Raw genomic sequence first — 71,901 nt, 5'->3', positions numbered from 1 at the left:
GCTTCCTGATAAAGCAGTTATGTGGGTGAGGGTCCTTTGGAAATGGGGGGTTTCCTGATGTGGTCCTATAATGCACAGTAGTTGAATTATTTGTTTGGGAAACTTGTGTGTCTGCTGCTGATTCATTTCAGAGTCTCATTTTGGTTTGTAGATTCTTGAGTTTCACCTTACTTATTGAAAGGAATCTAGCTTGTTCATCCATATTTTTGTATCTGTATGCCAATATTTTCCTAGTCATTAGTAAAAGGATGTAAAAACAAAGTTCAGGGTTAGTATGCATGCTTGCCATGCTGGAGGCCAAGGTTTAATGCCTCCAGCATACTGGGAGAAACCCTTGAGCACTAATCTGGGAGTATCCCTAAGAAAATGAAAAACCAAAACACGTGCAGAATGGTTGGAACATAGAAAGCCGGTAACAAAGTCTTGGTGAATTGAATCTTTGCTGCTCTCACTCCCGTCTTTCACTCCTCAGAGACCAGTGGCCTCTCTGTGGTTCTGCTAAGAAGTCCAGCGGGACTGAACTTTGTTGGATAATTTTATGCTTTTCATGCCAGTTCTGAACTACTCATACCCTATTTTGAGTCACTTACAAGATTATTTTTTTTTTCAAATAGTTCTCCAAGATTAGAGTTTTGATCATGAAGGCAAGACAAATTTTGGAATAGTTTGTACAATTTGATGCTAATTCCCCCTCCCCCCATGTTATTTTAATTATCTGGCCTATGTGTTCATTGTTATTTGCTGGCTTTTGGAATTCACATTTTGCACTCTTTGTTCTGTCTTGATATATAATTAGAGTTCTGTTGGAGAACGTGTGTTTATTTCCTTCTATTTTCCTTGAATCTGTCTCAGCTTTTTTGTACAGGACATTTCCCCAGTACCTTACTGCCTTCATTCCCTTCTCCATCTGTTCAGAATCCTGAGAGTTCTCGGCTTGATTCTAGTTTCGGAATCTGCTTTAAGTCTTTCTGTTCCTCCGAGTTTCTTATCCCTCTGAATTTTACCCCACCAAAAGTTTTTAGAATTATGTTCAGAAAAGGGCCTATGTGTTAATTGTTCTTTAACCCTTCCTTATGTATATTATCTACCTTCAGATTTATACTTTCTTGGACTCAAACATGTAAATCAGTGGGTTGAGAGGAATACAAGTTATTACGACTATATTCCTTTGATAGACAATGTTATCTATTTGGCAAAAGGTCCTGAATGTTCACTGAAAACTAATTTCAGAAATCTTTTTGACATAACTTTTTTAAAAAAATTTGCGCCATACCCATCTGTGTTCAGGGCCTATTCCTGGCTCTGTGCTCAGGGATCAGTCCTGGTGTGGGGCTCAGGGATCATGTGTGTGGTGTTGGGGATCGAACCCAGGTCATCCTCATACAAGGGAAGCACCCTGTTCACTGTAACATCACTCCAGCCCAACATAATGATTTTTTACATAAAAACAAGGACTGTTTATCGTGATTCATGTACACTGTTAGTTCTCAAAGGGAAATGTCAGTTTCATTATGAGAATTATTTTATCACAGGTATTCAGCAGTGTAAGTAATCCCTCTCTTACACACACACACACACACACACACACACACACAGATTCCTTTATAGTGTAAAGTCTGAAGGTTCTCAGCTGTGATTCATTCCTTCCTAGAAGCAATAAATGTGGTGTTCTAATTAATATGATTTAAAACATTGTCAACTAGTAAAAGGTAAGGTGATTCAAGACTGTCTCCGAGGCATCTCATTTCTTCATCTTATTTTTAATTCAATAAAATATGGGCCTTGCCCTCAAGAAGTTTATAATCTTTTGAATTGAAATATAAGAAGGGAAGTCTTTAGTAAAATGTTTCTTTTCTAAGGCAGATGGAAACAGATAAGGAGCAAGAAAGATAAATGACTTAAAGGAATTGACTTATCAGAACAGATGACGAGAACTGTATGTATCTGAGTTGCACATAGCTAAGTGCGTCTTGTAGCAGACTTGATAAATAGGCCATGTTTCCTCTTTTGTAAGGCTTTTGAGACTAGAGACGCTCCATTCAGCGAGATGATGTTTGTCAATACAGTATAGACTGCAACATTTTTTACAGCTCTTTGAAGCCAACGACAAATACCAGTTTCACTTGTAACAGACAGTACAAATACAATTAATCCCTGCTGACGCAATATCAGATATATGTGATTCCACACAATGGCCTTACCTGGGGGAAATTAGGCCAGCCTGGTAGTGCTCAGGGGCTACTCCTGCCTCTGTGCTCAGGGTTCACTCCTGGCAGTGCTCCAGGAGTATATCTGGTGTTGGGGGTTGCCACGAGCAAGGCAAACACTTTCACCCCGGTGCTATCTCTCCAGTTCATGCATTGTTTTAGAAGTAGTCATCAGAGTAACTTTGAGAACTGTGTGTTGTTTTGGGACAGAATCCATGAAGAAAATACTAAATACTGATTGTAAAGTCAGTTTTATATATGGTGTTTGCCTGAAGAGCCAGCTTCTATATTCTAGCTAATAAAGACACACCGTGTAGCCACATTACTATCACCTGCTAACGGAATGAGCACATCCACGATTTGGGTGTTGATCCATACATCTGCCTTCCTTACTGTTAAAAAGGATGGCTGGGGCCAGAAAACTGTCACAAGAGGCCCATAGCTAATCCTTCATGCGTGCTTAACACCAAGGAGTTCCTCTACCCTTGCAAATCAGAATGATGGTAAAGTTCACAGGACACTTCCTTTTGAGTTTGAAGATGACTCCAACCCCCCCCCCCCCCACATCAGCCTCCCATCCAAGAAGCTGCGTTTAAATAAACAAATTATAATGACACAGAAGGGGCATGCCCCGACCCTGGGCTAGTTTCTGTGGTGAGTGAGTCAGAAAAGCACAGAGAACTTTCGCAGAGAGAGAAATTGCTGGGGAGAGAGCCAAGCCAATTCACCTGGTGCTTTTCACTTTCCAGAAAGAAGGGTCTGCAGGCTGCTGTCCTGCTTTGTCTGGTTTTGACGTGAGGGAAAGAAAGAGAAGCAGCATCTGAACATGGTGGCTGCCTCTTGAAGGTCAGAAAAGCCCAGTGCTTTTACAGAGAAGTTGAGGCATCTTTCTAGCTGTCTCTTTCATTAGTCAACAAACCAAAGAAATGGGCTTCCATCCCCATGGCCTAGTCTGGGTCCATGTCTAGTAGTGGAATTCCATGTGCTCTCCGTGTCTCTTACATTCCCCTTCTAGCCCAACGCTGCAGTGATATGAGGGCATTTATTTATTTCAGCATAGGGCATTTGCCTTCCATGCGGCCAACCCGGGTTCGATTCCTCCATCCCTCTCGGAGAGGCCGGCAAGCTACCGAGAGTATCCCGCTGCACGGCAGAGCCTGACAAGCTACCCGTGCATATTGGATATGCTAAAAACAGTAACAACAAGTCTCACAATGGAGACGTTACTGGTGCCCGCTCGAGCAAATCGATGAACAAAGGGATGACAGTGCTACAGTGCTATAGTGAAGTTTGTGTATTGATTTATGTATTTATGCACAGATGCAATGCGTAACCAAAGCACCCCCAACTTATTTTTCATTGAGAGGCACCATCGACATAAGTAACATGTTACCAACAAGATTGCTGAGCGTGAATTTCTACGTGGACATGCATATGTGCAGTGACAGTTTTCCACATGTATGTGGTTTCTTCTGCTCTGAGTGTCCTTTAAAGGGACAGTTTCTACATATTTAAAAATGCGTACAATGAGAGACAAAAAAATAGAAAGTTATTCTGAATTATACATTTTCTGGGATGAAAAGCATTGATATGCCTACTTTTTGGAGTAAGTCGATTCTTAAAACTAACGTGTAGAAGAGTTGGACAAACTGAACGTGGATTTCAAGGTAAAGGTGAGGAGATTCTTCTTTCTTAGGCAATCTGCCATTCCACACCGATCAAGTGTGATTACCTCTGTGCTCTGGTATCTATCAATACGGATAATGATAATAGTGTGTGTGGGGCGGGGCCACATCATTTCTGGGAGCACTAAGTGTCAGCATTTCAAAGACTGGGAAAAAATCTATGAGTAAAATTGTTCTTAATATGTTATCATGGCCAAATGAAAGCTGTCCTGATTCCCCGTTCTCTCTCAGGGGAATTACACTGATCTCTCATTCTGTGTCAGGAGAAACTGTCATTTAAGGGCAATTTCTGTTCCCAGCCTGGCATATCTTTTGTTTATGTTATTTCTTTCTCCCATATGGGACTTGCTCTCAGCAGGCGAGTGTACAGTTTACCCAAGCATAAATGGCAGTACCAGTCACTTCTGGGCTGTGTGTGTGTGTGTGTGTGTGTGTGTGGTATTGCTGTGGAGCTGTGTCATATAGGATGGGGACTGAAGGGAATGGCCATTTCTTCCACTGTCTGAAGTGGAAGAGAGTTTTGGTCTTCATATTTTTGGAAAATTTTTTGAAATTTTTGAAAGTAGAAATTTTTGGAGTTTTCTGCTGAAAGCCTTTCATGCTTCTCACGATTTCCCGAACTCCAAAGGTTGGGGATCATCAAGAGATCCACCTCCCCCTCGACTCCCCACCCTCTCCAGATCCCTGTGGGTCGACCGGAGAATAGCTTAAAGTTTTCCTTAAAAAGATGTCTGAATTTCAGTCAGGGGTCTCCTCTGAGATGACCTGGGCCCCACCGAGACCCTGGGCCATGTCCCTGCCTTGCTGGAGTAGAGAATGGAGCTTGGCCTCATGGGTCAGCACCTGGGCAATTGACTCAGCTGGACTTTTGTACCTGAATTATCTCCTAAGGGAAATAGAAATTGGGAAGTGCTCAGAGTCAAGTTAGATAAGACTAAGTTTGGCTTTTGTTTAGAGTCTGTCTCTGGAAGCTGAGTGTCCAATCAGCATTAATTATGATTTTTTTATAATGAAGTCTCCTTCGCCTACCAGATCACCAGGTCATCCCATAATAGGTAACATACACAAAATTGAATACCTACCTGGATAACCCTTGGATGGTCCTCAACATAAATTTTGTTTGAATTGCTTGTCTGGAGGGCACCCCCAGTAGTGTTGGGGGGCCGTGCCTGACTCAGCTTGGTGCTCGGCAGCTGCCCTAGTGTTGCTCACGGAGCCAGATGATGCTGGGACTTGAACCCGAGGTTCCCACATGCGAAGCAAATGCTCTGACCCTTTCAGCATTCTTCTCAGCCTCCCAAAGTAAAACTTTGGTTCTTTTTTTTTTTTTTTTTTGCTTTTTGGGTTACACCTGGCAATGCACAGGGGTTACTCCTGGCTCATGCACTCAGGAATTACCCCTGGCGGTGCTCGGGGGACCATGTGGGATGCTGGGAATCGAACCCGGGTTGGCCGCGTGCAAGGCAGACACCCTACCCACTGTGCTATCGCTCCAGCCCCACCCAAAGTAAAACTTTGTAGAACTTTTTCTTTCAGTCTCCCTTTATGGAGATGGCAGTCTGCTCAGGTGCTGTTTGAAGTCTTATCAACGCTCTTCGGAGTGGGACCTCTTCACACAGGCCTGTTATGAACAGTGCGTTCCTGGGTGAATTCTTTATTCTGGCTTTGGATCACTTTCCCCCTCCACTCCAGATGCTCCAATGTATAGATAAATGAACATGGGGCTCTGGCGCCTGGTCTTAGTAAACTTAGTAAACTTAGTAGACACTTCATAGACGTTCGTGTCTTCACTGCAGGAGATGAAACTCCATCTGGAGTTTTCACTACGGAAGAAGACGGATGTTCAGGAGGAAGTGGTTTTTGTATAAGAGAGGCAAAGTTTTTGTTGGCTGTGCATATTTCCAGCAGGGGATCAGTGTGTGGGAGGGTGGTAGAAGGGAGAAATGCTCGAGAAGCATTAGGTGGAGTTGGCACTGGACTTGTGCATTGAAGGATGTATGGAATCTAGACACCTATGTGGAGCAACGGGGTTTCTCCGCTAAGTTCCGTTTGGTGAGAGAGACCAGAGAGCCTTTGGGCTATGGGGATATCTATTGGGCTGTCAGTTCCCCACGAGAACTGAGTGGGAAAGGCAGAGTGGAAAGTTCTTGAAGGAGATTTGTGGAAGACATTTGCGATATGTTTAGCATTTATTAATTATGTGGTCTTCCCGAATCCATCCAGGAAAGACAGAGTCGGCGTTTGTGAGGTGCGTGGAATAGGATACCAGGAGCAGTGGCCGTTAGTGGACAGTGGACTGGAGGAGCTGAGGGATGATGCAAACTAGGGAAGCCCAGGGCCAGAGCTGGTCTTCAGTGAGAATGTAGTGGGAGCAATAGGTGGAAAAGGAGAATTCAGTCAGACAATTATTAAGACTCAACAACTAAATGACAATGAAAGGACCCATGAATGCCCCAGGATCTCGCTTTCAAGGTAGCTGAGAGGATACGGCCACCATGACCTGGCCTTGGGACCGGGACACGGGGAGAAGGTTGGACAGGCACAGAGACTCCATCTAGAATTTATGGCACTTGAGATATTGGCTTGCATCCCTGTCACCAGGCAGGAGAGGGAGAGCTCTCAGGAAGTGCGGGTAAAGGACAACAAGTCTTCTGTTCTGTGACTTCTGTGGGTGGCACGTACAACGTCAGGGTGCTGAGGAAGAGGCAGCCTGCACTGCAGAGGAGACAACCTATGTTTCTCTAGCTCCAGACAATAATAAATGAGAAGTTGAAGCAGAGAAATTACAGAGGCGCAGGCATCTGGGTTTTTTCCCCCCAGATTTTGGCTGTTGGGAATATTGCTGCAACAAACTCAGAGTGTGGATAGCCTTTCTGCCTCGTGCTTTTGGACCGTTAGCTCGTATATCCCGGGAGCCGTGTTGCTGGGTTGTGTGGAAGCTCTGGTGACGAGATGGGTGTTGGAACGTCGGATGACTGAAATGCAGTCAGGAACAACTTTGTAACTCACAGTGATTCATTAGAATTTTTTTTTTTTAATGCAGATGCATTCTTCAGGGGTTCTAATGGACAAAAGGAAGTCTGATTCTTCGTGAACACGAGGGGTGTTCATTTTAGAGGAATACTCCTGCTTTAAATAGTGGGGAAGTTTATAATAAGTCAGGAGAAAGAAGAACATTTGAGATTAATACCAATACCCCGATAATAATGATAGTAATAGGTATTTTTGGGTTTTGGTCCACACCTGACTGTGCTCCTGGCTGACTTTCTCTTACTCCTGCCTCTACATTTTGGGATCACTCTTGGTGGTTGGTGGGGGTGCACAGGGTACTGAGGATTGAACCTGGGCTGGACACATGCAAAGCTTGTATCCTACCCACTGTGCTCTCTCTACAGCCCTACCTCAGTAATAATTTAAAGCGTTCTTTCAAATACCATCAGAAGCACTGGGGAGTGACTCCTTTTCAGTATGGATCCCTCACTCCCAGTTTCTAAAAACTGATGCGCACCAACGGTTTTAAACATTCTGACCATGAAGCCGTGCTCGTATTTGTCATAAAATTCTTTTATTGAATCTACTATGTAGCAACATATATATGTTGTATGCGTGTATGTATGTGTATGTCTGTGTGTATAATAGTCGACTCGCCATACAAAGGGAAATGGTATTGGGAGGCTCTGAAACCATTAATTATGGACTATTTAACTGTATTTTTTAAAGTGTGTTTTGTCATTTTTCACACCTTGGAGTCTTATCCTATTTGTCCCAACCCCTGACAGGGTCAGTGTCATTTTCTTTGAGCTCTGCTGTGGACACTTCACTTCTTCATCAACTTCTCAGTCAATGCCCTCTACACTCAGGACCAAACTAAGGTGACGGGAACTTGGCCCTGCCCTAGGAGCCTCCCGTTCTGGGGAGGCCACCCCACCCCCACCCCTTCAGGTCCTGCTGTCCCCATTTTCCCCAGAAGCTGAGGCATGGGCCGCTCCCTTCTGTTCTCATCTCCTGGTGAGGAGACTCCCTGCCCTGCCCCACATCCCCGTGGTGGCCCCGAAGGTGGCCTTCCTCAGTGCATCTGGCCCTGGGTCCCTGCTGAGTCCCCCAAGCAGAACCAGGCTGGACAGCAGGGCTTTGCAAACTGTAGCGACCGCCAGGGTTGTGTCTTTGGTGCTTCTCTGGCCTGTCATGGATTAGATTCAGTGGCCTTACAAGGCACAGTAAGATGGGATTCGGAAAGGTGAGGGAAAAGCACAGTGAGGCCACACAGAACCCAGGCCCTGCTTCTTCCCCGCCGGGCACCGCAGGCCTGGCAGGGCCCGGCCAAGGCTCTGGGCCATTTCTGTGGGTCCCTGGGAGATGCCTGTTCCTCTCCTCACAAACCAGCAACAACGAGGTGGGGAAGGGAATCCACTCAGCCCGGGGGAGCACATTCCCGGGTTGTCACTGCAGGAATCGATTCTGCCCCTCTCTGGTCCGAGTGGAGCTCAAGTGTGTAGTCCGGCTGTTGACGTTTTGCTGATGAAGCTCCTTCTTTCTGGCCTTGATGAGATGCAGCCTGGCTCTCACCAGCCACTCACTGTCCTGGTGTTTGGTTAATGCACGGGGTGGCCGGAGTCGGGAAGGCAAGCGAACAAGTCCCCAGCCGGCTGGTGGGGGTCTTCACCCCTTCCCACCCGCCCACAGGACTGTCCTCATGCCGGCCTGCAGCTCAGCTCACCCATGCCAGGATGCGCTTACCTTGGTCACCGCCCCCTATGGCCACCTGGGCTTCCCAGTAGGGTTCATCTGCCACCTTTGAAAATCTCACCCAGGCCAGAGAAATGGGTGTCTGTTCTTTGGCTGTTCCTCGATTTGACTACTTCTTATGTCAAGTAAATCACAGAAGTAGAACTTCTAAAAAATGCAGGCGTAAGGCAAAGAAGAGGGCAGTAGAAAGGGATCTGGACAGGGCTATGCGTCCACAGGAAGTAGTCCTTACAGAGTGTTAATGTCGGGGTGGGTGTTTGGCTCACATTCAACAGTGCTCAGGGCTTATGCCTGGCTCTGGGCTCAGGGTTCTCTCCTGACAGTGCTTAGAGGAGCACGTATGGTGCCAGGGAGCCAACCCAGGTTGGCTGTGTGCAAGGCAAGCTATTGTCTTGCTAGCTTTTTTGTATCATCAATAATTTTAATAATATCGTATGCAATATAGAGTATTCTAAGTCTTTCCTGTTGACCTCATTTTCCCTCGCATAGGAATTAAGACCTAAAAAGGCGTTGTATTTAGGTGCCATGTTTCAAACTTCATCTTTTGCTCTTGGCTTTCTGTGATTTTGTTTTTAGTCAGTACCCGGCAGTGCTTAGGGGCTACTCTCTGTTCAGTGCTCCAGGGGGCCGTATAGTCGTATGGGCCAAACCCAGACCTCTGCGTGTGAAGATGGTACACTGCCCCTGCCCTGTCTCTAGCCCTCAAACATCATCTTCAGACGCAAAATTTAGGCAACCAAGTTTCTTGATGTGTATGCCCAGTTGTTTTTGTTTGGTAAGTCCTTCTAGAAGGGTTGTGTTTAATAAACTTTCTTAAACTTAGCTTTAGTCTCGGCCAAAACTATAAATACATTTGTGTAGCAGTATTATTTATATATTAGGTCATGAGATATGCATGAAACCTCATTTTATTTCACAATAAAGCCTCCTTTTATTTCACATTTTAAATTCTTCAAATCTGAGAACTTCATGTCCTTGGTTTCAGCTATTTTGCATTCAAACTGTCAGCATAAATAGCTTCTTTACTCACATTAAATATTAGAGAAATGTTTCTGCAAAAGTTTGATAGGCTCTAGTGTAGTTAAATATGTTGGGCAGATTTTTGATTTATCCGGAGTTTCATCAACTATTTAATAACTTTCTTGTTTTCTGAACAGTGGATTTTTTTGTTTGTTTGTTCTTTTTGGTTTTTAGGTGAGTCTTGTTGGTGGTTGGGGGGGTCCATGTGTGGTGCTGGGGACTGAGTCGGGGTGTCTGTGGCGAAGGGGCTGGCCCACCCAGTATGCTCTCTCTCAGAGCCCCAGCAGGCTAAGTCTTTATCTTTCCTACCCCCCACCCCGTGATTACAGGGGAAGCGGAATAGGTTGACAATTATTTTTTTGCTTTTTGGTAACACCCAGAGATGCTCAGGGGTTAGTCCTGGTGGCTCTGCACTCAAGAATTACTCCTGCCCGTGCTCGGGGACCCTATGGGATGCTGGGAATCAAACCCAGGTTGGCCATGTGCAAGGCCAACGCCCTCCCTGCTGTGCTATCGCTCCAGCCCCTAGGTTGACAAATTGACATTGAACTAATTTTAGTCCCCTGTGCATTGTCAGACTCTGTGAGGCTCTCGGACCCCAGCACCTCCCTGAGAAGTGCAGCTAGACCGGCGGGGCTGCCTCTCTGCCTCTGCTCAGCGCATTCATGAGGCCACGTCTCCTTGGTGTCGGGACAAAGGGACAAGGACAGTGGGAGGCTATGGTTTCTGCTCTTTCCTCTGGAGAAGGAGGTGTCAAAACCACCCCAAGATTTTGTGAGATCTGAGAAGCCAGACTTAAATATTGATGCGGTGAAACCTATTATGGTCAAAAAACACCATAATCCACGGCAATCCTGTCATTGGAGATTGGCTGTTCTTGGGGGGTCTCGGCCCTTGGAAGACCCTCACCCCAGCTCAGTGACCGCGTGCTGGGCTAGTGGCTGCTCACAGGCAGTGGCGGGGAGAGTTCCCATGAGATTTGTCAGTGCTTCAAATTTTCCCAGAAAGTCTGTCCTTCAACACAATATTTCTTTGAGCCTTATATTTTTTTTGTTTGACTGTTTTGGGGCTACACCTGGAAGTGCTCAGAGATTATTTCTGACTCTGCCCTCAGGAATCAGTCCTGGTGGGCTCAGGGGACCCTATGGGGTGTCGGGGATCCAACCCTGGTTGACTGCGTGCAAGGCCAGTGCCCTCTCCGCAGTCCTGTCCTCATTTGTGCCTGATGAGGAGGGTAGATACTGTCGTATCTACTTCCTATGGAAAGTTGGCTCCTCCCCGGGTACTTTGGGAAGCTTCTTCTGCCCTTTGGGGGTCTTGTTCTAAGGGGCAAACGGATAAATGGGTGGTATTTGAGCAGTCAGTATTCTAAACACAGGGGGAACATTCTTTGCAGATTTTTGAAATGATAAAACCGGGCAATGATAAAGCCAGTAATGATTTTGAAAGCATGATTTAGTGGAGGGTGGTATTCTGAGCGCAGGGCGAGGGTCACACCAGTGAGCATTGCTTTTAAGTTGGTTATTTGCGTTGGCTTATGTCACTCCGTGCAGCAGTATATGAAGTCTATCTGTAAATGCCAAGTGCGCCCTTTACTTAATTCCAACCTGACCATGTTCTTGTCCTGGGCTCCGGCAACTATACAGATACTTCGTGGCATGCCTGGGGAACTTGCTTTCACAGGCTCAGGAGGCAGCGGCCAGCAGCCAACTGTTGGTGGCGGCTAAATCAAGCTAGATCTCTGGAACAATCCTCTTGATGGGAAGGGCCAGTCAGGGGCCATAGAAAGCATGGCCACAAGTCATGGACTCTTCTTATTTATTTATCTATTTATTTATTGACGCGAGACACAAGCAAAGCCCCGGAAACGGAGGGACCCACTGCAGATTCTGTGCTCTGAGTGCCTGCAGGCGGGGCAGGCTTGGGAAGGGTGCTCTGCCCGCTGGGAGACGGTGGAACTCCTTAAACACCAGCCTGCGGCTGCTCTTACCCCATCATCAAGGACCGCACCGCCCTTTGTGGGGGAGGCCGAGCTTTTCTGGGTACCCAGTTCCCCGTGCGCCACAGGCCTGTCAGGGCAGAGAATCCCCCACGTCCTCTGGGCTCCCTTCACACACACATTGCTTTTCTGCCTGAGTGGCGTTTGTGTGTGTCTGATCTTTCCTTTTGCATGTTTTTACTTTTAAGATTTTCTCTTTCTTATGTAAAAAAGGCAATTAGACTCGTATCTGTTTATTTTAAACAAAATGGCTGTTAATTAGCGTGATCAAAAACGCTGCCATTGTAGACTCGGGATCCCACTTTGTAGTCACATGAAATTGAGTAGGGTTCGGTGCCCGTTGATGTGATAACAACTCAAAGTCTGGCTTCTTAAAAATTAATGAACAAACACATTTATGAGGCTTTGTTTTGTCTGGTTTAGATCTATAGGCGCTGGATGCATCAGAGTTCTTATGTTTCCCTGACGAATGCTGCTGTTTATTAAAAGTGCGTAAACTTATTGAGAAACTTTTTGATATGTGAGTATAACTGATGTATGAAAGCCACACCATTTTCATTTAATTGGTTCATTTATGATTAATTGGAGTGCAAAGTACATTTCTATATTCCATTAAAGTCACAGATTAACATTTCTTTTTATTAAGTTATCAGCTCACCCAAACTCGGAAATATCTAAAATTATCAGCCTTCTATTCCCCTTTCTCCCAAATCAATGTTTAGAAGAACCAGGCAGATTTTAGGTATTTGCTTAATATCATAAAATATAGCTTGAAGGGCATGGTTTGATTTGGTCTCTATATCTTAGGAAATAAAATATTTTTATATTAGTATTTTAAATGATTTATATTTGAAACAATGACCCCCAAAGTAGCCTAGATATGTGACCAATTACTTGTAAGGCACAAAGCAATATTGATAAAATGCTAACATAGTAGCATCTACGGAAGTTCTGTAGAAATATACTTTTCCTGTTTTGGAGTCCCAAAGGATGAAATCAGAATAAAATGACACTGACCAGAACATCCCTTCTTCTTACCCTTCTTACCCTTCTCCTTAGTAAAGTTTTAAGTTTTACTTTTCCCCCTAGAGAGAATCGTCAGCAAAGGACCCAGCTCGGGATGGTGCTTCGTGCTTGACCTTGTTGAAATAGACACACCTGCTTTGATCTAATGTGCTACCTGGCGGGGCACTTTTAACTCAAAATTCATGCCTCAGAATGTAGACTGCTCTCTTTGAAGGAAAAGGCACTTGCACTTTGGAAATAATGAATTAAAGGATTCCGAAAATTATTTAGATTGCAGCTAAAAACTCAATGCAGATAACCACCATTCACTGGAGGTTGACTGGACTTCACGCGGTGCTCTGTCCTCCATGATTAATTATTGGATTCATTCAGTTTGTTCCTCCTTGAACCCTAAAAGCTTATTCCTGCAGTCATTTTCAGTTGTGGAAATCTAGGTTCCAAACAGCTACAGTACCTTGTTCAGTTCAGAGGGGTTAAGATTCAGAAACCCAGACTCGGTCATTCTGACCCAGTGCTTTCCGTGCCACGGTTTCTCGGTATCTGTCACAAGTTACGTTGAAAACGCTCATTTTCCTGTTTTACGAGGAAATATCACCATGACCCTGTTTCCTTACGTTTCAATGTTCCAGGCTAAAACATGGGCGTCCCGCTGACTCCTGTGACTGTAGAGGTTGGCTTGGGGAACGCCGTATGAATGGGACACGGTTCTGAATGGGCTTAAGTGTTGCTGTGATCTTCCATGCCTCTCTGAGAACCTTCCTGCCTTAATCTGTCCTCACTGTTGAACATTCTTTCTTGGTATTTAGCCTAAATTTACTTCTCTTGATTATACTCATTATTGCTAGTTACCTCCCTTATTGTGGATGTGTCAGTAATGATCTATCTTTAGCCAACTGGCCCCTGTTTACAGTCCTTCCCACAAGATTGAGGCTGATGTTGCAATGATGCTTGGAGATGATATAGTATAGATGTGGGTAATTGGGCAATCAAATTCAAAGTACATGCTAAACCTAGAATTAGTTGGAAAGTAATAAATGGCACGCAGGGTTGCCCGTATCATCTGTACTTGGCGTTTAAAGACATCGGTATGTGATGCTCTGAGCATGCAGTCACACTCTATGGCTTATAATATTAACGTGGAACGAGTCTAATTAATAATTTTAAAAGTTTACTCTATATGCTTATGATTTTATATGACACCAATCTCTTAAAAATGATGTCGCACTAAATCAGCATCTCCTACGATATAACCTTTGATCACATTTGCTTCCTGCTTCCTGCCCTCCAGTCCTTGATTTCCATTTCCTTTTCAGTAGTAATGAGACAAATTATCAAACAAGCTCATTTGAGAAACTCCAGTTGTAATCAGTTAGCTTGATGGAGGGAAGGATTTGGGGTATGTAGCCTTCACCCCCCCTACCCCCCCCCCATGGATACCAGTGCAGTAATTTAAAGCTTAGCAGAGTGTATTAAGCACCCATTTAGGGAGCTTTACGGAGCAAAACCAGATTCTTCCTTCCACCAGGCATAGCTAGCTATTCATAAACAGCATGGATCTGAGCGGTTTTGTTTTATTGTTGAGTGTTTTCATAATGTGCTAACCTGGGGCATTACAGAAACTGGTTCCTTCTGTGTCATGGAGAATTGAAGTTCTCCAGGCAGGAGGGGAACAAAGAGCATCAGAAGCTGTGACCCTACAGTCTGAGTATATAATGAAGAACAACCCAGCTTAGGATTTAAGAGCCCTAAGAAAGACCAGCTAAGGGGCCCAGTGGGTGGGGCATTTGCCTTGCACGCTGCCAACCTGGGTTCTTTCCCCAGCATCCCAGGTAGTCCCCAGAGCATTGCCAGGAGTAATTCCCGAGTGCAGAGTAATGCTCAGGAGTAATCCCTGAGCATCACTGGGTGTGGCCCAAACCCAGAAAACAAACAAACAAACAAACAATAAAAGAAAGGAGACGCTAAAGAGGAAAGACCTTCAGGTGAGGGTATGATGTAGCCAGTTCCTTGATTGTTTCCTCAGAACCAGGGGATGGGGATCAGCTCTTTAACCTCATGGGAAAAATAAATAAAGGGCCTGGGTTTGACTGACACACATGAGAGCTGGGAGGAGAAAGTGATGACTTCCCTGACAGTTTGGGAAACCAGAGAACATTTTAAAACAGAGAGAATCTTTTGGGTGTGCTTTTCCAAATTGGGATGAAATTACTTTCTGCTTGTGGAAAACCCAGCACCAAAGAACGTCCTGGCCCCTCCCTGCGCATCTAATGGCACGGGGAGGAATGACGGCTTTCCTGAGCAGCATCCTTCCGGTGCTTTCTGAATAGGGTCTGTTAGGGACCCCCTCGCTGGTTTCTGAGGAGCAGCTCGGGTAACGCTAAGACTGAGAGCTTCTTCACTGGGGTTTGAAATAACTGCCTGCTATGAGGCGCAGCAGAAAGATGCCCCATCTATAAGGCTGGGTTTGGAAACTGTTGGCATCTCGGACCGTGAAGACGGCTGCTCAGTGCCCTTCAAACGCCAGCCTCCTTCTGGCTGGCTAGCCAGGGGTTGCTCTGCATGCCGTACCTATGTCAGGATCTTTGGGGTCCCAAGACTATGTCCCTATTTGCGACAGAAGTTCCGGAGAGAACACTAGTCCCTGGATTCCGACTTAAACTGTGCGGTAGGCCGGGCTCTCGGCTCCCTTAGACTATAATTCTCCTCCCCTCTACCGCTTCTCCCCTTTGTCACAGAGAGGAAAAGAATTGGAAAAACAGCTCCAAGGCTGAAAGCCGCTTTCACCTGGAGTGTCCGAGAGTGAAAACAGTCTAGAATCAGACCGTTGGAGCGAGTCTCCTGGCCGTACCGGGTGTGTTAGTCTCGAGAGGTGGCAGGAAGTAGTAGCAGCCGAGAGGCAGAGTCCTGTGCTCACTGTTTCCTGGGATTGGATGCTCTCCTAAGAACCCTCCAGGCTTCTAGGAGTCGAGCCTAGTAGACAGAGATGATTCATACCCAGCACTTAACTGTTCCATCAGAATTGCGGCTGTTCTTTGCTCAGCTGATCTCTCTTACATTCTTTTGACTTCCAGCTGATGGATTGTCCTTTGCGTGGGTGTTGTTCCCTAGGGTTTTCTCTCCTGTGACCCCAACACGGTAGGGCAGGATGGATAAAGGATTATTCACCAGCCTAGATTTATGTCTCCACGCTACTACTAGTGACCAAAGTTTTGGCTTGGACAAATTGTCTCACCTCCCTAGCTGTCCTCTCTTTTTCGGTTATGAGCAGAAAAGGGTCAGAAAGTGAATTTGTGTTTGGTATTTTTCTCTCAATCAGATTCTCAACTACCAAAACAGAATCTGGCTCTACCTGGCTGCTGAGATGGTTGGTCGATGAAATCAACAAATCTCTAAATTTGGAGTACAGTGTAATGTGTCTCATATTTGTCAAGGGAGGGGGGGAAAGAGATGGGTTAGGCCAGGTCACAAAAAGCAGTGCCCAGCTGGGAAGAAATGCTCAGCAAACCTTAGCCAGTATTATTCATTTACAGGCAGAACATTGTAACTGTCAGGAATGAGGGTGCTGGGGGGTAGAAAGTTTGCGTGGAATTTTGGCTCTATCTGTAGTGTGACCAATGGTCAGCAGTGTAGCCGATCTGAGCTTAATGCTCTGACCAAGAGGAGAAGGATAAAGACAGAACCCGTGTTCCGAGTTACTGAGCATTACATGGGATCAAAGGTCCCTGGCACAGTTACTTCAACACTGCCACCAGCAGCTCAGTTACTGTCTCTCCATGCACACCCGCCACTGCCACCATCCCAGCAGCTGCACTGGGCTCCTCAGAGGTGCGCCCTAACCTCGCCACTCCATCCCCTAGAATGTCAGAAAGGGAATCTGCACCTACACACCATTGTTTCTGCTTATTTGCTCACCTGGTTCTTCTTTGTAAGTTCATTTTTCAAGCTGTGAGATTCAGACAAGTGATTTACCTCTAGAGTACCTCAGTGTCCTCTGTCTGTGGGCCTCGAAGGTTTATGAGTCTGCTTCATGGGATTTTTATGAATGCATGACAATAATGGCAATGCCTGCATATCATAGGTTCTCCGAAAATTAACTTGTACTGGAAGTTGCTCTAGAAGTGAAAGGCAAAACCAGAGAAATTCAGACTCTGCATTTTCAAGTGTCGACCATCAGAATGTCTGGATTTAGAGACCTCACGTTGCATTGTCACCTGCACACACTCACCTAGGAATGCTTTTGGAAATGTAGTTTTCCCCAGCTATGGATTCTGCATTCCATCCCAAGGAAGCAAAAAAATCTAAACATCTTGTCCAAACCAATTCTTCATGCGTACATGATTGCTAAGTACGTAACCCCTATTTTTCAAGATGCTTTTCAACTGGGGAGATTTTAGTTGTTTGGCTTTTTTTTTTTTAATGTTCTTTTTAAAAACCAGTAAGTGTGGAAACAAATTTATAGAAAACTATCCCCTTTCAGAGACGTGAATGAGGAGAGAATGGTTTGTATTTCTGGTCATGTAAAGGAAAAAATAGCCGCAGAGTATAGATTTCAGTCTTCCAAAATAAAAAAACGATGCCGGGCCAGGATTGGAGGCTTCAGATCAAAAGGGCAATTTTAGAAAATTGTGGTGAGTGAATGAGAGCGCTAGTTTATTGAAGAAATCAATTTGCTATCTTAACCAATGGCACCGAGGCCATCCCTATAATCTCTGGAAATAGACACACACACTCTGCGGTTCACCAATCCGAAGATCACATCTGCTTCCTTCCACCTGGCAGACTCGCACCCTTTTCAAATAAGATGGTATCGCAGGAGCTTTGCGGGTTTATGAAGCCACAAGTTTATTAGCGAGATAACATCTCAGAACGCCTCGAAGTTTGGAACTGTGCTGTCAAGCCCGAGTTTCAGCTCGAGTGGCCATTACAAAAGTAAATACGACACGGTGACTTGTAAATCGTGCAGTTGGTGAGTGTCCGGTGGTGCTTCCTGTCTTTGTTTGTCCACTCTGGTCTGCAGAGAGTAGCCATGGAAATGTGGATAAATCACCTCCTGCACCGTGCCCCCACCCCCCCCCCCCCCCCGCCCTGGCCGCTCAGGGAGGCAAAGCAAACACACATGGCTTTCCTCAATGAGGCAGGGAGCCCTCCACCCACATTCTGCCTTGTTTAAAAGGTCCCAAACGGTCTGGGAAGGGCAGTGAACATGTACCAGAATCCGGTATCAAAGTCCTAAATGAACCTGCTTTCTTGTGACATGTGACCCGTAAATACTCGGAATAATCAGATAGGGGCCCCCCACTTGGTGAGAATAGAACATTTGTTCCTTGGAAACTTTCCCAACCTAAAAGGTCATAAAGAAAAGAAGCAGTGGACATCCGTTTAGGTGGAAAGTTTTCCCCGTGTCTCCCAATGTCCAGAAGAACCGAGCGTCGTGTGCCGAGGAACAGAGAAACGCAGACTCAGAGAGAGCATGCTGAGGTGGGGAGAGGCAGGGAGACAGCTGCCGCTCACCGTCTCCCTCCCCCCAGGACGACGTTGGGGACCTCTTGCTAAGAAGGGAGGCACCGTCCCCAGAGTCCCAGCACTGTATGTGATTTGGGCCTTTTGTGGTAAAAGCAGAAATCCTCTTTGGGTTTTCTTTTATCAGGCCACCAACACACGGCTTTTAAAAGCAAAATCGTCCAGCGCAAACATCTGGAAAGTGAGAGCTACCTGTAATTCCGTAATGATTTTGGAAAAGTAAATGACAGGAAGTTCCTGGAGGCCTTCTTATTTTCCATCAACATTGCTTTTACTAAGCCCAGAACTGCTTAGTGAGCACTAGTGTTGTTTCCCAGGAACTGCTGAGGGTCTGGAGTGAGGAGAGAGGAAATTTTGAAGTCAATCCCAGGCATGATAACTGTGACCCCAGTGTAAATCTGGGTATCAAGGTGTGTTCATCGCATTGCAAAACTGGTCTCTGCAAAGGGGTAATGATAGCTCTCCTCAGTACAAGAGCATGGAGATACCATCTTGCAGATTGCCGGATCCTCTCCAGATAATGCTTTCACATGCATTATCTCATGGCATTTTCAGGTAATGCTATGAAGTAAGAAGGGCCAGTAGAGGTAGCTTCATTGGCAGCCGAGTATATTGGCAAAGGCGAGGAAAATGATGTCACCCAAAATGCAACTAATTAAGATCTCAGCTGGGATTAGAGACTCCGAGTGTAGGGACTATTGCAGTTTATTCTATTTGAGTCCAGTTTTATGGGCATGATAATGCCCACACCAAGTTGGTCTGAAGTTGCTTTGAAATCTTAACGCATAGGTGGTACCTAGGAGGAAGTTGTCTGGATAAGCCACAGGATTTCATTTCGCTTGGCTGTCATCCCTCCCAGAATAAGTGTTCGATGAAGATTAGGTCTTAACATTGTTATTATTACATATACTTTTGAAGATTAAGAGACATGCCATAATTTGCCAAAGCTAATTGGGGCTGCTGAGAAGAAAAGGGAAATGCACCATGCGTTTCTGGTGAAGGACGGTTGTCCTGGAAAGTAGGTTGTGCTCTTTTCCCCATGGTTTGGAAAACTGTCACTTCCTGGCAAATTGCCACCTTCTACTGCTCTTCCGGAAGGTATAAATCTGTTGACATCTTTCCTGTGGCATACAGTGACAGCATCCCCAACAGACTCCAAATTTGGTGTGTTCAAAAAAACAAAACTGTGATACCCTCCTTCATGATTTGATTGATGGCCAAGCTCGAGGCAGCCGGGCTCCTTCCATGGAATGCTTCCTGCTGCCTGCGAACTCAGAAGGAGTCACTTGGTGAACCTGGTGAACTGTTGTCATTGAGTCGCGGGAACCCCACCAGTCTAACGTACCCGAAAATGTACCCCGTCTGTCCCGAGCGACCCCGACTGGGTCATCATTCTGTTAATTACTGGATCATCATTCTGTTGATTTGATTGCATCGCTCTGCCTTCTCAAACAAAATGTGGCCTGCAACAGAAGACCAACGCCAGGGTTCCCAGGTGGTCTTGTTCCATCTCCGTGGGCTGCAGGGACGAGTTCACTTCTTGGAGAAAAGCCTGGACAGAGGGGGCTCCCAGCGACCAGGTGCTGGTCATTACCGACTAGGGGCTGCTTTCTCAGAACCCTCCAGTCTAGCCGCTCTTAAGGCCTCCCCCGGAAGAGGTGGAAATGCATCTCTGAGGGAGCACTTGCGAAAAGAAAATGGAATGGCCAGGCAGAGCTCGATACAGAGTTTTCCTCGTATGTGAAAATGCTTTTACAGGAAGTAGGGCAATTTCCGAGAGAGTGGAGCCGAGTAAAGACAAGTCTGGGAAACGCTGAGGCTTGAGCCTGACCCACTTGTCTTGATCAGTCCTGAGTTTCCCCACTCCAAGCTCACTTTCCAGAAGTTGAGCACCTCTGTGCACCAGGCAGGGGTGGGTGAAACGGGTGTCCTGCTAACAACGGCAGCCCAGGTCCTCTTTCTGTAACTTCTCATGTAAGTTACCGAGTCCAGCGGCAGACACTATCATACTCAATTGGACATGCTTTCTGCAGATTCGTTAAGGATTTACTCTACACATTTGTAGCATTTAGTTGCCATGGAGATGACCTCGGTGGTAAGAGGAACAGCCTTTGGGTTGGACCTCAGATTTTCCTTTCATTTCCATTTAATTTGATTTGACTGCAAAATGTCACTTCCATCGCATTGATTAAGCGTCATTGCTGCCACCAGCTCTGTTAGAGAGGGGAAAGGGCAGGCCGGCTGCTGTCATTTGGCTCTGACCCTTTTCTGATATCAATACAGATGGGCTTTGGAGATGAGAAACTCCTCCACTCCATTGATGCAGACACAGTTGCGGTTGCTCACTTTGGGAGATATAATAAAACGAAAATTATGCTCGGAAGTCTTTATTCACGCAAAAATACACTCTGTGTAACCCCAATTTTTCTGTTTCTGTCCCTGATCCCTGAAGGTGGGAATCTCTAATATACGAAAATTAAAAATTACAACGTCTTAGGTTTCCCTTTTAAAATGTTGTTGATACCAACTCAGCAAGTTGTTATCATCTTAATAGAGTTCTTCTTCGACGGTCCAATATACTAGACAGAAATGACACGGTGAAATGATACAATACAAAGAATCCGTTTTGGCATGATCATCCATAGATATTCACCAAGGCAGGTCGGGAGCTAGTTTTTTCTCCTCTTTTTTTCTTCCCTTTAATTTTTTTAATAGGGGCTGATCCTGGCAGTGCTCAGGGGTCCCCGTGGTGCTGCGGGTTGAAGTCAGGGCCTTGCAGAAGCTAGGCATGTGCCTTGCCACTTGGGGTATCTCCCCAGACCCCCAGAAGAATTTTTCCTGTGCTTTTCTGTATGACTTCTTTCTGCTTTTTTTTCTCTACCCCCTTCCCTGGCTCCTCATGCCTCCAGTGATCCAGAACTCACCGTGCTCTCCTTTTGGATAAAAATCTAACTTGAGGAATTAACCCGGTGCCAAGATTAGAGTGAATGAATGTGTTTCCCTTCTTATGAGCACATCGTGTTCGTTTCACTGGAGAAGCAGAGGCATCGGTACTGTAAAAGCTGTTCTGGTCGAGCTCCAGTGTAGTGGGGAAGGTGGCTTGATGGGAAGCCCCCTGGAGAGATGCTCGTCCAAGGATAGCAGCTGGATTTCGGCATCAGTGGAAGCTCTTGGTTCGGTTGTGTTTAGGAGGCTGTCTTGCAGGGTTTCTGGAAAGATGCTGTCACTCATAGGGAAACCAGTAGTTGCTGGGTGGCTGATGTCCCAGTCTTCTGTGAGCTCATGATGGGAAAACATACATGTCACTGATCTCTGTACGTCCTTCAGCACTTGGGGGCAAGCAACATCAAGCGTGGAATAAAAATTTCACCAGGAAGGTAGCACTCTTGGCTACGATTGGGATGAGGGGGAGAGGAAGCAAAAACTGCTGCTGCCCATATGAGATTGTCATCTTTGCCAGGACGAGGCACCATGCCCTTTGTTAGACACCTCACTGGTGTCTAATCCCATGAGCCTTTGAGAGTTCCGGAGATGGGAAGCCCAAAGCGATGTGCCTTGGGAGAGGACTGACCTTTCTCTTTCTGTACCCCACTTTTATCTAGCAATGGCGCTCAGCGAGGCACACCTTGCCATGTTGGTCTGTCCTAGAAATCCAGTTAATAGCAGGGAAAGTTGGCAGCATGGCACCATTTGGTCCGTATCCCCAACGATTCGGGTAGTGTTTGTTCAACTGTCACGTGACGATGAATCACCTGGTGTCAGGTTCAAAGGCAGAGTCTGATTCAGTGGCCCGGGCTGGAGCCTCTGCTATCCCCACACGCTGCCAACGGGGGCTGGCGTGGTGGACTCTTGGGTCACGCTGCACAACAGGGGCTGGGGATGCACTGGGGTCACCCGGGTGATTGCCGTCCCATTGCCAAGGTCCGCCCCCCCCCCCGCCCCATTGCCACCAAGGTGAAGGATCCAGCCAGCAGAGGGTGAAAGATTTCCCAGAGTGCTGATGTCCAGCGAAGGTCAGACACGGAGCAGATGCAGAGTTGGGGTGCGAGAAGCAGCCTAACCCCGTGTTACAGGGGGTTCCAGACCCTCCTTGGGGCTCTTGTCGATGTGCCACAGACACAGCGCCTCTGGGAACCAATCCTTCCCACTCACTGAGAAAGTTAGTCTCCTGGGAACCCTGCACAGCATTGTCCTTGGCATTTTTTTCTTTTAAAAATAGTATCACAGTGCCAGAGAGATGATCAAAGGGCGCCCAGACACGTGCCCTTGCGTATGGTCAACCTCAGTTTGCTCTCTGGCTCCCGAGCAGGAATGGGTGCAGCAATGGTCATCTCCAGAGAGAGGCCCCCTGGGGTGGGGGGGTGGGCTCTGAGCACTGCCAGGCTCAGCCCCCGAGGTCCCCCGAACACTGCAGGGGTGACCTGGGCAGTGCCCAGCCACCACGGGGATTGACAGCATCACAGTTTGGACCCTTGCAATGAACCACCAGCATAGTTGGCTGAGAATGGCCGGGTGGGCCTTCCCGTAGCCCCCAGCTAGTGTCCTGAGCAGTGCTCGGGAGCCCCTCCTCCAAATAATTGGGGACATACTGGCAGATTTAGAGAATAAAAATACAGATGGAAGCTCTTGGTCCAGGCATGTGGAATCAGAACGTGCATTTCAGCGAGGTATCACGGTGATTCATCCGCAGAACAGAGACAGCCCTGGGGCCTGCTCCGGCAAGGGGGTCTTGCCTGAAGTCCAAACACACCTGGGCATGTGGCCGTTGACCTAGCAACCCCACTTAGAGAGGGATCGTCATCGATTCTGGAGCAATTGATTATAAAACATTGATTCCAGGACACCATAGCCTACGTTTTGAGTACTCGTTTGAGAGTTCATCTCTCATTTTGCTGCCTCTGCCCGGGGTTTGTGGTGCCCACTGGCTTTGAAGCTCACTCTATGGCAGCGTGTGAGAAGCTGCACGGTGGGCTGGGAACCAAGTGGACACCCTGTCCTTGGTCCATGCCCCTGTGGCTTCCGGCACAAAAATCAGTTTTCATGAAAAATGTTTTCTTCCCGTTATATTGATTTCTTTGAAAATATTTTTGATTTATGGAGGCCAGGAACCAGTTTGTTTTGAGGGGGAGAGGAGTACTCCCAGCTCGGTGCTCAGGGCTTATGTCCCTTGTTCCAGCCCATTGAGTCATTTCCGCCCTTCTGGAAGCCATTTTGCTCTAACTAACACAGAGCGGTACCCTCTGCTCCTAAAACTGCAAACACCAGCCAGTCCCCCAAGAGATTACCCAAAGTTAAACGAGTCCCACAGGTTAAAATATGCTGTGTCTCAAACACAACAAGAGAAAGAAAAAGAAGTACTAATCTTTCAAAATTTACGGGATTACTGAAACGTCAAAGTCGAACATCGTGAAGAGCTTCATCCATTGCCATGAGCCCTACTCAACTGTCGCTGCTGGTGGGCCCCTCTGAATCCCACTCCACGGAGAAACAGGCTCTGAACGTGGAGCCCCCAAAATTAATTTTCAGGTGAAGGTAAATAAAAATCCCCTCTTGACATCATTAGGTCTTTCTTTCAGCTCTCTCCCCTCTGAGGGTCCTGGCACACACCTGCTTCTCGATTAAGGAGACAGGCGGATGCTGGATCAAATAAATACAGCGATTCACGCTTTCGCATGTAGTGTTGAGAACTCTATTTGGAATGTGTGGTTGTATAGAAGATTGAGCTTTAATAGTGTTATATTTCAGTCTATAAATAACGTTTGCTTCCTATCTGACACTAAAACAATGTATGGCATTTGGCAAAAAGTAAACTGCCAAATGATTTCTTAAGTGCCTCGTTGAGGGAAGCCATTGTAAATTCTTTATCCTGGCAAAGCAAACAAAATAACCCCCCAGCCCTGGAAGAATGTGTCTTTGCTTTTTATGCGTCCCCATAAATGATTTACTTTCGCACTCTGAATTCATAAATGCTAATCACATCCCGGCAAGTGTGGCATTGTTGACGGTTATTTATAGAGAGGTAACAGGTAGAGGCTGGAGCGAGGATGGAATAATTGTTGGAATCGTGAGGCAGCCCAGCCCTGGCACCTGTGCAGGTGAGGGGCACAGGAGGGGCGAGCGTGTGAGGCCTGGGGAGGCTCTGGGGGAGGGGCCTGCGCGGGCCACGTCCTCAGGGCCACTGGAGAAAGGAACTCTGTGCTCTTGTCGTGAAAGTGGTATGTTGAGGGCCTTGTGAACACACACACATATACATACACACATACACACACACACCCTAGTATGTTTGGGCCCTTTTTCCTTACTGGTGGAGTTTCTAGGAATTTCATGTGGTATGGGGGGTGCTGGGCTGGAGCGATAGCACAGCGGGTAGGGCGTTTGCCTTGTACGCGGCCAACCTGGGTTCGATTCTTCCGTCCCTCTCGGAGAGCCCGGCAAGCTACCCAGAGTATCCTGCCTGCATGGCAGAGCCTGGCAAGCTCCCCGTGGCGTATTCAAAATGACAAAACAGTAACAAGAAGTCTCACAATGGAGACGTTACTGGTGCCCACTCGAGCAAATCGATGAGCAATGGGACGACAGTGCTACAGTGCTACAGTGCTACAGTGCTTTTTGGGTCACACCCGGTGATGCACAGGGGTTATTCCTGGCTCTGCACTCAGGAATTACTCCTGGCAGTGCTCGGGGTACCATATGGGATGCTGGGAATCGGACCCGGGTTGGCTGCATGCAAAGCAAACTCACTACCTGCTGTGCTATCGCTCCAGCCCCTCAGGGTTGACTCCTAGTGGTGCTCGCAGAGGCTGGAGGGACGCTATATGTGGTGGTTGGGACTAGAGCTGAGTCCAGCTTGAGCATAAGGCGAGTGCATGCCTCTGTATTCTTTCTGTGCCCCCCTACCAGCCACTCGACCCCGTAGAAATGGTTTGTTGCTCCCGGAGGGAAGGAGGGAATTCTTCACCAGAGCAGCTCGGTGGGCCCAATGCAGCATTCCTGGGCTGCCTCTCACTGTGATTTTTCGGGGTGAGTGAGTGATGGGGAGGCTCTCAGGACCCTCTGCCATGAGGGACAATGGCCCCGGGATGTGGGGACCACTCTGGCCGCGGGGAGGCCCAGATGCTCGTGGCAGGGGCCAGGGAGCTGAGCCCCTTTGTCTGCAGACCCCCTTCTGGGCCACCTGCGAGGAGAAGCCCCCGGAATCATCCATCCTGCAGGTCGCATGAGAGTCTCTACCCTACCCTTCGGGTGGCACGCTTGCCCCTGGGGCCTGAGGGGGAGAACCCCAGGCTTTTCTTGGGGTGCTGTCAGAGGCTTAGGGGACAGGGCTGAGCTTCAGGATCTCAGAGGGTGTGGGAGAGGGGTGCTGACTCAGGTGTTTTCTGTATCGCGTGAGTCCGAACCCACAGGCATCAATGAGATGGAAAGTTGCACTCAGCCCTGTCCCGGCCATTCCATCCATCACTCGGACCCAAACAAAAGCCCCTCGCTGCCGGCTGGGACAGTGTAAGAAAGGCGAGGGAGTAGCCGAGCCCAACTAGGGCACTGGCAAAGATTCTGTCCGGGTCCCATTTCCGAGTCATTTAGGGATGTTCTACCTTTCTACATGTGGAAGAAGTCTACCCTCGTCTTTCAGGCTGTAGGTGGGGTGTTGGACAGGCTCTTGGCGTCACCCCACGGGCTAGAGCCTGGCAGGGATGCAAGCGCCTTGTGAGTGGGAAGAGAGGGCACTGAGGGAATGAAACTATCAAAAGGATGAAGCTTGGACCAGAGCCGCAGGACAGCCGGGCACTTGCCTTGCACGTGGCCGACTCGGCTTCTGCCCTGGCACTGCATGTGGCACCTCGGGCCTGCCAGGAGTCAGCCCTGAGCATGGCCGTGCCTGGCATCCACACCAAAAATCAGCACAAAGATGAAGTAAGCTGTAGCTCTTATCTACAGAAGTTGTGCAGAGCTGGGCACCAACGTTGAACTGTCTGGCCAGATTGACTGAGAGTCGTCCAGTGTGAGCTGCACCCCCAACCCCTTGACATCCCCCTAAAATAAATAAGCGTGTATTCCATTACAGAAGCACTCTCAAAGTGATGCTCTGCCGTAGGATAAAGAAAATGTGAATCTCTATATCCCTTAGTTGACCTGAAATGAGAGGTCAAGAGCATATAATCATCTTTCTCATTGGAAAAAAAAAAAGAAGAGTGAGAGAAAGAGAGTTCTATTTGTGTCAGATTTTAGATGTCTTAATATTCCTTCCTGTCTAATTTTGCAGAAAGTGATAATAGAGTTCCTGTCAAATTAGCAGCTGTAGACTTTTAACCTATGTCATGGAAAAAAAAACACCCAGTAATTATTATTACCATAAACATAATTCAAATAAAAATTTCATTTCTATACCATTATATTGATTGGGTACTGGCCAGGCATATAATTTTACTCATTATAAATACTGAAAATTCAGAACAACAGTGCATCGGGGAAGACTCTTTGTCATGTGAAGGTTTTGGAGTTAAGTACTTTGCTTCTAAAGATGAAGGTTCAGTGTAAATTTGTAAGTGGAAAAATTGAGATGAAAGTTATTCCTATAAAGAATCATGACTGTTTCTTCTGAAACCAGAAACTCTGTTTTGAAAAGAATGTAACAAGCTTGTGTCTGAAGGCCGGAGGCCAGTGTGGGTAGGGGGATGTAGGATGAAAGTGACATTGGAAAGAAGCGCATGCCAAACCCATGTCACCCCTTCACAGAAGGAGCTACAAGCAAGTGATATTTCCGATCTTCGGCAGATCAATAATCAAGCCTGTTGTATTAGCTCACTGTAAGGGGACGATTGCAAAGTGAGAAAATGACCCTGAATCCGTCTGTAGGAATCTTTTGACCTTTATTGAATCTCAGGACAAATTCTTCTTTATCCTCATTCTGTTTTTTCAGAGTCCTGTAGACAGAGCTCACTTGCCCGGTCCCCCAGGCTGAGGCAGGACTAGCTAGGCAGGTGCTTTTTCGTGTGTGTGTCTGTGTGCAAAGATATTTTCTCCACCAAATTATTACTGGGCTGGAGCGATAGCACAGCAGGTAGGGCATTTACCTTGCACGCGGCCGACCCGGGTTTGATTCCTCCATCCCACTCAGAGAGCCTGACAAGCTACCCATGGCGTATTTGATATGCAAAGTCTCACAATGGAGATGTTACTGGTGCCCGCTCGAGCGAGTCGATGAACAACGGGACGGCAGTGTGACAGTGCTACAGGTTATGACAGCAGCAGTCTGGATGAGAAAGCAAGAGTCTCACCTGAGCGTGCTTTTAGTGGTCACGCCAAACCCAGCCACACACTGTCCGGTTCATGAGCCGACTGTTCTCTGGCTTTATTCAGAGAGAGGTAGGATGGCGGCCCCGTGCTCCTCGACCCTGGGTGATACAGGACAGTGGAAATGTGCAGCCTGCAAAGCACGTGGCAGAAGCCACGTGACCCTCCAGGATGTCTTCGTCACTACCCACTCTGTCCACGAAAACTTTGGCACTCCAAGCAAAAGTCCCAGACAGTTGGCTTTTTTTTTTTTCTCCTTTAGCTTTTATGTTTTTCCATTTATTTATTTTTTTAATCGACTCACAGTGATATACACATTTTACAAAGTTGTTCCTAATTGGACTTGAGTCATAGAATATTCCAACACCCGTGCCTTCAGCAGCGTACTTTTCCTACCACCAAAAGTCCCAGTTTCCGTCCCTTCCCCCACCCTGTCCTACCGTTGGTCACTATGGCTGGCACTTTTCTTCTGTCTGTCGTCTGTCTGTCTCCTTTTGGTCTTTGTAGTTTGCAATATGGATAGTGAACGGTTATCAGGTATATCCCTTTACCTGTGCCCTTCACCCCGCCCCCCGCCCGACTCCGGAAACTCCCAGCTATTGACCTGTTTACCCGCTCCTTGGATATCAGTTTCATATTATACATATATATACATATATACATATACATACATATATATATATTTCCCCAGAATGAGTGCAGTCACTCTATGCTTGTCCCTCTCCTTCTGACTCATTTCACTCAACACGACACCCTCCGTGTCCATCCATCTATAGTTTTGCTTTGGTTTTCCCCACAGAGCTGAGCCTTGTTGCTGAACCTTGTTCCCCTCACTGACCCCCACATGTCCCTCTTCCAGAAGCGGGCTGTCCCCAGCTGCTGGCTGCGAGAGTGCTGTAGCTGGCCGAGTGCTCCCAGGACACACCTGCAGGAGGAGCCTTCTTTCAGGCATCATTTTTCTTAGAAAAATGACTAAACCCGTGTCTCCGCGTATGCGGTAGTGCAGAGAGTCACAAAGCCCAGAAGCTGGGGGGAGTTTCAGTGAGTCGGATTCATTTTTCTAAAGAAAATATCCAGCTTGAGGGCCCAGGAACCCTCTGGGTGGGCTCTAGTCGCTAAGGTATTATTAAGTAAGTTGTTTTTTTTTTGACAGTGCTACAGTGCATTTATTTATTTATTTATTTATTTTTTATAGATTTATACATTATTGTGCTCATGTTTCCCCCATAGAAAGTTCGAGAACCCATCCCTTCACCAGTGCCCATTCTCCACCACCAGTAAACCCAGCGTCCCTCCCACCCTCCCCGTCCCGTCTCCCCCCACCCCACCCTGTCACTGTGGCAGGGCATTCCCTTCTGTTCTCTCCCTCTAATTAGCTGTTGTGGTTTGCAATAAAGGTGTTGAGCGGCCATTGCGTTCAGTCTCTAAGAATAACGTCACCGGGACTGGGGAGGAAATGGCGCTGTGCAGTTTGTGGCCCGGCTGTCTGCCTCCTCTGTGGATGCTCTACAGTGTCTCGGGCCACCGAGAGTGATGGCTTTCATGCTCAAAGCAGAGTCACGAAGAGCCTTGCTTATTTATTCTTATTTGCAATAATAAGGATTTGGGGGCAGTGGTTGGGCCACACCTGGCAGTGCTCAGGCCTTGCTCCTGGCTCTGTGCTCAGGGGTCCCTCCTGGAGGTGCTCAGAGCACCACCTGCGGTGCCAGGGATCCATGTGTGGCCGTCAGCATGCCACGTGGGCATCTTGATCCTGTTACTATCTCTCTGGCTCCTATAATAACTTTTTTAAGGGAAAAAAAATCTTGTTCTTATCTTTTCTGAGTGAACAAGCTGTTGGTGAGTTAGCTAATTCAGCCACATTTTTCCTTGAAATGTCATTGTCCACTAATTCTTTCAACCACAAACCCAGATACCTTTCTATCTACTTTGGAAAAAATAGATTTTCTGACTTAGGATATTCTAAGTGGATACCATAAGTGAAAGGGAAAATAAATTTAACATTCTTCTGAAATAAGTCTCGTAAGGATTTTAAGTTTGAAGACTTTCTATTTAATCACATTGCATTGAAGCCAGCTGGTTTAGTAACTTTCATGACCTTATATTCCCTGAATGTTCTCATAAATCAAAGGAAGAATATGCTCAATTCTAACAGTAGTCCCAAGGAAAAATTTCATATTTGAAAACTGGAGAAAGGAAGGTAGAACCAAGGTTGCCTTGGGAATTTTGAGGTCCTCGGTAAGGTTAATTGGGAGGGCATCCACGCCTTTATCCTCAGATTTTTCTTTTCCTCTCTCCTCTCTCCCCCTCCTCTCTCCTGCCCTCTAACCCATCATTTCTCTTGCAGCCGGTGCCTTTACACTTCAGCACAGAACCTGGAGGCATTAGAATATTCTAACAGGCTGGGGGATGGTCTGGATGAGCCCTTCAAGTTGCTCGTAGTGCTGGACTTTAAATTCCAGTGGTTTCACGGGGACTCCAGGGGGCAATGTCCACTCCCTGAGTTAAGGGGTGACATCCCTCCTGAGGCAGTCATCCTTCCCACTTCCTCCACTTCCTGGAGTCGCACTGACCTGTTTGCAAGAAGGGACCCCCCTCTCTCTCTCTCTCTCTCTCTCTCTCTCTCTCTCTCTCTTTCTCAGATTTTCTCCTACAGTGTGGGTTTCCTCGCTGACCCGGCCAGATCAGAGAAACGCTTGAGCTATCCCTTTTACCTTCTTCCTGACTTGGATTTATATCCCTGATGCTATTGTTCTGGGGAGACCTTATTTGAGCAAACTGGTGTGTGCACGTCTGTGTGTGGGTATGTGTGGGAATAGGGTCTCTGGAGGGCGGGCATGGCGGGAAGTCAGAATCCATTCAGATCCAGCAGGACCATCAACAGGAACTGAGGGCCACTTGAGGGGCCTTTGCCTGAGAGGATGAGGCTGGTGACCACCTTCGAATGGGGACCCACAAGGAGGCGAGAGCCTGGTGCCCATCGAAACGTCTGAAAGAGCCGTCTTTCGCCAAAGCAGTTTTGTTAACAGAACCTGAAGGTGTTTGAGTTGCTTTGTCTTGTCCTGATGGTGGCTGGGTGTTACCTGGGTCTTGTGGGACTTCCCCAGGTCGACACCGAAACTCCCGAGCTCACGGAGAGATTCCTCTTGTCATGGAGCTGCTTTGACGGGAAGCGGCTAGTTCCCAGACAGGTCACTCTCAGTGGAGCCCGGGCCAGGTCATCAGCCCTCTCTGCAGTGGAGAAGTCGGGGTGTCCAGAGACGGCCTGGTCCCTGCTCAGGGACATTCTTCGAGGAAATGCAGAATAAAGCAAACCCTGCAACGCTCCCCTTCCAGAGTGCTCAGTCTCAACTCAGCCCTGCCCCAGACTGACTTGTCCTATCTTTATTTTCAATGGCAACCAGTTTTCCGGTCAAACAGCTGAGTCACAGGAGGTTAAAGCCCACATATTACTTAAGTGGGCCCTTGCCAGCATTTTGAACGTCATTTGGGTTGTGGCTTCCACAACCCAAACACAGGGGTCAGTGTTGCCCTGTCTCCTAAGCTAATGCAGGTGTTATAAATGGCCTCAAGTCCTGGTTTCCCCCAGAAATCGACTTTGGGAAACATACTCGGAAAACCAGTCCTTTACCCAAGAGAAGTGTTGTCATACCAGGTACCAAGGATTAGCAAGATGGTGTGACATGCCGAGGGGAACTCTGACACCCAGCAGGTGTCAGAGAGAAGTAGCTTTGGGGGTTGAGTCGGAGCCACGGCTCTGTCCACAGATGGCGTCGATGTGAGTGATGTTTGGGGCACAGATTCCCGGGAACCCAAGACTCCCGATGTCCTGAGGTGCAGTGGAGATCAGAGATCTGCAGGTGTGGACGTCGTTGTGAGGCTGAGTGTGCTCGGGTGGCGGTTGTGCTTGGGGACGCTGGCAGGATGGTGGAGAGCAATGGTCTCTCACATTTGACAAGCGAGGCCCAAAGGCTGAGTGTTAGTCCAGCAGCTGGGACCTTGCATGTGGCCAACTGGGTTTGATTCCCGGCACTCTATAAGGTCCTCCAAGCCCACCAGGAGTGATCCCTGAGCACAGAGCGAGGAGTAAGTCCTGAGCACCACCAGGTGGGACCCCCAAACAAAACAAAACATCCACCAACAGTGCCTCCCCCCACCCCAAACACATGAAAGAGTGACCTCATTCCTCCAAACTGAGAGAAATTCACTCACTCTGGAGCCAGGTATCAGGGGATGTTGTCCTGTCTTCTTCAAGTCATTAATTCACCCATAGATATTGACTGTTTGTAATCTGCCAGGCCCTGTTTGGGGCGTGGGGAGTGACAGTGGCCAATGGGACTCACAAGGTCCCCATGCAGATGACACACAGACTGTAGCGAGGCTGCGAGCCAAGTCCCCGGGCGCAGGACCTGTGTGGACAGAGAGAGACCGGGCGCTGTTTGGGAACGACAGAACAGACGTGTGCAGACCTTGGGGACAGCATGGCAGGCCGGGAGCAGGGCCCGCGCGGAGTCCTTCAGTCAGAAGGAACTCAACTCGGTGGTGGGAAGGAGAAAAGAAAAGGCCGGTGTGGGAGGAGCAAGGGAAGGGGCCGGCGGGAAAAGGAGAGAGACAGACGGAGCAAGCATGTCTAGCCCCGCAGCTGCTTTGTGGAGGGAGAGGAGACGCAGTCCAGAAGGACCTGGTGTGGGGACATGCTCATTCCCAGGGAGCCGCAGGCCCTGCAGGTGTGTCCTGAAGGGCTGGGGCCTCCTTAGTGGCAGTTGCTGATGAGGGCGGCTAGGGGTTGGGTCTCCCTTTGGGTGGGAAATGGGGATTCCACTTTCGACCTTGAGTTGGAAGTTGACTTTGGGCTTTTACTGTGGCACGGGTTTGAGAAGCCCCAGGACTTGCAGGTGTTAAAGAGCAAAGGTCAAGCCAGGGGTAGGTGAGTGTGGAGCAAGGGCAGGGCTGGGGGCAGGGGAGGCCGGCCCCATTGTTCCACTCACAGAGCTGGGAACGCCAACGGTTAGAAGAAAAGGAAGAAGAGTCCATTTCACAAAGACTCAGCACATCAGCCAGGCCCGTGTCTGTGCCCCACGGAACACGGAAGGTGAAGAATGACAACTTAGTATCGTGGGGCGTGGGCTTGGGGCTCCCCTGTCATTGGAGCATGCAGGGAGCCGGGCAGCACCCCACGTTCACAGTGAACGTGTCCTCTTGGAGTTCAGATCAGCCCGGCCACACCTTTCCTGCCCCAGGCTGGTCACGGACCTGCCTCTTCTTTCTTTTCCTTTTTTAATTTAATTTATTTTTACAGTTTTTAATGACTCACCGTGAGATACAGTTACAGACTCACACACTCTCGTGACTACATTTCAGTCATACAGTGGTCGAGGACCCGTCCCTCCACCAGTGCCCGTTCTCCACCACCAATGATCCCAGCGTCCCTCCTGCCGCCCCGTCCCCGCACCCCTGCTTCTGTGGCAGGCGCATTCCCTCTTACTCTCTCTCCCTTGGGGCATTAGGGTCTGCAATACAAAACCCGCCTTTTCTTGAGCAGGGATTTCCTCCCTTGTCATTGTCCCTCTATTTTTATGGCACGCAAAGACCTGAGTCGCAGGAGAGGGTGAGTTCCTGCCCCTTGGCCCTGCCCTCGGGGGTTTGAGAGCCTCCCCAGCCTTTCTGATTCGGGGACGTGCCCAGCCAGCTCATGTGCAGCTGCCCCGGTGGTGTGTCACTGGGCTCTCACCCCCTTCCTTCCGTGCCATTCTCCTTGGACAGGAACCCGTGCAAGGGCCCTGGGGCTGGTTTCATTCTGTGGGAGGAATCCCAGGAAGTGCTCAGGAGGTCCCGCGACCCCAGAGGTCATTCTCGGCCAGCCAGCCCAGTGGTTCTTTAATAATTGGTCAGGGCGCCGGGAATAGGGTGGTCTTTGAACCCGGAGTGTCAGGGCCATCCAGGCTATAGCAAGGTCTACCTGGCAGTACTCAGGGGACCGTGTGGTGCCAGGAACAAAACCTGGATCAGGTGTCTGCTACCCTCACTGCTGTACTACCTCCTAATAGTGCAGTTTTATTAAAAAAAAATAAATAAAATAATAATTGGCCTGGTTTTTAATTTTAAATAAATCGAACTTTTATTATGAGTAGTTTTGGGGGGTTCCACCTGGCACTGCTCAGGGCTTACTCCTTGCTCATTGCTCAGGGACCACCCCTGGCAGTTCTCAGTGGGCCCAGTGGAGTGCAGGGAATCGAACCCAGGTCAGCTGCGTGCCAGACGCGCACTCTACCTGCAGTGCTCCACCCACGAGCAACGTCATGCTGTTGGCAGGAGCCTGGGTGGAACTAGAGATCTGGTGCTGAGTGACGTCATCGGTGGGAAGGGAAAGGCAGGTGCAGAGATCTCTCCCAGGTGGGGCTTAAAGAGACACAGAGAGGCAGCAGCAAGGGCCGCAGAGTGAGACCCGCCTGCCACAAAGATCCACAGAGCTGGGTTTGTGCATGGAAGGGGATGGGCGGGCGGGAGGGAGGGGACACTGGCGAGGTACGGGCAGACCCGCTCCACCTCTGCCCTGCCAGACACGCTAGTTTCAGGACAGCAGGTTTCCGGAAGACCCTCCGGCTGCTGAATGTCTGCGTGCAGTGGAGCAGGGACCCCAGGGTGTACCGCCCCCAGCCCTGTGTTTCTAGTTGACAAGAAAGTCGTGTCTTTTTGCAGTGACTTTGCGCAGTGATCTGCTGGGGAAAGCGGCTTCTCCTCTGTCTTTTGAAACAGTTTTTCCCGCAAAGGAAACACAAATCTCAACCTGTTACATTGATTCCCCTAAAAGCCATCAGACTGGCGTGAGCGCTGAGCCTTCTGGGCCGAGGCTGTGCGTTCTCCAGCCAACCCTCTCGAATGCTCCTTCCTCAGACGTGCCTGGGACAAGGGCGTGCGGGCTTGTACCAACTTCTTCCCTGCGCGGGACAAATTGGACGGATACTTGACCCACGCCAACCAAGCACGGAGAGGAGTAAATGATCTCGGAGATCAAATTTGTGCTGCGAACCAAATATTTTTTTACTTCTTACCTGATCCCGTGAATCCGCTCAGTGTTTTTTTCAGTAGGGTGAGTCCGAAGGGGTGTGACCCATCACGGAGCCCCTGCGGTGTTCAATGAAAGGGACAGGCCGAAGTTTAGCAGCCCCCATACGGTGTTGTCATTGCCACCTGGATTTCTGGGCCTGTGTTTTGAGGCTCAGCGCTCACTCCAGTCAGATGGCTTTTGGGCTAGCAGTGGCGTAGGGGTGGGGTGGGTGGGGAGGAAGCAGTGGGTTTGGGACACACTCCGGTGATGTTCAGGACTTAGCTCCTGGCTCTGCCCTTTGGGGTCACTCTTGCGGGCTCGGGGGGAGCGTAGGTGGTGGCGGGTAGGGAACCCGGGTCTGGCTTCAGCAAGACACAGGCCTGCTTTCTGCACACGTCTCTGGACCCCGTCTCCTCCTGCCAGGCCCTCTGACTGTTTTTGGTTTTGAGTCCTACAAGATGTTTTCGAGCAGTATTCCATAATCTTACAAAGTCACGAAAACATAAACACAGTAAGCACTTGGGGAAAAAATGCCTGGCGCTGAGACCTCCACCTGCCAGTGTGAAATATGGGTGGGGCCAAGGTCAGTGACATCCTGTCCTGTCCCCCTGCGTCTCTCTCACTCACTGACACCCACCCGTCTCTTGCCCCTGTTTACATCCCACCAACCAGTGGCACTGCCTCGCTGGAGGACTTCTCTTTGGTTTGGGGGCTACCCTGGCGATGCTCAGGGCTTACTCGTGGCTCTGCACTCAGGGATCACTCCTGGCGGGCTCGGGGGACCAGATGTGGTACTGGGGATCGAACCCCAGGCCAGCCACATGCAAGGGAAATACCCTACGGCTGTCTTATGTCTCCAGCCCCTCATCACAGGACTTTTGAACTTACTCTTTCCCACATCCGCTGTGCAGCTAAGAGAATGACTTGCCGGCCCGCCTCCTCTGGGTCCGAGCGGATGTGCCCTTGTCCAGATCATCAGTCGGCGTTTTAATAAGCTGAGAAGCAGCAGACCCACCCCTCTTACAGTTCCTGGCCCCCGTGGGTCCGCCCTCTGGGTCTCTCACATGCCGCTCCCAGGCCACACCCTCCCCTGCTGTGTTTCCGGCTCCCTCAGATATCCAGGGAGCACAGGATTCTGTGCATTCTGCCTACTCCCAAGCCCTTGGAGCCTAAAGCGGTGCCTGAGACGAAATGAAAGTTGCTGAGTGGACGGGTGGAGTGCAGAGACGCCGAGACGATGTCAGCTACAGTGACGTGGACTTACCGAGACCTCCAGCCTGAGCCGAAACGCAGGGCGGCATTGGCTGCTCGCCGCAAAACCGTGTGGCCTCTCCCAACTCGCCGTGGCCCTTGTCCCATCAGAAGGCGGTGCTGGAAAATACTTCCCTTGTCTAGGAGCTGCCTGTAAGGCACTTCCTGCATGCCCAGCCTCTCACACCTTGTTTAGACTTAATGTTTACTAAAACTCTACTGTTTCAAGCTTCCTACCTCCTTAAATCCACAACGCACTTCAAGAAAGGATTTCCATGTATTATGTTTCGCTCAGAAAGCCTTATCACAGATAGGCATATTTGCCCATTTTCATTTACATATATATGTATATATATGTGTGTATATATGTATGTATATATATATATATATATATATATATAAGTTTTATAATCACTAGCTGTGCAGAGTGCTGGCCCAATGGATCAGGCTACTACCTCTCCATGAAACCAAACACAATAAATTAGGGGGGAAGAAAAGGGGGGCACAAAAGCAAGTTAGCAATGCAGAAAATGCTGATCCAGTGCTTCAGAACACTTAATTATTTCTCCCTCCCCGTCCATTGTTTATCATTGTTTTGTCAACTTTCCATATCACTACCCACAATGCTCTGCGTTGGGTTTTCTTTGAACATTCCTTTCCTCTGAACTTACCACGACCTTGTGCCTGCGAGCGGGCCGCCACAGAATGCCATGGACGCTTTAGAAGGGGAGGGAGGGGCGCGGGAAACACTTCCGTGGCCAGAGGTGCCGAGAGAGCAAGCTCGGCCCGGCCCCCAAGCCCGAGTCCTGGGGCAGCGGCCGTCGCTGTTGTCAGCTGTTGAAGGTGATGCTCGCGCTAGGAGAAAGGAGATTAGCGCGATGATTTGCACATGCTTTAGGAGAGTTGGCATTGCGTGTTGGAGGGAGGAGGAAGAGGGGAAAGAATTATGCTTCTGGAGATTAGGTGGCCGGAGGAGGGGAGACGCACACAGACCCATCGGGCGCCCGCCAGAGCCCGGCGCTTATCAGCCCACACTGGGGGCTGAGCTGGATTTGGTTTACACAGAAGGGCAGGGGGAGGCCTTGGTTTGTTTTCCCTTTCTGACTGTTTTTCTGTGCGTTCTCTTAGGGAATTTTTGTCCTCCTCTTACCGTGTCGAGAAGGGCCCTGGACAGCAGTTTCTAAGCTCTCCTACCCCGGTCCTTGCATAGATAAAAGTGACTGGTTGGCTAGGAGGAGAAGGAGGAAGAAGAGGAGAAAGAGAGACAGAGACAGAGACACACAGACAGAGAGGCAGAGAAACGGAGAGACAGAGACAAAGAGGCAGACAGAGACAGAGAGACAGAGAGACAGAGAGTGACAGAGAGACTTGGAGAGAGAGAGCGAGAGAAAGAATGTATCTGTCATAAAGGCAGACGGAAGGGAATGGGGGAAATCTTGGGGTGGTGAGAGGGACACTGGGGACACCGGTGCTGGGAAATGTGCACTGGTGGAGGGACGTTGTTGGAACACTGTGTGACTGAAATCCAATCATGAATAGCTTTGTCATGGTCTAGCTCACAGTGAGTGATTAAAAAAAAAAATTCAAAAAAATAAAGAATGTTCTGGTCTGGTTTGCAACCATGCGGATTAGGATCCAGGGACCGAAGGAAGAGGGGTGCGGCCCAGAGTCATCTGCTTATCCTTTGTGTGTCTGTGGGGGCCCAGCTGGTGTTCACGGGGCCCCAAGGACCCTTCTAGCAGCTCCCAGCCTGTCCGAGGTGCGGGTTCCAGGACGAGGCAGAGCTGCTCAGCCTGCAGTGCCGGAGACCAGCTGCTCTCCCCCACACTCCTTCGGGACTCTCTAGGGCTGGACCCGGCAGTGCCCCGGGAGTCCGGTGCGGCAGGATGGAATCAGGGTGTGCCTGTGCAAGGCATAACGCCTGTGCTCAGTCTCTGGGCCCAGGTCACGTGGTCAGGGCGCCTGGGCATTCTTCCTCTCCCGCCGTCCAGCTGTGCCAACTGGCCTGGCCCCCAGCAGACTGTGGCTCACGTGGCAGGAGGTCGGGGATGGGGCTGGGGGGTCAGCCTTCCGGGGGGGGGGCATTGCCCACAGTGCTCGTTCTCAGGCAGCCAAATCGCTGCGGACCCCAGGACCACCTGGCCATGGAGGCCGACCCCTCCTTGTTTGCTTTCTTCCTTCCCTCCTCCGTCCCGGCCCTCCGGCAGCTCAGTCTGGGTTCTGCCACCCCCGGCCGGCGTCGCAGGTGCTGAGAGACCGTGCTGTGCGGGGCCAGGCAGGTCGCCCTGCTGGCTTTCGTGTCCCCTCTCGGTGGGAATTGTCGCACCACCAGCTTCTCCTCTTTGTTCTGAACGTGACTCCAGCTGTCCACGGGAAACTGACCCCCGGCTGCAGTTGCAGAACTGAAGGAGAGAAGTTTCCAGGCCCGAGCCACGCGTCCTGCTCTGCTTTTCTGTGTCTGCTGTGGTCAGGGCATGGAGTCGGGGAGACCAGGGCAGGGCTGAGGCTGTGGAGATGGAGGGCCGAGCTCAAGGTCCGAAGCAGGCACCTCGGACCACTCTCTGCTGTTCTCCCGAACCCAAGGACCCGCTTGGGAGCTCTGAGTGTGATGATGTGAAAGAACTTTTGCTTCTTTGCCTCCTCAGGGACTACTTGTCAGGCCATGAGGCGCGGAAGGCGTGCGTCTGCGCGTGTTCGTGCACACGGGGAGGTGTGCAGGTGTGTCTGGTGTCAGGCATCTTCTGTTGCGAATACTGAAGGACTCGGCGGAGAAGGCAGCATGCAGGGCAGACTTGGAGCAGGACTTCCTCCCTCGCCCCGCAATTCTTCTTTGGTCCCCTCTGCACCCACAGTGCGTCCCCCTCTGGAGCCAGGGTCTGGGGGCTCGGGGACCCATTGACCTATTCCCTGGATTTTCCAGTCGACCCTGGAGTTCTCTTGTGGCTCCACGTCCCTTGGATTCAGCATATTTCCTGGAGCTCGTACCTCGGTCAAGGTGGCGACACGTATAGCCCGATTAAAGGTCTATTACTCCCCTCCCGCTTCCCGTCAAACCATGTGGCAGAGTCCACACAGAGACCTTCCTTCCTTCGGGAGAGCCGGAGTCGGGAGAACACGAACGCGAGCAGATTCCGGGGCGAGAGGGTGCCTTCGTGCACATCGCAGAGGGGCCCCCAAACCTGGGGAGCTCAGGAGAGACGTGGGTGGGATGAGAAGCAAGGTTTGTCCTCTCAAGGGAGCCAAAGCATCGCCCTTATGAGACTCAGGCAAAGCGAAACTCCCCCAGGCCCGGCCCCTGGACCTGAATACTCTGGCTCGGGGGGTTGCTGTTTTCTTCCGTTTCCCCCGGCTCTGGCCACAGGCCCCCAGAGGACACTGGTGACTTCCTAACTGCACATCCTTTCTCGGGCTTCTCGGGCTTGGTGTCATGGGGAGCTCTGCTTTCCCGCCTTCTCCTGGGCATTGCTCTCTGCCTCTGAGGGTGCCCTCCCTGGCTTCTTTCAGGGTGTTGGAGCTTCTCCGAGTCACTGCTCTTGGCGCCTTCTCCTTCTGGCCTTACTTCGTACTAAAAAAAAAAAAAAATCCAGGAGGGTTCTGGAATGGCAGCTCAGGAGTTAAGGTTATTGCCTTATACATGGCAGATTCCGCGTGGATTCCGGCGCCCCCGGGGTCACTCCCGGGCACACCATCCGCCAGGATCCCAGGTGGAGTCGTGCCCTTGAGCATGGTGGCGTATGGAGTCTGTCCTGTCCCTTCTCATTGCTGCCCCTCGGAACCGTCGTTTGTAATCCACGGCCACCCGACATCAAGGGCGATGGCACAGTGCTCCAGACTGGGTTAGGCCGCAGCCCTGCACCGAAGCTGCCGTCGCAAATCATCTCAGGTTTCCTGCGGAGTTTGCTGGAAGCAAAAACACGGAGTCGGAGCGGACGGGGTCCGCTCTGGAGAATGGGCTGCAGGCTGGAGGCCGGGCTTGGTGACGTCCCTGAGGCTCTGGCCCTGTGGTGGACTTTGGTTCCCCCGACCCCAATTTCTGCACAGGATCCCCCTTTCACCTCAAACACCCGAGAACCCCAGGCTGCCTCCGCGTCGTGCGTGGCCCTCGGCAGTGCGTGACCTACAGCCAGTCACTCGGCGCTGCATGGGCCCTTGGCAAGCCCCCGTCTGTGTCGGAGGGAATATCCCCCCCGCTGACCGCTCCACAAGAGTCCCTTAGGCATGTGTTTGTCATCAGCACAACTGCCTATGGTCTCGTGACAGTTTTGCAGGCTCCCCAGGCCATTTCCAGGGGACTGTCAACAGTCCCGTGTGGCCTCCGATGTGTAGACGATACACCACTTGTGAGTGTCCACTGCCAACCACTGAGCTTGGTCTTTTGGACCTGTTAAAAGATCAGTGTTTGCCATCTGACTCGGGTGGCACTAGCTAGAAACAAATGAGTGGTAGATATTACAGGTGGTTTTCAGGGGGCTGGAATGATAGTATAGCAGGTAGGGCATTTGCCTTGCACGTGGCTTACCCGGGTTCAATCCTGGCATCCCAACCACGGCTCGGAGTAATTCCTGAGTACAGAGTGAGGAGAAACAAACCCCTGAGCATTGCTGAGTGTGACCCAAAAAGAAAGAGAAAAAAAATAAAAGGTTTTCAGTAGGTCCAGAATATTGAAAAGACTTTGGTTTGTATTCTGTGCTTTGTCTTTGGGGCCACACCGAACATGAATTCATATTTCATCTATTTTTGCTCAAGACAAATACTGATGAACCATCCCATTCACCTGAGAGCCCTCCTCTCCATGTTCAGCCCTCTTCTGGGAGTGAGTAAGAAATCGAACCAGGGCACTGGCTTCTGGTGCTTTACTGCATGGTATCATGTCTTCTTGTAGATTGGTTTTTATTTAATTTTTTTTTGACGGGCCACAACTTGTGGTGCTTATTCACTTGGTGAGTTGGGCTGAGCTCAGTGCCAGGGATCAAACTCAGCACCGTGTAATTCCAGGCACATCCTCTTGTCACTGGAGGAACCTTCATGACCCTTATTTAAGCTTTGAAGCATTAGCATAACCCTATTATAAGAAAATTAAGGTATATATTTTTAGTACAAAGTGCTTAGTCTTTAGAGAATATTAAAATTCTGGAGTGAGTGAAAGGTAAACAAATAAAATTTTACACAACACACACACACACTGTTGAGTGCATCTAAAGTTTCCAAGCTTCTATGTAGGAAATGCACATTTTAATTTTTGAATAAATAAGAACTGGATTAGACAGTGTGTGTGTGTGTGTGTGTGTGTGTGTTTTCCCTTTAACACAGTGTCACACATAGACTGGATTCTAGATGAAACTTGTTTAGAAGTGTGACTTTAGCCTACCCACCTCAAGAAATTAGTCGAAAAAGGAAAATGTTGACATCACAGTCACTCTAAAAAATATAGGAGCCCTTATAGCTTGTTCTTTCTCTCTCTTTTTGTTTTGTGCTGCTGTTGGTAGTACTCAGGCCTTACTCGGCTCTCGACTCTGGGGTCACTCCTGGCACTGCTTGGGAGACCACACGTGGCTCTAAGAATCAAACCTGGTTCCGCTGCCTGCAAGACAAGCATCTCATTGTCGTTCTCTTGCTCTGGTTCCTACTTTAAAAAGGAGAACCACAGCTGACACTCGCACCCGAGACAGTGTGCCCAGAGCTCCACAGAAGCCACTTTGCCCAGCCGCACTAGCCTGTGAACTTAGTGGCAGCATCTGTGTTTAGTGGGCCTGACCCCGGAACGCAGAGATTGATTCTTTCCTCTGCGTTTAGAGCATCAGCAAGTGGCAGAACCCACGTTTGTACCCAGATCTTCGGGCACGCAGCTGTTGGAAACCATCACACCACAGAGTGGCGAGGCCTGTGGGTCAGAGAGAAGGCTGTTACCTCAGTCTGCTCAGTGTCCTTACCCTGCCAGTTGCTGGGGTTCCTGAGGTGAGGCTCCCAAACCTGGTTGACTGGTGAAGCTTCTCTCCCACTGGCCCAGAGAGAAGGCTTGGACGCCTCTGAGCTGAACTCTCTGAGGTTCACCATTCTGCACTCTGGACCAACTCTGACACACGGCACTGACTTTCAACAGGTTGTCATCACGAAGTGCATGACTCAACTACACAATCATAATTACTGAATTTTATCCTAATTTCTGCCTCTCTAGCCAACCCTTAGCAATTTGTGTGGATTACTTGACCTCTCGGAGAACCCAGCAAGCTACCGAGAGTATCCTGCCCATATGGCAGAGCCTGGCAAGCTCCCTGTGGCATATTTGATATGCCAAATACAGTAAAAATAACGGTTCTCATTCCCCTGACCCTTAAAGAGCCTCCAATGTGGCACCATTGGGAAGGACGAGTGAAGAGAGGCTGTTAAAATCTCAGGGCTAGGATGAGTGGAGATATTCCTAGCACCCGCTCAAGCAAATAAATGAACAACAGGATGACAGTGATACAGTGATACTTGAATTTTACTTTCCCGTGAAAGATATAAATTACCCCCAAGGGGTAGAAAGCATCGCTGGAAACTTACAAAAGAAAGTTTGAGAGTTATGGGACTCTGGTCCCGGCGGACTGTTCAATAGATATCAGCAACAGAATTTCCCATCAGTGATCACAGTTCTCAGCGTGTTTGGTGCTGAGGTGGGAAGGATGCAAATGGGAGAGAAGGTCTGAGTTTGAACTGTGATCCCTCTTAGTGGGTCTGGGTCTTGGGGATTGTAACCCTGAGCCTCTAAGTCTTTATCTGAGATATGCACTGACCCACAGTGGACAGCCAGTGAACCCGAACTTCCTGGGAAAAGGTCGTGATGGGGCCTGGGGAATGACGTGATGGGTCTGTTACATAGGGAGACCCCAGGTTGGACACTCAACACCTCATGGCCCCCCAAGGCCTGCAGGTATGGACCTGCTGGCCCTGAGCTATTTGCCAGAAGTGATTTTATTTGGACCCCCAAGCACTATTCTGAAGCACCCCCCCCATTTAAAAAAAATTTCTACTATGTACTTGCTCTTTTTTGGAATGTGGGGAGCATATTTTCATCATCTCGTCTGCAGTAACATTGCATTTCGGTGAATTCCTATATGAAAAGTCTGACATAATCTTCAAATGATCAGTCATAAAGAGATGTCAGATATAAGTCAGCTCGACTTTCTGATGTGAATGTTGAGTGGTGCTGAGACTCAGAATGGGGAAGTAAGAACCTGCCCTCCACCGTCTTACCCAGAACCTTTGCAGAAATGCAAAAGTCAGGCTGGTGGTGGACAAAAGAGATACAATGAAACAGTTTTGCTTCTTGAATGGTCCCTGGACATGAGTTAAAACTGACCTATCTAATCCGAATGAAAACTGGCGTCTTCTAAATGGAATGGCTAATGTTTCCACAAAGCAAGTGCACGAACATCAAACGGTGATTCCTTAGCTAGGGTGGAACCGGTGGGAAGAAGCATAGCTCTTCTCAGCCAAAGATTATGATTATGTATGTGTGGCTGTGGGAGTTTTTACTGCTTTTCAGAGGAAAAAAAATAACAGAATAGTTTTTGTTTAAACTGTATTGATACTCTCAGGCTTAATGAGCTTTGCGTCTTGGATATACATCTTCCAATACTACACATGTACATTGATTCTTTATTGATTCGTTAAATATCATTTTGTTGTGGTTAAATGTTTTATTCTCATTTTTTTAAAAATAAAATACCTTGTGTGCGTGGTAATAAAAGTGTGGATTTACGACTTTTGATAACTATGATTTGAAGGCTTTATGATCCTTTAGAGAAGGATAAACCCTTTTTTTCAGCAAGCACCCGAGATTAATAACATGAGTGATTTGTTGATTTGGGCAACTTGCAAAAAGTCCACCTTAGGGTGTTCTTCAAGGAGACACAGTTTGCATCTTTGCTGTCAGTGCTTGATCTTTTAACTTCTGTTCTAATAGATTACCAGTCTTCAACCACTCCTCCACCATTTCTAAAAATGAGTTGCTGCACGATAATAGTGTAAATTGTAGAGTAAAATACAGTCAAATCTGTAATAATAGACTTTTTGGGAATACCTTTGATTTTATTTAAAACATTTAAAATTTGCATCAGTGAAAGTTTAATAGCTGATAGCTTTGTTTCCCTGGTCCTACTGTGGGTGGGTGAAAACATGGGGTGGCAAGAATAGGGTAAGACCACCTCATTGTGATACTGTTCTTTATTGAGCTGCCTTTGGTTGCACTTTTTTTAATGTAAAAAGTACATAAAATCCTTGTGCTGGATGTTAAAGTTTGTTTAGTAAATGAAATTATTTGAGGTGTGCTGACAGAAAAACACATATGTATTTACCTATCTTGAATGTAAGGAACATATTGAATTATCTACAAAATATGCCTTTTTATAAAGACTTGTATTCAGAAAAATATATATATATACATTACTTTTTTGAGGCAATATACATATCAGAAAGCAATGCCAAATACCTTAAATAAATTTTCCTTATAGAAGTTTTTCTTGTACTCTTAATTTTCACCTCTAATCCTATTTAAGAAACATTGAGACCAATTGATTTCTCTTTCAAGTCTGAGTCCTTGAGTGTCAGGGACTGTTCTAATGATGAAAATAAGTAGCATTTTTTTTTCCCTCACTCCCTAGCACGTATAATTCCAGCAACGTCGTACGCGTGGATGTAGCCGTTTCTCAAAGCCACAGCAGTGAGGTCCAGAGAGCTCGTTTGTCTTGCTGGAGAGGATGTAGTTAGCGGAGGGGCCAGGCTGGGAAGTCAGCCTTCTCCTCCCACATTATTAGCCAGGAGAAACCGCCTTGCTGCTCACTTGGAAAAAAAAAAATAAACCAACTTTCAGAATCAGGATTCCCAGGCGCGTCTAAGGCCACTGACAGGGTGACCAAATTAGGTTTTTCAAAGAAGGATTTCAGCGCACTTGCTCCGGCCTCGCCCAGAAATCTACGCTTTCAGAGAGGACTCTTGCTCCTGACACCCACTTCGGAGATGGGCCTGAGCCACGGGAAGGGCCCCTGAGTGTGTGTCTTTGTCACTCGGAGGAGCAGAGGAGACGGAAGTGCCCGTGCTCCCGGGATGCTCTGATTGATGGGGAAGGCCGGTTCCGCCCACTGGGCTGGAGTGCCCGGGTCTTTGCCTTCGCTGGTGCTATGCTGCTCGGCACCCCAGAGGGAACAGAGGGAGGGCTTGGTGTCAAGGTGGACCCCACGAAGAGTTACCCAAAAAACCATTATCATATGCCCAGCTGCCCCCTCACCCCACCCCACCAGCTCAAAGATTCATTGTGACTTGCTCTAAGAAAGTCTGCAGTGCACCCTATTATTCGGAAGTTTTATCAACACACACCTCTCTGCTGTTGATTTTTTCCACCTCTGCTGAAATCCCTGCAGTCAGCAACAAAGCCCTGAAAAAAAAATCAATATTTAGGCTCTTAGACTCCTGCTCAGGTGTGGAAGGGCAGGCTTTGCTACCTTTTTAATTTGCCCCCTGATGTTCTCCGGCTTCCTTGCCCCTGCCCTTGTAGGGAGAGGAGCAAGGGGCCAAGCTGCAGCCCCCCTCGCCCCCCACAGTGGGCAAACCCCGTGGTGGGGTGCTGCCTGCTCCTCTTTTACCGGTTCCCTCATTCACACCTCGTCTATTTTCCTCCAAAAGCAGAACATCTGAGACGATGCCGCAATTGAAAAAGATCTCAAAGAGATGGAAGATGGATTGAATGTTTCCATTTTTAGATGATGCCGTGAATAGAATGGCAGCTGTCCTCAGATGCATGACAGATATACAGTACATATGCTGAATCGAAACAGATAAAAGATTGCACTCAATTAATCCGCACGAGAAGTAGCATTTTTGCCCGCACTTAGTCATCAAGCTCCAAACCCTCCTGTGATGAATCCTGGGCGCTGAAGGGGGACTTCAGAGGAAGAAATGGGCACAACTGGGCTTCAAGTGGCCTGGGAGATTTTAATTACTCGCCCTCCCTCTCTTACTTTTAATCCCGAAAGCCGTCCAAACGTACAGACACTTCTAGAACACCCATTAGGTCCCAGGTGCTCTTCTGGGTGCTGGGAGGGGAAAGACATGAATGCTTTCTTGGACAGAAAAAGGCCAGAGTGTTTCATGCACGCCGGGGGCTGCCGTCTCCCCCGGGGGGTGCTGCCGGCTCTGGTTCCCGGGCTGAGCCTTTAGGAAGCACTTTGCAGTTTCAGATGCTTCACTCTTAGGTGCTGTGGGCAGCGAGATGAATTTAAGCCCTTTCCTCAAGGGCGCTGGTGTGTCCACTAATAACTGTGAGGATGGAGTGGAAACGGTCAGAGGGAGGAGAGGGAGGGCAGGGTGCTCTGCTGGCGGGAGAGCGGGCAGGGGAGCCACCCAGGATGAGACACGCCGTGGGTGCTGCCTGGCCAAGCGTTCAGGAGCTCGGTAACGACGAGAAGGGGAAGGGTGTGGGCAGTGGACAAAGGGCCTCCGAGAAGGGAGTTTCCTGTCCTGTGAGGGATCAGGTGCAGCTGCTGGTGTGCTGAGACTCACCGTGGTGGGTGACCGCCCTCGCCCTGGTGGGGCCCTGCCCTCCTTCTTGGGGGTGCTTTTATGGGGGTCACTTTCATCTGGGGGCCCGTACCCCGCAGTGCTCAGGGCCACTCCCTGCGATGCTGCTGTCAGGTAGCTGGATGGACGGGGGTCAGTCGCATGCAGGGCCAGTGCCTTTGCTCCCGTCCCTCCTCTCTGGGCCCCTGAGATACCCCCTGTGGGCTGGCTTTGGGGTTGTGTGTTCTGTGGGCCCAGACAGCCTGGCCTCAGCCTTTCCCCTGCAAAGGGGGAGGAGGGTCCCTACGTTGACTCGGAGGCTGCACCTGGTGCGTCGTTCCCGGTGCTTCTTGGCCGTCTCTGGGTGGCCAGCCGTCATCCGAGGGGGACGGGGTCACTGCCCTTGGTCGGCGTGGGGCGCTTGTCCTTCTTCGTGAGTGTGGCCGTAGAGAATCCCCACCGCGTGTGGAGGGCTGGGAGCGGGGGCACCAGCATTTCCCTTCTCCCTCAGCCACACAGTGACACTCAACTCGAGATCTGGACCCAAGGGCACACAGCTAGTGGCTTCTCCTCCAACGGGGGTGGGCTGGCGGCCCTGGTCGGTGACTCATGGCCTCTACCCGTTTCTGAGTGGTTTCAAGCGAGTGACTTACCAGAGGTCACCCCCGCCGCTCAATTCCAGTCAGGCTCACTGAGTCAGGAGACTTTTCAGACTCAGTTTCTGTTTTGGGGAAGGGGGGCCCCACTTGTCCAGAGCAACTGGACTCCTCCTGTCCAGAGGCGGTGGCTTATCTGTGAGAGAAGATGGTAAGTGACCAGCTCCAGAGCTGACCGCCCCTAACGGTAACTCAGGAACCAGGCTGCAAGGTGGAGGCGGTCAGGGAGGAAAAAAGGAAGAGGGCGTGGGGTTCCGTGGCCCAGAGCCTGGGGACAGCACTGGGATGAAGTGGACATCCTGGGGAAACTGAGGCTCTGCTGTCTCTGAAATGGGGGGGACGGTCTATGGTGTGTGTGTGTGTGTGTGTGTGTGTGTGTGTGTGTGTGTGTGTGTTTCATTCACAAGCCGTGGGGAGCAGCAGTCCCAAGGGAGGCAGCCCCCGCGGGCCCAGTCAAGGCGTGTGAACTCTGGGCTCCTCTCGGATTCCTTTCCCTGGTGCCCAACTGCTCCTTCCGCCGTCCGTGAACTTCGATATCGTTCTGGAGAGCCGGGACGGCTCCATCCGCGCTTTGTTTCTACGTGTTAATCTGGTAACCAGCCCCTTACTGTCCCGATTAGCTTGTCACTGAGACTGGAACCGCCCGTGGCAGGTAACCCTCTGGCGGGCAGATGGTCCCAGTGTGTCAGCTGTCTCGGCAGGCTGGGCTTCGGGAGGGTTGGTTTTTTTTTTTTTTTTAATTTTTCGGTACTACAATGTGGTCTGGGGGTGGGGGGCGGAGGGAAAACAACACAAAGCGCCCGGCTCATACAATTTGGAGTTCGACAGAATGTATTCGCTAACACTTCCGAAGTTGCCTTCAGCCCCAGATTCATTATGGAAGCGCCTTTTGTGAAGCTTGCAGTGAGAGAGGAAGGGAACCCCGCGCTGCCGCCGGGAGTGTAGAGGTTGTTAGAACAGATTTGGGGGGCCGTGTTTGTGCCTTTGGTCTGTTGGTGGACTTACCCCTAAGGGGGTGTGTGTGCAGAAATGCCCCCCGGCGATTCGTTGCTTCTGTGTGTTCTCATAGCAGCCGGAGGGGGAAGAGCATGTTTAGCCACTAATATATTCCGTAAAAAACAACAATTATGGCAAGGTTTTTACAAAAGAAAATTACATTTAAGATGAATGAGAGTCTGTTGAAATAATTATGTTTTAAGGTGTGTAACATTAAAAGATATTGAATAGAATATTGACTGTTTTGTGGAAATAGCAATAATGAGATTCCTGTCACCTAATCTTACAATAATTGGGTTATTACTATGCAAATGAAGGTATTACTTTTAAAAAAGTAAGGAAGCAAGACAGATCCTTATGGCAGGCCTTTATCTACCCTTAAAGCTGTGCTGTCAGTTTATCTTAGACGGGATATCCTTTTCTAAACAAGTGGGAGATATTCATTTCGCAGTTGGTCCCTGGCATTCCACTCTGCTATTTTTCAGCTGCCCACCGGTAGTAGATCAGGGGCTGCTTATTTCACACACACACACACACGTGTGTGTGTGTGTGTGTGTGTGTGTGTGTGTGTGTGTTAGCTCTGTGTGGGACCCCAGGGCATACTTAGATGGTAATTACTGCCCACTGTCCTTTGGAAGAGGAAAATGTGATGCTGTGGGTTTTTCTCGTGGAAGGTGCTTGCTGGGGTGCTTATCTCTGCATCCCACATGCCCTGCCATCCCCGACCACTGCCAGCTGTGCCAGTGTTTCTCAGAAGCCGCCAGGTCACTGGGGGCTAGCAGCACTCCTGGGATAACTCGGGGACCATGGAAGCAATGACATTTATCCTCAGCCCACTCCACTCCACCCCCCCCCCACCGTTCACTGCTGCTGCTACCTGTTTGGGTGGGCACCCTGACACCCATCAATGAATAGAAGCATTGGGCACAGTTGCCACTTTAGTTCCCGACCAGGGGAGTTCCGGGTGTTCAGCAGGGAACGACCTTTCAGACAGTTGACTCCTAGGGTTTTAGGTCACAGTGATTCCATGTCCTGGGAGTGGGTGCGAGTTTTGCACGGGGCTGTGATCTGAAATGCTGTCTGCATCAGGAGCATCATAGGAGCGGGCCTTAAGGAGTTCCGTGGCATTGCTCCAGGAGAGAGGCAGCAAAGTTTAGAATGGTGCCTGGTTGGATCTCCCCCTAGACTTCGTATTAACACTGGTCATCAGAAGAAGTCGTCCTTAGGAAATCACGAAAGACACATTTCATGGACCAAGTGCTTTTGGGTCCAAGGGTTAGGAAGTCAAGCAAAATAGAAGTGTTATCAGTTGGTTTCAGAACATCTGAGAGTTGAGAGATTTTATAAAGGTCACTGCAACTGCCCCTTCCCTCCTCCTGTAGTCCTGACGGTGACGGAGATTAACGCCGAGGGACCCCAGGGTCACAGTCCTGCCCAGGGTCACAGTCCTGCTGTTCTCCAGGTAGTGGAGGAGCCTCCGAGTCAATTCCTCTCTGAGTCCAGATTTGTTATTTGATTGTTAGGCGGCATGGTTTGTCCAGCCCAAGTGGTCCCGTTTCAAGCAAGGCGCAGCTCTGTAACCGTTCATCCTGAATCATTACTTTGTTTGTGTTTGGGGGCCACACCTGGCTGAGCTCAGAGGTTACTTTGCGTGGCCACCAAGGATCCGATCAGGTGCTGGTGATTGAACCAGGTTGCCCATGTGTAAGGCGAATCGTATCCCCTGCATTATCTTTCCAGCCACTAAATCCTACAGTTTTGGAGTCAAATGACGCTTTAGTAAACCCTGCTGCCTGCGTAGGCAGCTATTAGCGCTCAGTAGAAATGAGCCGGGGGCATCCCAGGGTCCTGGCAGTCCGCTGGGGAGGAACCCGCCCTGTGTCTGCTAGCAGCCGCCCTCAGCTCGCCTGCTGAGAGTTCGGCGGTGAGCCGGGGGACTGACTGCAGGCCAGCGGGGCAGTGTCCACCTGCCACCTAACCGTCCTGGCTGCCCACATCAGGGCTGCTTTTCCCGTCTCCCAGGCAGGAGAGCGGGCGACCCTCAGCTCTCGGGATGCTGCTCCTTTCACTGGACTGGGGTCTGTCAAACCAGATCTCCATCCATATTGATCAGCCCCGGTATTGATTTGCTCCACTTATAGAGAGTACCTTGGAAGTAAGCAGCCTCACCGAGGGTGGGTGGGCAGAAGTGGGGCGAGAACTGTGGAGAGTGACTTTCATGAGAAACACGCACTTTTCTCCCTGGCGTCTGCGAGCCCATTTGTGTAGACTTCCAAGGACCTGGCAGTTCCTGGCTTTTGTGAAGCAGGTTTTGCCCAGACCAGCTGAGGTCGCGGCAGCTGACCTTTACAGATGGCACTAGAGTGAGGGTGTCCACTGCTGCTTGCTGGCCGTGGTCAGTGTGCTGAGGGGTGTGACATTAAGTGCAGCTCAGAGCTTCCCAGGTTGCAAGCGGGGACGGTTGTTAGCAAAGAAGGAAATGTTAGAATCAGTGTTTCTTTCCATCTTCCTACTTAAAACCCCAGAGGACAAGAGCACGCTTTTCCTATCAGGGAGGCCACATCACCTTTCTAGACAAAATATCTGGAGGCCTGGGGGTGTTTCTCAACAGGCGCAAGAGTTTGCACCATCTTTGACTTTTTTGCATAGTGAACAAGAGTAAACGTAAGGGTGGGTTTGCCGGGACATTCTCCCAGGTTCCTGCAGCTCCCCACTCCACCTGCTGTCCTGGGAAGGTAACCAAGGAATTTCTATGAAATATGGTGATGTTTGGGGCTGGAGCCATAGCACAGTGGGGAGGGCGTTTGCCTTGCACGTGGCCAACCCAGGTTCGATTCCCAGCATCCCATATGGTCCCCTGAGCACTGCCAGGAGTAATTCCTGAGTGCAGAAACAGGAGTAACCCCTGTGCATTGCAGGGTGTGACCCCAAAAAGCAAAAAAAAAAAAAAAAAAGAAATACGGTGATGTTCACCTTACATGGTGGATTTGATCTCCTCACTTCTTACCCTTTTTGAAGTTGTCGTCTTCGGTGTCATTTTTGACCAATGAGAATCTTTCTGCAATGGTCCCTGAGTGCTTGTCACACCATGAGGACTGTCTGTAATCACGTTCTCAGTGGCTGGTATGTCCGTCTGAACATGTGTGTGCTGGTCTGTGAGAAGCCTTGTTTTCCAATCATGAGTGTACTTTGGCTTCGGGTTTGGTCATTACTTAAGGGCTAATTTTCAGTGCTTAGCTTAAAATGAACCTAAGCCCTCTAGGACTCCAGCACCATGTGGGGGCCACTTAATTTTACGTCAGTAGGAAGGCAGTTTTCCCCCCATCTGAGAGGCCTTCCTCACCTTTGCAGTGTAGAACAGCCATCAGACGTTGGCATTGGAAACGTTTCTGTTCAGTCCAGGCTGACAGACGACAGGTGAGACTTTCCCTGTCATGCCTTCTTACTTTAAGGAAACATTGATCAGGAAGCAGATGTCACTTGTGCTGTCTGTGCTGTCACGGGTCCTGGACCAAGTTCCAGATCCAAACCTAGGTTTTTGGAGACTTCCGTTCACAGGTTGTGTGGGTTGGGATCCATGTACTGTGCAAAGACCGGGGTGATGGGGTGATGGCGGTTCCCTTCCACCTGAAAGAACCCGACTCAGTGGCCAGCTCTCTCTCCCTCCCACACGCCAAGCCTCTCCGGGCTGAGGGAAGAAGCCCACAGCATCATTTCATTAGGCCTAGGGCTTTATTTGTATATAAATGCTCGATTACAAAAGGTAACGATAGGGTAATTAGAGCTAGATAAGAAAAGGGGAAAAAAATCCAAGATGGCATGAATTATCCGAAAATGTAATTTAGTTGTATGTGTGTGTGTGTGTGTGTGTGTGTGTGTGTGTGTGTGTGTGTGTGTGTGTGTTTTTAACAGCATTCCAAAACCACTTCTCTGATTCTTAATTTTGGAACTTTCACTGAGCACGAATCACAAAGGCCACCTCACGTCAGCCTTTTGTGCCTTCAGTGAAAACTGGCTTCTGTGAGCTGCGCGGCAACACTCCCTCAGGCGTGCCGGGGGCGGCCAGCCCTGCTGTCCTTGCTGCTGTTACGCTGACTGAGGCAGGCGTCCGACCCGGGGCTTCACGCACGCAAGGCCTGTGCTGTGCCGAGTGGCCCTTGTGGCCCTGCCCTGAACCTCTTGTCAGGCCCTGTCACTGCCCGTCTGTGAGAAACGTGCTCTGGGCTCCAGCGTCAGCCTCACACGTTTCCCACCCGCCTCCCGTCTGTTCCCGAGAACTTTCCAGAACTTCCCTAGTCCTCCAAACCCAGCTCCAGGGCCGTGTCCGCCCGTGACGCTGTTCAGGCTGAAGGGGCCGAGGGCCTCTCCTGGTCTCTCCTCTGAAGGTTCTTACTTTCCTTTTCTCTTCAGTTCATTGGCTGGTCAGACCATTTGGTGCCTTTTGAGATTTCTCCTTTCTGTGTCTCTGGGCTATTATCAACATCTTCTATTATTGATCATGACTTTCTTGAAAATAGAAGCACTTGATGTTTTAATGAGTCCCGTGAAAATTGTTTCTTTTGAACAGAGTCATCTTGGAAAGAGAAGTTTAAAGGCTCTCATTGTGGGCAGAAAAATAGCTCCATTTATTCAGCCTTGGCTGTGTCCTGAGGCCGGAGGGCCAGGATCCTTCTCCTTCCTCACAGCCATGTAGGATCCACGTGGGAGGGAGAGAAAACCGTCCCCACATGTGTGAAGGGGCAGAGACACACGGGATGCCACTGAGTGTCCGTCGTGCAGTCTGTGGTTTCTTCTCTGTACTTGGCGTCTTAGTTTTGAGTGTTCTTCAATGACCGTAAGGACAGAGAGAGAAGGCGGGAAGAGAGGGAGGGAGACAGAAACTGAGAGGGGGGGAGAGAGAGAGAGACAGACAGACAGAGACAGACACAGGGAAATAGAGATAGAGAGACAGAGAGACAGACAAAAGACAGAGACAGAGAGACTGAGACAGAAAGAGACAGAGATAGAGAGGACAAGATAGATACGGAGAGAAGAGAGAGAAGAGAGAACAGAGAGACAGAGACAGAGAGAAAGGAGAGACAGAGAAGAGAGAGAACAGAGAGAGATAGAGAGAAAGGAGAGGAGATAGAGAGAGATAAAGAAGAGAGAGTGAACAGAGAGACAGAGAGACAGAGGGGGGCGGGAGGGAGGCACATGCAGAGAAACACACACACACACACACACACAAACACACAGATCCACCTTTATTGAGCAGGTGGGGGTCCCTACTTCCCCTGTGGGCTTGCAGGACTGGTCAGTGGTCGCTCAGTCAATACTGAAACTGGCTGAGGAGGCGTGGGGGCAGGTGGGCCGCCCTACCAGAACCCAGAGCCAGTGCTTAGGGCCGCTGTGCGTTTCGGTGAGGTGCTAAGTCAGCGTGACTCCGTAACAACCGTTTCAAGTGTGTAGATCAGACCTGGGTGTAGAGATGAAATGAGTTGCCCGAGATGGTCCCGTCTGGACGTTCACCCTAGCGTGGCCTGGGGGTGCTCATCTGGCCCTGCCCTACAGTTCCCGTCTTATTTCACTGTGTCTGAGCACCCGAGCCCGAGCAGGCTGGCTTCGTCCCCCTGGCCCCGTCCGAGCTGTCATTCACGTCCTGCAACTTTTCCATCGTTTTTATCCCCACTGGGAAGGGGCCGTTCTGGGAAACGGCAGACAGGGCCAGGCTGTGGCCCGGCTCTCTGTCCTGCGCCACGTGGGCCCCAGAGTCCAGTAGCGTCCAGGGCAGACCGTCGGAGCTGGGTGGCCTCAGGGTCTGCAGGGGGAGGGCCCCGGCCCCTGGGAGAGAGCCCCCCCCCACCGCCCCACCATGGGATGGAAGGACACGTGCCCCTGGGCAGAAAGACGGATGCTCTGGACGGATGCCCTGATCGGGAGCGCCCCAAGATGAAAGCGCGCGGGTCCTTCCTGTTATCTCTGGCTGCCTCCGAGATGCAGCGCCGGCCGCTCTTGCTGGGGCCTGCCGTCGGCCCTCGCCCTGCAGGTTCTTCCTGCCTCCTGGGCCGGGGAGTGGGGAGACCACCCACCAGCTCCCTGCCGCGCTCAGGAGCTGTGGGGCTCGCCTGCCTCTGACCCGAGAGTTTCAGCCACCCGGGATGAGCCTTCCAGGACCCGGGTCGCGTGTGTGAGGAGCGGCTCTGCTTGCCGGTGTGGCTCTCGGCACCGGCCGTGCCCCCGGACATTGGCTCCTGAGGTAACCCCTTTCTGGGCCACTCTGGAATGCGCTCTCGTTTCGCTCCTTCCCCAGCTAATGACTTCTCCAACTTTGAAGTCGTTAGATCACAGCCTCTTTATTAATAAGTTTTAATGACTTTGTTTTCTCTGCTTCATCTAACAAAGTACGTTGCAGACATTGCTCAACAATACGTTTGTTTAATTTGACTGAGTCCTCACGACGGGCGGAGTCGCCTGTGACACAGATGCCGAGGGTCCGAGATCTCGTCCCGGACACGAGCGGCACCTTGATGCTGGCTGCACCTTCCCTGGGGCCGACGGCGGTGGGCTGAAACCGTTGGCCGGCCCAGTTCGCAGATTGGTATGTTGTCCTTGCCATCTCTCTTGCTTAGGTCTTTGGTAGGACAGTGGAGGGGTTGATCCGAGATGACATTTTTGTTTTTAGAATCCAGCGTTGGGAGTCTTTTCAAGATTTGTTCTTATCCAGAATATTGGCTCTGTGTCGTAAGACTTTATAGTTTGCTTTGATCCGTAGAGGTGCAGTGGCTGGAAGAGAGAACAATGCTTTCTTTGGTAGAAAGACGGTCTACTCACCATGCTCCTAGCAAGAGCATATTTGGCTGCTGATTTATGGGGGACTGTTTGGCGGGGCAATTGCTGGGCCCCCTTCAGCAGTGCCTAGGGCCAGCTCCTGGCTCTGAGCTCAGGGATCATTGCTGGAGGGGTGGGGGGGTCCTTGTGTGGGACTGGGGACAAGACCAGGGTTTCTGGGTGCAAGTCAAGTACCTTAACCTTTTACCAGCCCATGGACTTCAGAATGGGGGGTGGGGTGGGTATAGCTCTTTGACTTTTAATGTTCAAATCTACGACCGCTTTTCGAACTTTGCGGGGGCATTTGCACAGCGTGTGTGTGTGTGTGTGTGTGTGTGTGTGTGTGTGTGTGTGTGTGTTGGGGCTGGGGCACATAACTGAATGGTCATCGTAAGCTCTCCTCAGCCCTTCAGGTTTTAGCTGTCTCTGTGGTTTTTTTTTTTCCCCTCCTTTTTCTCTTGCACCGCACCTCCAGGAGGCAAGTAAAGAAATGAAAGTTGTGATAGAAATGACTTTGAGATCACCAGCGCGAAGTGTGGTTGGTTGGGGATTCGGAGGCAAAAGTCTGAAAATGAGACAAGGCCAGGGGTCAGGGGTGTGATGACACGGGTGTGTCGGAGGCACGAGCTGACTGCATCTCACTGAACTGCGAATGCAAACCCACAGGCTTCCCGTTCCAGAGAGAAGGCCTCGGAACCCACTGCTCAGCACATGTGAGGGGAGAGGCTTCCCTTCTGCAGCCCTTAGCACCATCCTCCCTCCCCGGCTCCTCCCTCTCAGGAGCCCTGGTGGCCATGAGGAAGGAGTCACTCGCCATAAATGATGCTTTGCAGGACTTTCCCCGCTGGCAGGGGTTGCCTTGCATTCTCACTCTGGTGCAGGGCATTTGCACGTTCACTCTGCTGGCCTCATGATAGAGAACCGAGTTCCCTCAGAAACCACATCTTCCCCCCTAATACACATAATCTGTGGACTCGGCAGCGAGGCCAGTTAGTAAAGGATGCTATAGATTTCTTTTCCAATAGGATCAGGTCTTTGCTCCAATTCAGGAAGCCTCGAAGAGGAGGCAATTTAAACATTTCATCAAAGCAAAATCCATTGTAAAAAAAAAAGGGGGGGAAGTTCTCATTATAGATTCACAGATCTGTGTATTTGTGTGCTCAAGGATAATAATAATACTGGGATATGTTTCAGGGGAAAGAGATGAGTAAAAATGAGGAAAAAAAATTAATGGATTTGAGCCCAAGTGAATGAAACTCTATTATTTAATTATAGTATCTGACTGTGAATATAAATGGGAGCTGTGGAGCAAGACATTTCTTTCCCCAACAGTTTGGATCCTAGCAGATTTGCATGACTAAAAGGGGAAGTCTGTCACTCAGGACGACAGAGCTTTGGTCCTTCATAAAAATGAAGCAGGAGTGAGAAAAAAAGTTTTGAATTGAGAATGCTCCCTCTGAGACACCCTCCAGTGCTTTCACGGCTAGATGGAGTAGGGACGGCACAGCACGGGGGAAAGTCGGTACATCCCTCACAAGTGCTCTTCCGGCGAGCCTGACGGAACAGGCGGGGCGACTCAGTGATCCCCAGTGAGGCACGTGTGCTCGCCTTCGGTGGGCTGCAGTGTGTCTGCGTACTGTCCACGGTTGGGCCAGTTTGGGTTTTTTGTTTGTGACCCTTCGCTACTTTTGGCAAGAGGGAAAGCCGAAACCCTCAGGTCTTGGTTAAGTTCCAGTGTAGGTCCGTGGGTTGGTCCCCCGTCACGGGCTGGTGGCCCTTTGCGAAGGCCACCGCCTCGCTGCACCCCCAGCAGACTGTCGACACACTCAGGGGGAGAGTTAGCATGTTCACTCCCATGTGTGGCTCTATTTAATTTTTATTATTTATAAGTTAGGTTGGTCTTGAGTCTGGGCTCTGCACTCAGGAATCACTCCTGGCGGTGCTTGGGGGACCATGTGGGGTGCAGGGGAGCAGTCGAGTGAGTGTAAGGCAAGAGCTCTAACCACTGCACTATCTCTCCAGCCCCTGGGTATTGAGTGTTTAATGAGAGCTGCGCTCAGTGGTGTTCAGGGGGGCCTGTTAATGCTCAGCGATGCTCCTTCTGTGCTGAGGTGTCACCAGGCTATGTCGAGTGGTACTTGGTAGGGGACACTCAGTATTGGACATGGAACTCAGGGCACATGCTGGATGTGTGCTCTCCAGCCCCCCTCAGTAGAACACTTCTGTTTGGTTGCTTTTCTCTTCAGACCATGCCTCTGGGACTTGGGGGCTACTCCCAGTTGTTACTGGAATGTCATTTCTGTGCTCAGGGGACCATGTGGTACGAGGCCTCAAATCCAGGGTGCCCGCTTGCAAAGCCTGTGCTCTAGTCATGTGAACTCTTTCCGTGGCCCTCAGACTTACACTTTAAGCATAATACATTGATGGTCACATTGCTGATACACCAATGTATCAATAATATAGAAAAGTAAACTTTTCATATTTCTGTTTTGTGCATTAGAAAGCATAGTAGGCATTATCTTTACTATCCAATGAAAATAGAATATATATTATAAATATGTCAAATGACATAAATATTCTAATTCCTACTTGTGTTTTATATCATACTCAAGTGTTTTGATTCCCAGTTCGGGGTTCATTTTTCATTTCTCTCTTTAGTGAATGTATGAATGCATGTATAATACTAGACTAGGGGTGGGGACAAGACAATTTAGGGGGATAACTGGTAAATGTCTCATATAGTTTTGTTGGTTCATATGTTTTGATTTTTACTTACTGGCCTCAACAGTGTATATAAGTGTTCAGTGGGGTTTGACTTGTGACCTAATTAAAACTGATGATTTAAAATGATGATGGCAGCAGATGATGAAAAATTTTGTCTGCATCTTTTTAAGCTTACTGCAGCTATTACAAAATTTTATAAAGACCTACTCAGAGAGAACCCAAATAGAAGAGAATTATTTTTTAATAATGTTTAGATTCTATTTTTAAAATTGCTTTTGAATATGTGGTGTAAATGAGAGATAGGAGACATTTTCAGGATGTGTTCAAATATAGGACCGAATTATTGGCTATCTGCAAGAAATTCCCTTCAGTGACAGTGATCTGGGCAGGCCGAGCGTAAAAGGGTAGATTAGGATGCATCAGGCAAATGTTAATAAAAGAAAACAGGAATTGTTATAGTAATATCAAGTATAGAGACTTTGAAGCACAAAAATGTATTAGTGGCAAAAGAGATTTTATATAAAAATAAAATAGCTGCTCCTTATAAAGAACACGGCAATTCTTGATGTGTTTGTGTTAAATTACTGAACGTGAATTTAAAACACTGGATTTTAAAAAGAGATAGGTAAGTTAGTAAGTATAGGTAAAGATTTAAAGACTTTTATTAATTGATGGGGAGCTAGACAAAAACTAGCAATGATGCAGAAATCTCAGGATGTGTCAACAGACACCGATTGATGCCCATCGTCCCCTTACCCGACAGCACAGTCCTCGTGTGACCATGGACATCACACCAAGAGTAGACAAGAAAAGAAATCTCACTGCATTTAAAAGAATCAAAGTCACAATGGATTTATTCTTTGAACACTATGGAATCAAATTAGAAATCAGCAGCAGAATGATGACAGAAAAATGCTAAAACCCTTGAAAACTACGTAATTGCATAACTACATAACATTCATTATAAAGAATTCACAGGGACTCAGGGTCTCTCAAGGATATATCTAACAGAATCCCTGTGTCTCTGTCATCACTGTCACCCATTGCTCATGGCTTTGCTCGAGCGGGTGCCAGTAACATCTCCACTGTGAGACTTGTTACAGTTTAACAGAATAGAAATCGAAAAAATCCAGCAGCAGAAATGGTGCGTTATGGGTAAAGAAGTGTTGAGAGAGAGGTTTTCAGCACGACATGCATAAATTAGAGAAAGGAAATAGTAACGATCATTAACCTCGTTTGTGCTTTAAGAGCCTATAAAAAGAAGAGCAAGCATATGGAACAAAAAGAAGGGGTGGGGCACTTGCCTTGCACACAGCCGACCTGGATTCAATCCTTGGCATCCCATATGACCCCCTGAGTTCTATCAGGAGTGATCCCTGAGCACAGAGCCAAGAGGAAGCTCTGACTTGCTCCTCTTTAACATATGAAAAGAAGAGCTTTGTATACCCAGAGTAAGCAGGAGGAAGACCTGACAATGATTGGGAAAAAATTCAATAAAATTGCAAGAAAAAAGAATGAGTGTTAAAAAGCTGGCTATTCGAAAAGACTGACTAAACTCATAAACCAGCAAGACTTACAGGAATGAGAAAAGACAAATTACCAATATCAGGAATGAAAAGGAGAATATTATAATAGATATATAGATATCAAATGTGTAATAAGGAAACACTACTGTAACTCTACACACATAATTTGACAACTTAAATGATTGGACTAGTTCCCAAAAGAACCACAACCCCCCACAATTCGCCTACTACTTGCTAGGTAATTTGAGGAGCTGTGTAAGAAGGAAAATGAACCTGTAAGTGACACTTAGTGTTGGGAAGTAGCTCTGGTTCTATGCAAACCATTTATTTTATGTAAGTGGTATAACTCAGATACTGCAACTAGCATTGTAGCACTGTTGTCCTGTTCATCAGTTTTGCTCGAGCGGGCACCAGTAACATCTCCATTGCGAGACTTCTTGTTACTGTTTTTGGCATATCGAATATGCCATGGGGAGCTTGCTAGGCTCTGCTGTGTGGGTGAGCTATTCTCGGTAGCTTTCGGGCTCTCTGAGAGGGGCGGAGAACTCGAACCCAGGTAGGCCACGTGCAAGGCAAATGCCCTACCCGCTGTGCTATCGCTCCGGTCCAATACTGCAACTAAGCAAAGACAATTAAAGAAAGTGTGCTAGAGAACAATGATCTCATGAACAGACACCCACATACTTAATAAAATATTAACAAATGGCATCCATATATGAAAGGATTAGATATCAGAACTAAGTGAGGTTTATTCTAGGTCAGCAAACCTGGTTGAAAATTGCTCACTGTGACTCATCAGACAAATAGGCTGAAGAACGAGTATATGATCCTGTCGACTTCTTAGAAAAAAATCACATAAAATTGTGTCCATTCCTGATAAAAAAACTTTTTAGAACAATAACAACAGAGAGCTTCCACAACTTTTCATAGAGTATCTCTTAGCAGCTATATTAAGCCTACAACTATATTAATCTTAATGGTGCAAAACTGGATTATTTCCCTCTGATCAGAAACAAGATACAATAGCTAAGCTCACCATCCTTCTTCAATGCAGTGCTAGAATTTCTAGCTACCTTACAATGAGAAAAAAAAAGAGTATAGAGATCAGAAAGGGAGAAATAAAACCATCCCCATTTGCAGGTGACATCTGTTTATGTAGAAAAATTTTAAGGAACTTAGAAACAAAACACCTCCCCAAGCAAATAACTGAGTTCAGCAAAGTAGCAGGATGCAATATTAATGTACTCTATATTTATATAAATATCAAATACATGCCTATATAACAGACATAAATCCCTGGGTACCAGTATTACAGTGACAATACCATTTGCAGTCACTGAAATACTTATCTATAAACCAAACAAGGCATGTATAGGTCTTCCATGCTGGGAGAGACATGATCCTGAGAGTTCTAAAAACATAGATACATCATGTTCTTGGGTCGGAAGATTCAGTGCAGCAGAAAATTCTCCCCAAACTGTAATACAGGTTTAACATAATTCCTAGTGAAGTTCTGGCAGGACCGGGGAAGATGGGCGCAAGATTACCCAAGAGCTTTCACGGGCTGGCAAAGAAAATAGCCCTAAAAGCCTTGAAATAGAAAAACTCAATGGGAAGGGCTAATCTATTCAATTTCAAGATTTATCATATAGTTACAGTCATTAAGATTGTGCGATATTGGTAGAAGGAGACACATAGACAGCAGCGATACAGAAACTGACCTATAGAAATGAATCTGTTTCTTCAGAAAAGCCCAAACCAATTCAGATGGAGCAAGCATGGCCTTTGCGGCAAATGGTGTTAAGACATCTATTGGCAAAGAAAGGAGCCTTAACCCATGTCTTAAAAGAAAGGAATCTTGACTGCGTCTCTAGAAATCCACTCAACATATGTCATGAACCTAAATGTGAAACTTCAGATTGTAAAACTTGCATAAAAAAAACTAAAAAACCATTTGGACTTTATGCCAGAAGTGTGCTCCATAAAAGGAAAACATTTGATAAGTTGGACTCCATCAAAATGAAAAGATTTTGCTCTGTGAAGACCTTTTTAGGATGAGAAGACAAATTATAGGCTGGAGAAAATATTTAGACCCTTGATCTAACAAAGGACTGGTACCAAGCATCTAAAATTTTGAAAGTCTATAGTAAAAAATTATAAGCAAACTAAAAAAGTGTGACAACGCCAAATGCTGGCCAAGATACATAGAAACTGGCCCATTCATGCACTGCTGGTGGGAATGGAAAATGGTGTAGCCTTTTGGCAGGATTTTAAAGGAAACTTAGCATACAGCTATCATACAAACCGGCGATTGCACTTCTGGCGTTTTTCCCAGAGAAAGGAAAACTTATGTTTACACAAAAACCTGTATACGAATGTTTATAGCCACTTTATTCGCAATAACCCCAAGTGGAAACAATGCTGTGTCCTTCAGTGGGTGATGGCTAAACAAGCCCTGCTGTAGAATACGACACAGTAAGAGCCAGTGAGCTGTTGGCTCCACGCCAAGCAGGGTGGCTCGAAACGGGGCGGCTCCTATGATTTCATCTCTATAGTACTGAGATTTCTCTTTGGGGGGCCTCCCAGGCCATGCCCGTGGGGGCAGGCTCATGGGTCAGTGCCAGGACGCGGGTTGTGGTGCTGCTTGCACTCCAGGCCATCCCAGAGTTGCTTCCCGACCTCCAGGGCTCAGTGATGCTTGGGGTCCACGCAGGACTCAGAATGGGATCTGTTAGGGTCCATGCAGGACTCAGGGTGGGGTATGTTAGGATCCACGCAGGACTCAGAATGGGATCTGTTAGGGTCCATGCAGGACTCAGAATGGGATCTGTTAGGGTCCACACAGGACTCAGGGTGGGGTATGTTAGGATCCACGCAGGACTCAGGATGGGATCTATTAGGGTCCACACAGGACTCAGGATGGGATCTGTTAGGTCCATGCAGGACTCAGGGTGGGATCTGTTAGGATCCATGCAGGACTCAGGGTGGGATCTGCTAGGGTCCACACAGGGCTCAGGATGGGATCTGTTAGGGTCCATGCAGGACTCAGGATGGGACCTACTAGGGTACACGCAGGACTCAGGATGGGATCTGTTAGGGTTCACACAGGACCCAGGATGGGATCTGTTAGGATCTATGTAGGACTCAGGATGGGATCTATTAGGATCCATGCAGGACTCAGGATGGGATCTGTTAGGATCTATGTAGGACTCAGGATGAAATCTGTTAGGATCCATGCAGGACTCAGGATAGGATCTGTTAGGATCCACACAGGACTCAGGACGGGATCAGTTAGGATCCATGCAGGACTCAGGATGGGATCTGTTAGGGTTCATCCAGGACCCAGGGGCTTTGCACGCATCCCCTACTCCTGTGCTATCTCCTAAGGCCCTCTTATTTCCAGTCACTGCCCATTGACTCATAATAATTCAAATGCATGTGACATAGTGTTGCAGCTTGCTAGGTCTAGTTGCCACGCTGGGCCCGTTGGGCCCCACTCACACCTTAATATGGAAAGGACGCAGCGTGCCCATCATAGTCAGGTGCAGACTCCCGGAGTCACCAGCAGGAGTGGGAGGAGGGCATGCCCGAGTAGGGTAGGAGACAGACAGACATCTGCCCGCTCTGTTCCTCTCCTAAGGCCTCTTTTCCGTGTGTGTTCCTGGGGGTTGGAGCCGTTGGTTTCAAACAGTGACCGAACTGCTGGCTCCGCCCTGTTTGCGCTCCTGGTTCTGATGGTGCCATGTCTGTGGCTGGCCTGTAAGGTTCTGTCACAGTGGAAGGGGGAATGTGCCCATGTCAGCTCAGCTCCGTGGCCTGCTGGAGCCCCCCCCCCCCCCCCATCATGGCTGAGCGACCCTCAGCCCTGCACGCTGTGTCCCTGGCCTGTAGTGACCCTGCTCTCCCTCTCTCCAGGCTGGTGACCCGTCCTCGGTATAAAGCAGCCTCCGGAGGACCCTCCGCCGTCTCGGACAAGCCCCCCTATACGTGGCAGGTAAGCTGGGCACACAGTGTGCCAGGAAGTGGAATTCGACAGTGAACTCTGACCTGTTGTCGATCTCCCCCTGAAGAGGCGGGCCCGGTGGGCCGTCCAACACCTGACCCAACCCCGGGCGGTCCCCAGGAGGGTCTGGGCCGTGCCCCACCTCCTGCTGTCCCGGATCTGGCCCGCAGGACCCTGCTGAGGCTCCCCCGGCTGTTCTTCCCGGGAGTTCCGGCTCTTAGCTCCTTCCCAGCACCGCCGAGCACAGGGGAGGTGGAGACCACTGGTGGCCCCACGGCATTGTCCCTGTCCACCCCCTTCCCGCCACCTCCCCTTTCCGGAGTCTCCTGAGGCACTGTCATCCGGGTTTGGCCGGATGCCTCAGAGTACTTGTTCCCTGCACAGCCGGGTGGAGGCCCGAGCACCCCTGGCTCGGAAACGAGCTGGGGGCACCGCCAGGCTCCAGCACAGCCTTTGGGGTGCCATGAGCCCCACTCCCGGTACAAGCAGCCCTCAGCCCTCTGCCGTGAGCCCTGAGGCCGCCTCTGCCGGCCACTCTCCCGTCCGGGCCTCCCTGCATCAGTGCCACTTGGGAGCACTCACAAACATGCACGGGAGCACTCCCACGCATTCCCAGGAGCACGCCTCTGTGTTTCTGGGAGCACTCTCACACATACCAGGAAGCGTTGGCACGGGTGCCAGGAGCACTTAACACATGTAGCTGGGAGCACTCCCACACACACTGGGAACATTTATACGTGCCCTGGAGCATTTACTCATGTACTTGAGATCACTCCCGCACTGGGAGTATTGGCGCATGAACCCGGGAGCACTCCCAAGTGTGCCAGCACTTCAGGGCAGCCGCCATATGTTGTCTCAGCCCTGGGGGGCGGCGCTGCCAGCCCGGGTGCCAGCAGGGTTGGCTCTTCCTGCTCCGGGCTCCTCCCCTCGGCTCACGGGGAGCGTCTTTCTGCACTCCCTCACCTTCCTTCATGGGGGACTTCCTTCTGCCCGTCCCTCTCTGCCCGTGTGCTCCTCCTTCTAGGGGGTCTGTCTCCTGCATGGCCCCTCTGCCCGCACCCTCCTCCTCCCATGGGGGCTGTCTCTGCGTCCCCTCTGTTCTGTGAGCCCACTCAGACTGGACCCGGGCCCCCCCTGCTGAACCCCAGCAGCTTACTCTGACGATCTCTGCGGTGACCCTCTTTCCCCACATCAGATCCCGGAGGGGGCACTTCCCCGGGGGAGCTTGGGGCGGGCTCCTTCAATGCGGACCTCCAGGGCTGCAGAGAGCACAGTCCCTTCAGTGTCACTTAGCCCTCCGAGTGTCCGGGTCCCGAATGCCGCAGCTCGCCCTCCTGCTGCCCTCGGGGATGCTAGGGACCTGCTCGTGTGGACCGTGCCGTTCGGGAAAGACTGTTCTTCCTCTGCTACCATTTTATTGAAACTGGGACCCGGGGCCAACCTAGCTGTGCTTGGGGCTTCCTCTTGGCCCTGTGCTCAGGGATCAGTTCTGGCAGGGCGCCGTGTGTGGTGTCGGGGATCATAACACGGGTTGGCGAGTGCTCACCCGGTGTGCCATCTCTCTAGCGCAGACGCCGTCATTTAAACAACTAAGCCTGCGTCAGGAGGCCTGGGTCCTTCCGGAAGAGTAGGTTCACCCCTTCCTGTGCCCCCCAAGCATACCCCGCGCATGAAAGAGAAGCAGACACCTGTGTGGGGAAAGGTCCAGTCGAAAAATCATCACACTCTAGCGAGCAAATTTGTTTCCACCCGAATCGCAGAGCTGATGCCAGCCTTCAGATAGGTCCGAGCCTACTGAAATAAATGGTGCCCTTCCAGGTTGCTCATGTTATTCCTCTGTCCTGGGGTTGCATGTTTGGTTATCTTGTATTTTATTTATTATTATTATTATTACTATTAATTATTATCATTTAAGGTTTTCTTTGGGTCACACCTGCCGATGCTCAGGGGTTACTCCTGGCTCTGCACTCAGGAATCACTCCTGATGGTGCTCAGGGGACTATATGATATGCCGGGGATCGAACCCGGGTCAGCCGCATGCAAGGGAGATGCCCTCCTCGCTGTGCTATTGCTCCAGCCCTGGTTCTCTTGGTTTTTATATTAAAGGTTCTCTGTGAAGTGGGGACTGCATCACAGTTGGCATATTTAAACATTTATTAAATGTGTAATAAAACAACATCTTTAAATCATGCCAGTGAAAATGGATCAGATGTTTGCTCTGAGTTCCTGCAGGAAGTCACTGGAAAATGGAAGTTTTTACCAAAAAAGGATAAAATATGACCGACTTCGGTGAGGATTATATTTAGGAGAATTATGAGATTATTGGGGATAGTTTCATTCTAAAAACAATTCCTTTGTGCATCCTGGGTGGGAGATAAGATTTATACTGGTGATTTGTAAATGTGGCTTGATACATATGAACATAATTTGAGTTTCTTGTATTCATCACTTTATTCCAGATGGCAAAAAAATTATTCCTTTCAGTTAGTGCCTGAAATACATACCTACAGAAATAAGGCCATCATCAGATTTTTCTTGCCAGATCTCTAATAGATGTGCATTTACTGAAAAAAAAATCTATGTGCCGAGAAATATTTAAGAAAAATACACTTTAATGAAGCTTCACTAATGATATTTATTTAGCTAATTGTGTACAGCGATCTAAACATGATTTCAAGTAAAGTAGACTGTTGGCCATGTAAATAAGACTGGCACAGGTGTGCAGAAATTTAGAATTCGATGGCTGAGCTAATAAAAATAAGAGCAAGCCACAGAGAAACATATTATTGCAAATTAGACTTCCCATTCTAAAAGAAATATAGTCATATGCAAAAATATTTTAGAATGAGGATAAACAATTGCCGATGGAACTGACGCCCAAAAGCGGCCAAGGGAACTTTGTGGTATATTTGCTTCCCATGTCTTGTCACTCATCTGTTCAGCCGAGAGTCACTAAGTGATTGCTTAATGCAGGCACTTGGAAAAGAAAGATAACAGGGCCGAGCTTTCTGCCCAGAAGGAGCTTGTAATTTGTCGGGAGAAGGGAATGAGTTCTTCTCCTGCCTGCTCGGTGCAGAACTGAAGGCGACTTGGCTGAAGAGCTCGCGAGCCACTCGGTGTTAGTGTCTGGGGAGGCATCACCAGGTGAGTGGGGGGTGGGGGGGGTCAAAGCCCGAGTTTAATGTCAACTGGAAGAGGAAAAAAAAATTGCATTTTGGGTAGAGGAAAGAATCTGGAAGTGAGAAGGGAGGCGCTGTGGTGCCCCAGAGTGTCTGGGACGGGAGGGGGAGGAGGAGGAGGGCAGGGCCGGGTGGCACTGCCCTCAGGAAGGAATTCCGGGCCAGTTAACCCATGGTGCCAAGGCTCGCAAACCGGGAGGAAATGAGTTTAGAATTTATTTGAGAAAAATCCGTCTTTCGCCTGGTGATTGGGCAGTTGGTTCAGAAGCTGCAGGTCTCAGGAATGAAGGGTTTGGAAAGGAGCCTGCTACGTGAAGAAGCTGAAATAAATAACCTCTATTTGCCCTCGGTGCTCTCCAATAATATGCGGGGAATGTTGGCCGTGACCCAGCGCCATGCATCTAGAACATGCTCTAAATTGTTGCTGGGACCATATTCCCACCCCCTCCCCACTCCCCTTCTGTCCCTATTGCTCCCCCCTCCACAGCGGGGGCCCTCCAACTGAAGCAGGGGAGAATCATACCAGCTGCTTCCTGCTAAAAGCTGTTCAAGTTCCAGCTGCAGGTGGAGCCGGGCCCAGCCCCTCTGCGGAGGCCGGATGGCATGTCCATTCTGGGGGATTCTGCATCTGTAACTTACAGGATTTCTAACAAGAAGCAAAAGCCTTATTAAGGTGTTTAAGAGCCATGTGCCAAGTATTTTAATGTGGGTCAGGAAGACACCGAACCTTATGTAATGCTCACCCCCTCTACCCATCCCAGTAGCAGCTCTTCATTTGATCCATTTTTTTTTTCTTTAAAAGGGCCCCAAATGGTACAAGTGTCGACTCTCCAACTTCAGATTCAAACTTGAGACAGTATTTTAATAATTCAAGTAAGATGTGACAGATTGGGGCCAGAGAGATAGCACAGTGGGTAGGGCACTTGCCTTGCACATGACTGACCCGGGTTCAGTTCCCACCTCAGCAGTCTGTCTTATTGCACACATACCACCTATGTGGTTCCCCCAAGGACTCCCCTAGTAGTGACCCCTGCGTGCAGAGACAAGGGGAAGCCTTTCTCACCTCAGGGTGGCCGAAAACCAAATTAAAATGGCAAATCGTTAAATCAAGATCATGGTCACAGAGAGGAGAAAAAGGCGCATCCAGGCAAAGGAAGGGTCTATGAACTGTGCCAGGAGGAAAGAAGGTTCCCAGGTCTGTCGCTTCAAGGACTTGGTTGTTTAAGAGAAAAAGAAATGGCAGCCCCAAGTTGCTCTTATAAATAACAGGTTACTGAACATCTTTATGCATGTGTTTGTTTTTATGTTTTCAGATTTACAAAAGTGGATTTGCTGTATCAAAGTGTGTAAATCTTTTAATGGATCTTGATACCTTTTACCAAATGACTTTCCAGGTAGACTCTGCCATTTATCACTGCTACACTTAATGTAGAAATGGTTTGCTTATCCACGGTCCCACTAGCACTGGGCATTATAATTTTAATTTTTTTTAAACTAAATTATTGGGCAAATCAGTGCCTCCTTTTCATTTTCCTCTAAGTGAGATAAATAGCATCCATTATTGTAAGCTCTCCATAGGAACCTATTTTCAGAGTATCGTTACTGTGGTCTTTTCCTGGTAGTGATTTAGGAAGCATTAGGAGGTAGTTGTAAATCTTTTATACAAGGAGTTATGTTATATGCTGTAAATGCATGCATTACATACATATTATAGAAGCTAGAAACAGAGGAGCCTAAACAACATGGTAGATCAGACAGCTTCAGACCAGGTGTCAGCAAACTTCCTGATAAGGATCAGATAGTTAAATATTTTAGGCTTTGTTGGCTGGGAGGTTAATCAAGGATATTATATAATTACTTTAAGAGAGAAAAGTTTTTTTCACATTTTTTATTAGCATAGTTCAAAGTGCAATAATGATAATTGAGTCGATTTTTTTAATGACAAGTCTAATAATGAGGAAAATTGAATTATTCTTTGGGGGTAGGCATTTCACATAATTGTGGTTCAAAGCTAATGTTCTCAATCATCAAATTGATTGTAAAAGTTCATCCATAAAACCATCCGTATTTCACAGTCATTGAACTTGTATTCGACCACAGGCTGTACGACCAGCGTCTTCTCAGACCATGACAATGACATTTAAAAGCCATTTTCCCATTAGGATTTGTGAAAATGCTTTGGCAATCCATTTCAGTTGTGTGGCATACAATGGCCGTCTATAACTTGCAGACCACCAAAATTGTGTGTGTGTGTGTGTGTGTGTGGTATTGTGTGTTATGTGGAGCTTGTTCTGCGGTGGCAGTGTCATTGGGGATCTAACTGGCATGTGACACTCATACATTGAAGCATTTTGTCTGTTTAGGTTAGTGACCAGAGAAGTGAAACAGGAAACTTGATTTGGCGGAGCTCGATTTGGCTTGTGGGTGTATGTATTGGGAGAACTTTGAACGTTCCCCCCGTTGTTGACAATGAGTTGACTATAATTGGTTCTGCTCACAAACTTCTGCTTTTGCTAACTTTTGGGGGTCTGTGCTTTTGTTTTAGTCTCGGTGGTGCTCAGCAACTTTCCAAAGTTTCGGTTCTTATTCTTACCCTCCCTTACACACGGGCTGTCTTGACATACTTTTTATAACGCAGATTTCATTTGCTAATGGCTTCTGTGGCAAGGCCACATAGTTCCTATAATTTCACGAAATGAAAGAAGAAGGGGAGGGAAAAAAAGCCCCAATGAAAATATATGAAAATTTTAAAATCTAAGATATCACTCACTTTACCCATATCAGAGATTGAGAATTTCACCCACATCTGTCATAACAGTTTCTACTGGGAATTGACTCCAAATTCTGAAACTGATTTTTCTTTTAAATTCTTACTGAGTAGCTTGGGAAGTCTGTTAAGACTTGGGTAAGTTTTTGCTCCTTCCATGAGTCTATGAAATGTATTAAGAACTAATGATTGGATTAAAATGTACATTTTATTAGCATGGGAATAAAGAATTGATGTGTTTCTGATATATAACAAAGATAATACAATTGAATGAATTCAATATAAAAATTGTCTTTAAAAATATAAAAAGCTTTCCTTATCTTACTAATATGAAACTATTTTTTAATTTAATATTCTTTAGCGAATTAAAGTATAGAACATTGCTATATATATTTTCCATTACTTTGTTGGTGTTTTTTGTTTGTTTGGGGGGCCACACCCAGTTGTGCTTAGGGGCCATGCCTGGCGATGCAGGGGCGTGTTTGTTTCTGGAACTCAAATAAGGTATTTTAGCGACTGCCACATGCTATGCCAGTGCCTTAACCTTTTGTTATCTCTTTAGCTCTAGTTTTATATATGTATACATGTATGTATATATGTAATATATATATTTGTGTGTGCATGCAGGCATGTGCGTGTATGTATGTAGGTAGAAATGTATGTATGTATATATATAATGTTATTAGACTATAATTTGTGGAATTTTAGAATCAGGACCAGAGAAAATTCTATCAAAATTAAAAATTATATTTGATTCTTCTTTATTTCTATAGCCTTTTTTAGAAGAAAAGTTTCTGAGCACTTCATTTCAGAGTCTTCCTGAGGCTTGCTAACTCTGGGTTTTTCTCAGCCATTTTTTGGGTTTCTTTTAATGCTTAAATACATTGCAATTAAATTTGGAGGGGTTAATTTTACATTTCATTTATATATCAGATTCTTAAGATCTTTGCTTTTGTGAAAAAATGGCATGAACAGTTTGATCATTTTAGTGCACAATTTGCTCCAAACTCCTTCTTTTTGTTCTGAGTCCTCAAATTATTATTACTAACAGGATTTGCGATGACTAAAAATAACTGCCATCATGGATTCTTATAAGGCCAGTTATTAGCAATATCTGTTTATTTGTTATTGATTGATTATGGTGCAGAGAATCAAAGCCAGGGTTTCATGCAGAAGAGGCACATGCTCGACCCCTGAGCTGTCACACGGCCCCCGCTGATGTGTGCTGTTTAGAATCGAAGCAAAGCTAAGGTTAGGACCCTCCACAGGTAAGGGCCTTTCCTTGGTATGGGGAGGTGTCGGGGCAATTTGTCTGAATAGTTATACATTTGTATAAAATTTGCAAAATGTTTATTCTGGGGGGGAGGCATCCTTCAGTGCTCAGCAGTTACTCCTGGCTCTGTTTAGGGGTCCTAGTGTGCTCTCGGGACAGGTGGTGCCAGGGACGGAATCTGGGTCAGCCACATGCAAAGCAAGTGCCCAAACCACTATACCTGTCCCTGCCAAGTGGCTGTAGCCGTGCTCACTGATGACCAACGCTTCTCTCTCTCTCTCTCTCTCTCTCTCTCTCTCTCTCTCTCTCTCTCTCTGCTTTATGGGTCACACCTGGCGATGCACAAGGGTTACTCCTGGCTCTGCACTCAGGCTTTACTCCTGTTGGTGCTCAGGGGGCCCTATGGGATGCTGGGAATTGAACCCGGGTTGGCTGTGTGCGAGGCAAATGCCCTCCCCGCTGTGCTATGGCTCCGGCCCCCATTCTCTAGTACTTTCTATTTCTCTGTGGCCTTGGAGGGCCCAGGACCCTGTTTTGGTATATGGATGCACAAAATGGGATGTGGGGGGGGCTGGGAGGGGGACCCTGATTTAGAAGGAGTTATCCTGGGGTGCGGGAAAAAATGAACAAATAAATATCTAATACATAAATAAATAAGTTCTCCCTTGAGAATGGAGAGAGAGAGAGAGAGAGAGAGGGAGAAGAGGAGGGGAAGGAAGGAGGTGTAGAAGGGAGGGAGGGAAGGAGGGAGAAGAGAGAAAGTCTCAGAAATGAGGCTTCACCAGCCTGGATCTAATCCCGTGATGGTTGCAGCATCCCCGGGCGGTGCCTCCGCCCCTAGTCCAGCGGCCGCGGCATGGGTCTTGATGGGCAAGTCCAGGAAAGTCGCCAAGTACACGTAGTTCTTCCAAGTGCAAGGCTCCAATGACAGTGTATCTATAGAGGGGATTTGCTCTGGGCCACTGCTGCTCCTCTTCCGAGCTCCTTGCCCCAGTGTTCAGAGACCAGGCCCAGTAGCACCTCAGGGGGCACGCGTTGCTACGTAACCCCTCCGTGGTCCACAGTCACCTGGACTCCACAGATGGTAGAACCTACCGATGGGCAAAAAGGCCCCTTTAAAGCAGCAACTTGGAGCACACAGGTGGACCCCTTAGCAGACGACCCAGAGGTGACCCTACTATAGTGTCCGGGGTCGAGGCGTCCCCTGAGCGTGGGAGTGGAGGGGGCGGCCACCACGCGGCACGCGCAGGGTTAACCCGCCTGGCCAGCAGGAACAATGGAAATCGGCTCCAAATGAAATGAGCTGAATATTTCATTCGGCCACTCAGCCGCCTGCTCCAATTGCCGCCTGTACTCAAATAAGAGCTTAATCTAAAGTGACAACAACATCAGTCGGTGCGTGCCCCAGTCACACAGAACATGACTTCCTTAACATAAACACTATTTCCAGGGGCCGCCCGGCCGGGCTGGGAGACAGGAGCGTGCCCGGCGCAGACCCGGGCCCCGGCGAAGGGCGCGGAGCCGGCAGCTGAGAATTAACAGCCGTAAATGAAAGGCCGCCCTCGGAGGCCATGTCCCTGGGACGCCTCCAAACAAGGGGGCACTGCTCCGGTAACCTTAGCCTTTGTCGAGCCGGGGCCGTGT

Source organism: Sorex araneus, chromosome 10 (genome assembly GCF_027595985.1).
Source record: "Sorex araneus isolate mSorAra2 chromosome 10, mSorAra2.pri, whole genome shotgun sequence".
NCBI lineage: Eukaryota > Metazoa > Chordata > Mammalia > Eulipotyphla > Soricidae > Sorex > Sorex araneus.
This window is presented reverse-complemented; position numbering follows the sequence as displayed.